The following is a 61,361-nucleotide window of genomic DNA, read 5'->3' on the forward strand; positions in this document are numbered from 1 at the left end:
GCTCACCTGTGAGGAAGAGCTGAGGGAGCTGGGCCTGTTTAGCCTGGAGGAAGCTCAGGGGTATCTCATCAATGTCCATAAACAGCTGAAGGAAGATGCAAAGAACATAGAGCCAAACTCATTTCAGTGGTGCCCAGTGCTGGGACAAGGGGCAAAGGGTACAAACTGGAACACAGGAGGTTCCATCTAAACACCAGGAAGCACTGACATGCAGTGTGTGTGACAGCACTGGCACAGGCTGCTTAGAGGCTGCAGAGTCTCCTCCATGGAGGGATCTCTTCAAATGCCTGCACGTGGGTCAGGGCACCCTGCTCTGTGTCCCTGCTGGAGCAGGGGTTGGACAGATGGATCCAGAGGGCCCGCAGCCTCAGCCCCTCTGTCATTCTGCAACCAGCAGCAGCCAGGACAAAGAAGCTGGGCTGGAAAATGCTGCTCCCACACAGCGCCTGCTGCTTCTCTGGTGTACAGCAAACATCCCTCATAAACAAAGTCCTCACAGTGTAGTATTTGTCCACACTGAAACAACAACATATCTAACCTTGCAGCTAGGCAGGCAGGTGACGGCAGTAACAGGGTCTGTATTCAAGATATCCGAGGTCTCTGCCATCATGCAGACCCCCAACTCCAGGGTCCCACAGCAGCCCAGCTGCCCTCCTGGCAGCCATTCTCAGACCACGTGAAATCAGGGGACTGCTGTGGAAAGGGAGAGTCCACCTGGGAGAAGCCAACACTACAACATATGTGCAAATATGTATTTTTCTCTATGTATTACTTTATCTTTGCAAAGGTCTGTTTAACTCCAGTCCCATCAGATTTGTCAGAACATCCCACACCAGCAGTCAAAACGATCTCTGCAAAGCTGCCTTTATTTACGAGTTGCTGGCTTTTCCTGCCACTGCCTAATTTGCTCTAAATCATCAGTTTCTTCTCAAGTACCAAGGAGGCCTGGTCTGCCGCCATAAGACCTTTTGTTTAAGCTAAGTCTCATTTTAAAGTAACCACAAGATAGGAACCAAGTGCAGATCCAAGAGCGAAGCCTTGGAAAGAGATTCTTGCCCATAAAGCAAGAGCGTTTTCTTTTCCTCATTTTCTCTTTGACTGTGTTCATAAAGGTTTATGTTACACAGACTCTGGAAAACACCAGAGGAACTGAGGGCTGTCAGATGAAACATCCGCAGGAGGAACACTCCTCTCTTTTCCTGCAGACCAAACATCTCCTCTGGAGGTTCTGGCCCAAGGCTTTACATAGCTATAATTAAAACCTAATGTTTTACATTATTCTGGCTTCCTCAGCAAATTCATATTAAAACAGAAACATTCTTTTCACTGCAAACGCTAATTTTATTTATTTATTTATTTATTTTTAGCCTAAGCATTGAAATTAAACTGAAACAAAATCCATGGAAGATCATTCAGTTTCTGTTTAAATTGTGTAACAAATTATGATGCGTAATTCACTGCTTTCTAAATGTTTCTTGCTGGGGCTAACAATAGATTACAAGATTCTTGATGACAGGTTACACGTGCAACATTAAGGCAGGAGACTTCTGATGAGAGTCATAGAGTGGCGTGGGTTGGAAGGGACCTCAAAGATCATCCAGTCCCAAGCCCTGCCATGGCATCCAACCTGGCCTTGAGTGCCTCCATGGATGGGGCACACACAGCTTCTCTGGGCAGCTGTGCCAGTGCCTGGCCACCCTCTCAGTGAAAAACTTCCCCACCATCTAATCTGATGAGATAACTTATAATTCAGGACATATCAGTACCCATTGTTTGGAGAGCAGTGTTGCTTGGCAGCTGCCACAGACTAGTAGTGAAGCCCTGGCCAAGAAGCCTTCGCACTGCTTCTGAGCAGGCACCCTCTGGGGCTGGAGGCCTGCCTACTTTGTTCCTGCAGGCCAAAGCATCACAAGCTGAGAAATGAAAGCTGCTGCTTTTGCTGTACAGTATATACAGGTACCAGGGAGCTTACCTGGCCTGTTTGCTCTCACAAGAGAGCGGGCAATGAGCACAAGGCAGCTAAGGCAGGGCCCACAGCAACCAAAGGCAACAGTCACACACCAGCAAGTCACACACAAAGGTCATGCAGCCACGATATCTGTCACTGGAATTACTAACTTGTTTCTGCCTCCTTTCCCTTCAGCCAAAGTCCACAGTCTTCCCAGGACCAGGACATCCCTGCCTGCCAGTTTTGCTTAGGAAGCCAAAGACGTGAAGATAAGTGATACCAAATGTGCCCAAACATGCTTTGACTGTGCTGAGCAATCTGTCAGGTTCCGAATAAGACGTGACTACACAAATAGTTGGGCTTAATTATGCTTCCTCCACTGATTTACAGCAGAAACAAAACCTCAAAGCATTTGGCTCTCGAGGAGCACCAATAAGACTTGTTAGGTGTGGGTGGCTGACACATAAAGATTTTATGGCATAGAAGTTGCTGTCGTACCTGAATACAAATGGAGGATTTTATGGCATCATTTCCATTTTCTCCCCTCTGAATGTTAATTAAGCAGCAAATGTATGAATAAGGTAACATTGATTCTGTTAGCAGGTTGGCAATCGGCTAATCGACTTTCCCTGTGCACTAGGTAATGAGTATATGCTAGTCCCATTATCTCTCATTCCTGGAGCAGTAACTCCTAATATTTAGCAAAACCATTGTGCCAATAATACATTACCTCCAAATGTTTCTGTTGAAACATCTTCCTCTTCATAGCTCCCATAACTGCCTTCTGAAATGTTAAAATATATCTGCTTTTACGCTGATACACTGAATCCTTCCCTTTTAATTGGAGAGTTCAAACACAAAAGCTCTACAAGTGAAACGGAGTCACCTGCCCTTTAAATCAGCCTGAATTGTTTATATCCCAATCACCTGGGTTAGACTAGGAGCTGTTGTCACTGCTTTGCCAAGCTGAGTTCTGTGGGGCAGGCAGGATGAACTCTCTGTGTTCAGTAGGATGGAGCAACAAATGTCTTGGTCTCAGTGCTCACAAGGACCATGGCTGCAGGATTTGGGACCATGGAGATGCAGATAAAGTCTGAAACAAGTTTTTAATGACCTTACATCGCTCTCTTTTCCCTCCCCCTCCAACAGAGGGCTGAAGTGTGGATAACTGGCACTGGAGAAGGGGTTTAACACATGGAAGCCTGAGGGAGTTTGGTGAACCCAAACTCATTATGGGTGATTCTGGGGCCAAGGGGCTGCTTTGGGGCTCCCAAAGAAGGGAGCAGGTACGTGTTTCACCTGCAGGTTGCTCCAGCAATGCTCCGATGTCGGATGTTTTTTATCAGTGGATAAAAAGTTTGAAGAGATTTTTTTCCCCCTTTTTTCTTATGGCCCAATGCTTTTCCATCACCTGGCCTGATCGTTAATCATCTTGGAATGAGGGGGAAAAAAATCTATAGCCACTTATTCTGATGCTTTAATTAAGCCAGAGAATAAATTCAGAACTTGCAGTCTGAATTACTTTGGGCTAAAATGTGCTGCTCAATATTCACACGTTACCTGATGGGAGTCCAACAGGTCTGCTCGGTCACCTGTGCTGTGTGCATGTGGTAAGAAAACACGATATTCCATTCCTACAAACAATACAAAATGAATGTTTCTAATCAGCTCACAGCAGCTCCTCCCTCTCTTCCCTGGAGACTATAATAATGTAAATGGGAGCTACGTGTAGAAACATCTCTGTTAACTTCAGAACTGCATTTGATCACAGTCAGTGTGCTGAAGTGGAACTGAAAGGTTCAGAAATGAGCAACCATCTATTTCCTCTGATTAATCCAACAGCTGACATTTCCCATATGACTTAGCTAGCCTGAACATGAACCAATCCTAACTACAGTCATTAAAAGACCAGTTTTGTTGGTTAATATTCCTACAGAATCCATTACTGATGTCATTAAAAGAGAGAAAATATTGCAATTTGTTCACTCCATCTAGCCTGGTTTTAATAAAAAGTATTTGTTACAGTCTCTGATGTTATCCAGGTAACAGGCTTCCTAAATGAGCTACAAGAGCAATTAATTAGGCATTACCTTAATTGCATATTGCATTAATTGTACATTCACCCAATGACAGCAATTAACATTCAAGCCTTGCCTGAAGGTAGATGTAAGAATCAGCAAGTACAGCTGAAAGCTGCATCACCTTCCATGCAATTTCAGAGTTAAATCCCAAACTATCTTAACTGCAGGTGACAGAAACAAGGACGGTATATTCCCACAGAACTTGAGAAATGGGATTCAAATTAATGCCAGGGATGGGCAGGCAGAAATTTTCCTTTTACAAAGGCTGCTACAAAGAAATGCTCTCCAGGTAGTGAGTAGCAGTGCTTCCTTGGCCACTGCAAGCCTAGTGCGGCTGTAAGCACCCAGCCCTGACTAGCAAGCCAGCTTTGCAGCTTTGAGAAAGATCTTAATGCTGCACAGAAAGAGCCTGTAATTATTTTCCAATATATCTGCCAAGTGTGCTTTGTGTTTCCTTCATGGATTTAGAGTGCTCCCAGTGGCACTGCAATGAAATCAGTGCAGTTACCATAATTGGATTTACCTTGCCAGGGGAAAGGGCTGGCTTTCAGAAAAAGGATTACTTTACTTTCTGTTATCAGCCAGATGCCTCTCAGATGCGGTCTGGAAAGCTTCAGCTTCCACCTCCTGTGCTGACCAACACATCCACTGCGTTCTGCCTGTAAACAGGTAAAAATAACCCTCAGCTAAACACGTTTTCATGCTGTGTTCAGAAATCCCTTCACCCACTTGTGAAGCGCAATCACCTCAAGTGAAGTGAAATGGCTTTTCTGATAGGAAGCAGAGACAGAATTACCAAGCGCAGTTACTGGAGCAGCAGAGACAAGCAGGCTGTAATTACATCCAGAGAATATGAGCTGGGACTGAAGGCCGACAGAGCAGCTCAGTTTAGTCACAGAATCATAGAATGACCTGCGTTGAAAAGGACCACAATGATCATCTGGTTTTAACCCCCCCCCTGCCATGGGCAGGGTCACCAACCACCAGACCAGGCTACTCAGAGCCACATCCAGTGCGGCCTCGAATGCCTCCAGGGATGGGGCATCCACAACCTCCTTGGGCAACCTGTTCCAGCAGGATGCTGTGACTGAAAGCAGCAGAGAGTTCCCATCACAAGGCAGGACTGAATGACAGAGAACAGACAGAAAAGAGCAGATGCAGAGGCTGTGGGGAGCAGCAGCACAGCTGGGGCTGGCTCTGTGCAGGCAGCACCTCTGGGTGGCACCAGGACACCTGCTTGCACCCAGCAGCTCAGCCTTGTGCTTACTCAGAGGTGCTGCATCCCTGTGCAATCTGTCATGTTTCTCTGCTCTAAAGTAGCAGAGTAAGTGTCCTTATGGGTACCCAGAGACCCCAGCAGCTCCCAGGGAAATGAAGCTTTTTCGAGGCAACTTTTTGTTGAAGATCAGTGTGAAGTTAAACTCCAATGCTTGGTTTGGTACAAATCAAATCGATAGAGATGTGCGATGGGATCACTTTCACAACCAGTATAAATGTCCCCAGATGACAAAACTGAGCAGAGGTGGCAGCCCATATACAGCATGTATCTGCAGCACCACTGGGGGCAGGGCTTTTCCTCATCAATCTGTGCCTCTAGCTGCAAGAAAGATGAAACTCCTTTTAATGGCACATTTGCAGATGAGCAAGGTCAGACACTGAAATGATGGGTATTTGATTGTGTCGTGCCTGAACACCAGTGTAAATGACCCATGAAATTAAAGGACGTTTGCTGGCACTTACAGCCCAAATTTCCCCAAGGTCTATCAGCCTGAAAGGTGCTAGCAGCAGGGCAAAGGCATTAGTCTCTAGGGAGAAGAAATACATGCAGTAAAAATGAACAGGCAGAAAGGGTCAAACAGGAAATGAAACAGGAAAGTGGTGGTTTTTCCTTCCTTCCTTCCTTCCTTCCTTCCTTCCTTCCTTCCTTCCTTCCTTCCTTCCTTCCTTCCTTCCTTCCTTCCTTCCTTCCTTCCTTCCTTCCTTCCTTCCTTCCTTCCTTCCTTCCTTCCTTCCTTCCTTCCTTCCTTCCTTCCTTCCTTCCTTCCTTCCTTCCTTCCTTCCTTCCTTCCTTCCTTCCTTCCTTCCTTCCTTCCTTCCTTCCTTCCTTCCTTCCTTCCTTCCTTCCTTCCTTCCTTCCTTCCTTCCCTCCTTCCCTCCTTCCTTCCCTCCTTCCCTCCTTCCCTCCTTCCCTTTTCTTTTCTTTTCTTTTTCAGATCAGAGAACAAAGTGCAAATTGGGAAAACCCATCGAATAGATGTGTGGTATTGTAATACCTTTAAGGAACTGCTTCAATATGGGCAGCCTACAGGGAGCAGGGCTGGGTCTGCAGAGACCCAGCAGGAGCAGTCACCCAGCTGTGGTCAGCCTGGCTTCCTCCTTGCTATTTCCCCTCATTACAGGGTACAAGGCTCTTTGGTAAGCAGCCTATGAGACACACAGGTATGCTGCCCTCTGAATCCAAAGCTGTTTTGCTTTGGCGATGCTCTGAGCTAGGATCTGCAAAAGACAGCTGGAGCCTGCCTTTATTCTGCAGAGGCTTTGGGGATGGCCTCCCACAGCTCCACAAGAATACTGCAAGGTATTCACCAGCCTGATCCACCCCTTGGATTCCTGTAGTTTCTATAACCTTAAAGCTATTTCTGTTCAATAACATTAATAAACACATTGTCTGAAAATCAGCACGCCAACATCAGGCTGTAACAGCCCATCCTAGCCCACTGGATAAATACCAGAAGTTTTGTGGTGCCTCAAAATTGCTCGGTCTGATCACCTCTACAAAGAGAACCAGACATTTGAAAGAGCTGACCAGTGCCCGCATCAAGCAAAATATTTACGTCAGCTCTAGAATATCCAGCAGAATTATATCACACTGATGTTTCTCTGTTGTGTGTAAAGGGGCCTCTGTGAAGATGTGCCTGTACACCATTTTAATCTGAATGACAGACTGCAGTGACCTCTCCAACCTACCACACCTGCCTGCTGTTTGCAGCCTTTATATTCATCGTATCATGACAGAATACAAGACGGTGGTTTGTAAAAGCAAACTATAGCCTAACTGTACTATAGTGTCATGCTCTTACTACCAGAAATGGCATTGCTATCCACTAATGACCTGCTCTGTCAAAGTGTAAACGTTTTCTTGCAGTCATCTTTACAGAACATGTCAGGTGCTCTGCCCAGAAATGGGAGTTAAGTGAATAACTAACTTTTTCCTGGTCTCCACATAAGGGGCTTTATGTTCCTTACTTATTTCAACAAGAGGTGGATTGTGAAGCTGGTAATTGCATGTTTTACATGGAGAAGTTTGCTTAAAATATAGAACAATAAAACAGGAAATCATTATATAAGGGCATGATGGAAAGGTTCGTGGGATTGAAGAGCTCAACTTAAGCTACACAATGTCACACAGTATTGATGTTTTCTCTACATGGAGCTTTCTTTATAATCATGTTTTCACCGAGATGGTCCACTAACCTATTGAATTACTTTATGTCTTCCAAACTTTGAATAATAAGTGAAAATATTTAAGTTCTCATAGAATCGTAGAATCACAAGGTTGGAAAGGACCTACAAGATCATCTAGTCCAACTGTCTCCTTATTTCCTACTTTAAAAATGACTGACTTGATTTCATGGGTTAGTTTTAGTCCTGCTGAGAACGTAACAGGGCACGGTCACAGCAAAGAAATGGGATTCGTGGTGCCTTTTACTTTGAGGCGGTTTCATTTTTTAGCACCCCAGATTTCCAAGACTCGTGTCAACCTTCCAGTTGTGTCTGCACAAGTCCTGCTTCCAGAAGTGCATCGTCTCAGCCAGCAGTATCATTCAGCAGTGTGCCTAGGGGCGCCTCCTGTGATCTGACACCTACGATCTCCCGCTTTCTAAAATGGGCCCACACAAATAAGAATGATCAACAATAGCCTCAAGGCATGCTGCTTGGTAAGTGATGATACGATGCCTCGTAGCATCATACTGCAACTTCCCAACCTTTCTACTGAAGCTTAATGTAAATAAAACGTAGCTGAAAGGTGCCAAAAAGAATTGCAGCATATTTTCAATACTGAGATTTCTCTTACCGGGTTTGGATTTATAACACATTTGTAACTGGCATTTATCCTGGCCTCTTCAAGGCGTGTAACACGTTCCAACACATTCCCACGACAGTAAATAAGAACGCTGGATTGAGCTTTAGCTATATGCTGGTCCAAAAGCAGCTGCGTGCTGAAGCAAGGCATCCAGAACACTTGACTGGTGTAGCCACATCTGTTACCATTCAGTGGCTATTGTTCAGCATTTGGTTATGTTTCTCCCAAAGTGTGATCCAGCCCTTCCATAAACCAGCGGTTGGACTCTGTACACAATGAGTACAGACTCATCCAGGCTGGTGACCACAGTGAGTAAACCCCAGAAGTGGCATGCAGAGATGCTTCAGTTAGCTCTGCGGGAGCCATTGCTGCAGCCAGAGCAGGGTTAGCAGTGCCAGTGTGTGCTCTGCCCCAGCTAGACAGGAAGCTTTGCGGCCCAGGCTGGCAGATTTACACAGCACTTCACTGAGCCATGGAGACTCACCAGCTGGGATGTCTGTCCTGGGTTCCTCTGGGCCTCTGCTCCTGGCTAAGCCATACTTCTTCAGTCCCTTCTAAATGGAAAACCTCCACAAGAGCGGGTGATGGAAGGACAACTGCACAATGGGAACTTATAGCCCTCATCCGGAGTGCCTCCTCTTGGCACTGCCCCATTCAGCCAGCTTGCCTCGAGAATAGGAACGGGAAGGTGATGAATGATGTAAAAAGTCTCTGGACATAAATATGAACAGAGTTGTCCTGAAATGGCTGGATAAGGTATTGAAACAGGCACTGCTTTTTGTCCCTGACTTAGTGGGACTGAAATTAAACATTCATCTTTCTTGTAAGTAATGATGGGTTGTCGGGATCTATCTGGTGGAGTGGTGCTGGGACTGCCCAGTCGTGTATCCTACAGACTGTGTCTGCTCATCTAAGGGTTGTTTTTTCTCATTAGTTTTGCCTCAGTCCTGAAGTGTCTCAGTTCCTATGAGCAACCACTGTGTGACCAGAGTGCAGGATCTGCCAATGTAGACAGTTGTGATATTCAGAGAACTCCATACTGGGTATCGTAGAATGGTGCCACAACACAGGTGAGGACAGCATCATGACCAACTGCCAAGTCTTCTTCTCTCCAGGCTGAACACAACCACCTCCCTCAGCCTCCCCTCATCTGCCAAGCTCTCCAGCTCCCACACCGTCTTGGTGGCCCTCATTCAGATAAGTTCCAGCTGGTCAACTCCTCATCTGAAGCCAGACCAGATACAGCACTCCAGGTGCAACCTCATGAATCCCAGAGACAATCAACCTCCTTTCCGAGCCTGCTGACTACACTTAAAGACAGACCAAGACATGGTTAGCCACCTTTGCTGCAAGGGCAAACTGCGGGCTCTTGTTTGATTCATCCTTCACAGCTGCCAGGTCCTCTTCTGCAAAACTAAAAATGGAACAAAATTCTAAAGCAATGGATTTCTAAAGAAATCCTAAGGAGGATGATTTATTTTCTTCTCATCTGTAGATGAATTGACATCCTCAGTCTGCATCCTCATTTCAGAGTAGCTTCTTATTTCTGAACATATGCTCACCCATGCCAGTTAACAGCCTTCACACCAGCTATGATCTCTCATGGCATCAGCATGACACAGCCATTGACCTGCTCCACATGGAGTTTTCTGTTTATATAGACTATAAAAATACAGCAGCTACTCCTACAAGCCCTGCATAAATGAACACGGATCTGGGGGGCTGTGGTGGGATGGACAGTGACGTCTGATTTCTCCTTGCAGATGAGGATGCATTCTTCACATAAGGTCTCAGTTCCACATTTGTTATGTGGAAAGACAAATGGAAACACTTCATTTTTCTGGTTGCTGCTTGTGTACAGTTCAGTAACAGAGCACTGCACTCACTGATTAAATTCAAGGAGAATCACTGAAGAGGAACACTGCTGTGACCAGCACCAGCAGTAATAGGGATTCTCCTGCTACTAAACTATATTGCAGCTGGCTACTTTCAGAGACACCAGCTCTATTGTCAGAGCACATTTATTGAAGGAGGTCTCAGAAAGCATGTAGGAGAACTGCCCCCACTTTTATCTATAGACTACCTCCAAGTTTAGGACAGTCAATCAGACTGACATCTGCTCTCATAGGTAGCTTGCTTGGAGTTGGCATCCCAGGCAATGCCATGCGTCACGACCAGAAAAGTTACCTGTCCTGAACACACTCATCTCCTTTCAAGTCTGGTACAGCTCTGACAGACTGTCGTTGCCACATGCTTAGATCCTTCTGACTTACCTGTAACACACCAATGAATGAAACCAATCTTTGCTAATGCCTTGGCTGTAAGGACTCCCAGTCTACACCCTGATCAGAACCAGGCACCTTAATGCAGCTAGACAAAAAATGCCACAAAAAAGACTCTGCTTTCCATAACAAGGCCTCTGCCTGAGCAAGAAGAGCCCAAAGAGAGCTGTGTAGGCACACATATTGATGGAATCATAGAATGGCCTGGGCTGAAAAGGACTATAATGATCACCTAGTTTCAACCCCCCTGCTATGTGCAGGGTTGCCAACCACCAGACCAGGCTGCCCAGAGCCACATCCAGCCTGGAAATATTCACAGCAATGCCAGATATCCACAGATACTCACAGCAATGCCATCTTCTCCATTCTGAGAACTCAATTCATACCCTGCTGATTGTCCTGGCCCTACTGCAGAAAGGCAGAACCCTCCCAGAAAGCCTGGAAGGCAGTAATTCTGTTTCTGCCAGCCCTGTCATGCCTAGTGGCTGACCCAAGGGTAAGTGATATACAGAGATGTGCACACACTACTTTATAGACTGCACAATCATACTTTTTATAATCATTTATATAAGTCACTATCAATAGTACTGTAAAACAAAAGAACCTAAAGATCCTGCATCTGAGGTTTGATTTTAAGCTCCCAGTGGCTTCCAGCTTTATGCCAATATGCTCTGGAAAAGAGTTCCAAGTTAAATTAAAGATATCCTATCTGAGATGTAAGGAGCCAAATACACTTTAAATCTTATTTGAAACAGAGTAGTACCGTCCTGAAATCGTGTCAACACTAGATAGTTAGAAATAATCAATATGATAAGAGCTAGGGTGAAGAACAAAGGAAATGCGGTGCCCCAAAATGTCACAGCTAAGGAGCTGACCAGCAGCATGCTGGCTGTACATGCAGATTGGTAATTAAAAACTGGGGAGGAAGCAGCACTGGGGGAATTACATCTATAGAGCTTAGATGAGCAAACTCAAAAGAAAAAGGTTTTAAGGCAAAAAGTGTTTTTTTTTATACGGTAGAAGGCTCTGTGGGCAAGATTAATTTGTGTTTTATACTATAAATTTGATTCAAACGAGATACTGGACAGTGTAAGCTTGATGTAAAATAGTTGTGTTTTCTTTTTAAGAGTGATATATACAGTAAGCACCGGAGAAATTTTATTGTATCAATTTGCAAGGAAAGAATGGTGTTCCAACACTGCTGCGATGCCTCGTCCAAAAGGAAAAGAACACGATGACGAGTGTCTTGAGCTAAAAACTGAGTCACAAATAAATGTGAATGTTACAGGGACACAAAGAACATCACACGGAATGGAAATAAAGGATGATGCCTGACACACTGGAAGCATAACATATACAATGTGTGATAGAGAGCTTCAAAACAGCACTCCCATCTCCATTTCCATTTATTAGGGAGAGCTGTAGTAAGCAGTTGATTTAGGAGTGGGCATACATTCTGATGACTTCTATCAGGTGATTTAAAATTAAGCTCTATGCTGTTTTCAAGCCATGAAGATGAATTTCTGGGAGTCTGGAATGTATCTGGAAGAAAGGCCTGAATTCTGCCTCCACATCCTTGGGAAAACATCTACTGACAAGTTTATTTGCTGATGAGTTCACTCTATATAGTGAAACTCAGTGATACACAAGTACACTGAGTAACCAACGTAGGGTAAAAGACCAGAACAGCCCTGCAATTTGCTAGAGTCATATTCTTGATCATTGTTACAAAACAGTCCTTGTTTCATAACAGGGGGCTAATCTTATCACTGCTAATCCTAAGTCTCAGTTTGTCCAAACAACAGCACTGTTGTTTCTACAACTGCAACACGGCTCGCCCCCATTATGGTATGGTTTTTAATTCAACTCACATCTAATGTAGTTGTAGTTGTGTTGAGGGACATGGTTAAGTGGTTTAGTGGGAGCTATTAGTAATAGGTGAATGGTTGGACTGGATGATCTTTTAGGTCTTTTCCAACCTTGGTGATTCTATGATTCTATGAAAAGATGGGACTGGGCTTGCTTAAAGTGTAAGTAACTATGCCCAGAGGAAGATGACAGCAGACGACTACATATTGCAGCAAGGGCTGAATGGTGCCATCTGCTTTAACATCTTCCAGTTCCAGCTGTTCTGACCATTCAGAACAAAAATGAGATGACTGAATCTAAAACATTTTTTAAATTAGAATTTGGCCACTGAGCACAAAGAAGTTGAGACAACTCTAACAGCTTCTGGGAATCTGCTCATCTGGGAGTTAATTAGAAAAGAATGGCATTTCTCCCATTCATCTACAAAAGTTAATGTTGTGATGGATTATTCTTGAACTAGCAATAAACAGCCAAGGAGACCTCACAGCCACCCTGCAGTGTTACAAGGATACGTAACCTTTCTGTGAGCACGTGCCAAGGTTTATCCTACTCCAGTGAGCACAGACCACGTGTAGAGCGGTCTCCATTTTCAACTATTCATCACATTAATGTGATGTCCTGAGACTCAGGCCTGGCCACCACACAAACACGCAGTGGTATGCTTAAAGCTGGCTCCAGTCACTCCTATTTGTTTCAAACTTCTTTTAAACAGCTTAAAACAATACATGCACTGAAGGGGAATGTCAACACAAGGTTTTAGATCAAGCAGGCTTCACCAGCATTCTTCATTCCGACCGACCGCTGCCTGTCATACAACACAATCTGGATCGATATCAGAAATAACTGAGCAACCTGTGGTGCTAAAAAAGACCCGAGCAATATTCTTGTAACTTTCCAGGCTTATTGATTCAGGAGAAGACAGTTCTCATAAATACAAGGCAACTCCACGTTCCTTCCCAACACTCCCCATAATCTCCGCTTTGCTGTTTATTTTTCTGAATAACAAAAATACTTCTGTCTTTACATCTCAATGTACGCTTTATTTTGCTTGCAGGGACATACACAAACACAGGTACTGAGTTGGATCCAGTGACTTGTACTGCTTGTAACACTACTTTATTTCTGAAGTACCATTCCTGGTACAAGTTACACTTTTTGCACACTGTTAAGACTGTACAAAATGACCACGATTTTCAGAAAACAGCAGAGTTCCATTAGTGCCCAGCTCCAAAAGACCATCCAAAACATGTTAGGACGGGGACACTCATAAACAACAACAGCAATTCAATTATTTAAAACAAGAAACGATGAAAAAAAAATAAACTAAACAGCACTAAAATGAAATGTTTGCCCTAAAAAGAGATTCCCAACACGTATCCAGAGTTCATCTATTCAGATGAATTGTCAAATGGCTGAGACACTTGTTTACTCATTACTCATTACATTTACTCACTCATTAGCTGGAGCCTGATTACTTAATGTAGCCACCTGACATCTGAGCAAATGGAAGGTACATAAAACCACCACTAACACTCAGGCACAACATAACTGTTAACCCACAATTGTCAGCTCCATCCATCCATGCTGACTAGAACTGCTCGCCCAAAGGGTGACCTACAGACCTCTGTGTTTTAGGAACAGCCCCAAAAAACCTTCCTGATGAGGGCATTTCTCTCCTCCTAACACTTCAAAACACATAAATCATCAGGATTCTTGACTTTCTCTTTTTATATTTCTGATCTTGTACGCTGTGATCAAGAGAACTGACTCCGAGGAAATTACTTAAACAAGCAAAGGTCATTCCTATAAATACAGCAGCAAAAGCAGCCTGCAGACCTCACTCCAGAGAGTGCTGGATATTCCCTGCTCCCTGCAGAATTCTGCTGGTGTGCAGGTCTCTCTGAAAGTAATGCCTCCTGTTTATTTCCATGGAAAACAAGACAAACAGCAAAATGACACTGTTTGACAGAGCGAATTCTCACCCGTACAGTACAACTGCACCTTCATGAGAGCAGTTCATGTGGTCAAGGGCTGCCATTAGTAGGCCAAATTAAGTACTGTCCCCAGGTCAGAAACAGTTACAGATCTACAGATTGGACAAATTCATCACAGAACGGACCAATCAGTCCCTCTCTCAAACAAAAGGAAATGCAGAGAACAAGGAAAGGGCTTCACTACCACAAAAGACAGAAATAGTGGCATTTCCAGGTATTTTTAAATTGCACGAACAATTACAAGCATCAAAAATACCTGAAATCAGAATCTTTGGGAGTGAAATACAGTTTTGCCCTGGCTTCACCCCAGGAACACTGTCATAAAATCCCAGAAGCCTACTTCTACAAAGTCCAGTTTTCCTCACTCTCTATTCCAGCACATTCTTTACTTGGGCCCTACTGCTAACTCCCTTTGCCCTGGGAAACTGCACTCTCCCCTCCCAGGCTGTTAACTCCTGTCACTGATGATTTCCTGTCCTGCTCCCATTTGCTGGCATTTACCTATTCTCTACAGCTTAAATTCCTAATTCCTATGGTGGAAATGTCTAGACCTGGACATCCTAGCAAGGAGCTCACTAGAGTGAAGCACAGTGGTGCAATGCATGTTGCAGGGCAGTTCCTCAAGCAGCCTTCAGAGGCTGTCCCCAGACCCACCCAGACCACACATGCCACTTGTGCACTCCAGTATTCCAGTGACACTGATCTTCCAGCAGCTCCTATACAATGCTGAGATGTCTGCCTTGCTCCCACAAGCCTTCTTCTCTTTCCTGCTCCCATTTCAGTACCTCTGTCTGTTCACATCACCCAGACATCTGCTGAGCTGTCACCCAGCTGTCCATCTGGCCCAACAGGGTGATGTCTGTCCATGCTGTCGCTCTCCACTCTGTGCCCAGAGGCTCCGGAGGGAAGTGGAAACCTGCTGTCATGCAGGGGACACAAGCAGGACAGGAGACAGCTCTGAGAGGCTGTGGAGATGCCTGTGCTGTTGGCATACGTGACACAGGCTCCAGCAGAGGAAACAGACTGGAGAGGAATGGTGAAATGGGGGACAATGAAGAGGTCTTCCAGATGGGGCACACCCAGATCTCCCAGATCCAAGGGGAACGAAGGGAGCAGGAGGTGACAAGGGCCAGATCCGGGGAGGTCTCAGTGCGGGGCGGTAACGCGAGCAGGGACACGGGCAGCCATCAGGCAAGCCAGCACGATGCCAACGACCTGCAGCACCGCCAGCCCCAGGGCAGCGGTGGCAACGCAGAACATGTTGCCGCTGACAAAGGCCGAGACCTTGCCGAAGCAGCCCTCCGGGTGCAGGCCGTGTGCGCCGGCCGAGCTGAGCGGGCAGCCCCGCCGGACCCGGCAGCAGCTGAGCGGCACCGAGGCGTTCTGCCGGAGCGCCCAGGGCGTGGAGAGCCAGTCCCGGTAGCTCTCCACACCGCAGCAGCCCAGAGTGCGCTGCAAAGCGTCCAGGGCGTCCGCCTTCCCCTCGTCCTCGCCATAGTCGCTCAGGGCCCGGCGCAGCCCCTCTCGAAAGCCCCGCGCGATGTCCTGGCGGTACAGGTGCGCCGAGAGCCCCGCGGTCAGCCCGGCCAACAGCACGGCCGCCAGGAAGGCGCCGTAGGTGCGCAGGAGGCCGCGGTGCTCGGTGGCGGCGCCGAAGCAGCCCAGGAAGGCCCAGACGATGACGGCGGTGCCGGTGGCCAGGAGGACGGCGGGAGCGCTGGGGGAGTCGTTGGCCGACAGCGCCAGGTAGCCCCCGAGCCGCACCTTAGCCCAGAGGCCGATGATGAGCATGGTCAGCCCCGCCGCCCAGAAGACGAAGCTGAAAGCCATGAGGGACAGCTTCAGCACGGTCATGACGTCGCTGAGGGGTCGCCAATTTCGGCCCAGGACGGCGGTCCGGAGCTCTTCCCGGCGGCGGGCGGGCTGCGAGTGGCCCGGCTCTCCGCCCCGACCCTTTTCAGCACCCGGCTCGGGGGCGCGGCCGCCGCCGGCGTTTGGCGGCGCTGCGGGGCTCGGCGGGCGGGCCCCGGTGCCGCGCAGGGCGCCCTTCCCCTCACGGCCCGAGCCGCGCTGAAGCGCTGAGGTGTTTGTGCGTTAACCTGCTCTGGGAGGACGCATGAAAGAAACAAGCCTTAAAATGTGTACCTGAACGTTAACTGACGATGCAGTCGTTCATCTGTCTCACTTTGCCCGGTTGGAAACTATTTTCCAGCCTGCCTGACCCTGTTAAATACTCAGCTGATTATCCCCACCATCAGGCTGAGCACCAGGAAAGGCGTAAAACGCCCGTGCAGAATGTCCTGGAGGGCTGTGTTACAGGTGGCCCATGGAAGGTCTGGCACGAGAGTGCCCTTTATGTACACCAGCTCTGCAGTGCAACCTCATGGCTGAAGGAAATCTCCTACGTGCCAGATAAGAAACATCAGATGAGAAACTGTAGAGGAAGCAGTATCGCCGGCAGTGATAGCAATGCCTCCCCGCCGCTATTTGCACTCGGTGAGTCTCTTTGGCACTTCTTGTCAGCACCACAAGAGGTACATAGTGCTCTTCGGTGTAAGATTTCATACCACCTTCTGCGAACAGAAACCACTCAAAGCCACCTCAGGACACAAAGCTGACCTTCCTGTGTCTTCAGCAGCTTAAGGAATTAGTTTTGTTATCTACTGACGTGCTATCAGACTGCCATAAATGTTTGCATTGCTTAAAAAATAATAACGATTTTAAAGATATTTTCTAACAGAGAGCTTGTTACGGTTCCACAAGCTGGTGAAGGATCTGTAACCTGTGCAGTCTGCTGGATCGCTGTGCATTTCAAGCTGTTGATCTCTTCTTTTTTCCTCTCAGGTCTCATACTGAGACAGTCCTTCCAAGTTTCCCTCATATAACTTGCAGTAAAATTGAGGTTTCTCATTTGTGTATACTGTAATCACATCAAGAATTTAGGTCCGAGAACCCTGTTGTTCATATCTTTATCAACTCCTACAGTACTGTCTTCTTAAGTTAATTGTGTTCTGTTTGTAATCTTTGTGTTGAAGTTAGAGATAAGCTTTTTGTTTCTTTCTTTCTGTTACAGAATGGGAAGAAAGGAGGTGCCTTTTATATCAGTTTACCACATTCCATCAGAAAGTTACAGTTGTCAAGGCATCGACGCAGCAAAATCATCACTACTCTATTCTTAATTAGTGGCCTCAATAATTTCTGCATTTACAGATTCTCCTCTTGCTTTTTCACAAGAATGAACACTGCATCAGTTACTTGGCAGATCTGCTCTGAGAAACGTTGATTCTCAGATCTATCCAAGATCTTTACATCAAGGTGATTCAGAAATGATGATTCTCTGCTCCGAAAGTACTCCGCAGTATATTGCCTTTCATTGCCTGCTTTAGCACTAAATCATGTGGCTAATATCCTCAGTGAGGAATACAAAGTAGAGGTTGTCTGGTCTGGCATTTGATAACCAGTACCTAAAAGTTCATGGTTTTTACAGTTTCAGACCTGAAGGAAACCTATCGAGTTGGAAAACATTTCTTGTCAGAAGGAATGGTAATGCATTGGAACAGGCTGCCCCAGGAGGTGGTGGAGTCACCGTCACTGGAGGTGTTCAAGAAAATGTAGATGTGGCACTGAGGGATGTGGTTAGTGGGCATGGTGGTGATGGGCCAATGTTTGGACTTAGTGGTCATAGTGGTCTTTTCCAACCTTAATGATTCCATGATTTTATGATCCTAAGTTGGGAGGCTCTGAAGGTGACACTGTGAAGAGGCTTTCTTCTGGAGCAGCAGGTCTCCAGGTGTCGGTCATGCAGGGAAATGTCTTTGCAGTCCTTGGAATGGGCTGGTTGTTGCAGAGTTGCGTCCTCTGGCCACTTGTTCTATTCTCTTAGGATTTTACACATTTTAATATCAGTGTTTTTCCTTTTGAGTCCTTGAAGTGCTAGCTGTCCACATTTCAGCATTGCCCACTGCAGTTTTCTTATCTCTCATGGCTCTGTGTACTTTCTCCCTGTTCTTTCTCACAACTTATCTTTTTCAGAACAAGGTCTTGCACTGCAGACAGCTGAAACCAGTAGAAGGGCTGCACTGGCTCTGTTGGACAGTCCTAGTGAGGGGCTACAGCCCCTTCTTTATGGGGCAAACTAGAGAGTTTGTCTCAGATTTGAAGATTAGAGATCCACATTAAAGAAGGCAGATAAAAATGCTTTTGTTATTAATTTTCCCTATAGTGAAAGCAGCTGGGCAGGGTGGGATATCTTAGGGTGCGTTGTGCCATGTAGGAACAAAGTACAGGTTTGAAAATCAGAATTGTTATAGAAAATGTGTTCCCTTGTTTTAGGCCTGTCTCGAGGATTGTAAATGGTGACAAAGTCTGAATATGCCCAGCTTGAACTGAGCTGTGATTTACATATTTCAAGGTAATTGTCATTTCTCCACAATACTCCTTATTTCTCTCCCAGTGCTTACTTCTTTTAATAGCATTCTCTGTGGTTTTCTGCTTGAGCTCCCTCCTCGGGAGAGAGAACTAATGTGAAGGGAATGCACAGATTTCCCTTGAAAAATGAAGACTGCTGGTGACAAATTAGATTTGAAATTACATGGGTAGCTGCTAATACCAGCTACATTCACAAAAGGGATGAAAGTATCGACTTCTGAATTTAGATTCTGAAAACTCCACACCCAGCTCCCAGTGGCAGTCTGGGTTTGGATACTGTTTCCTATTTCCAGCTGTGCAGGAAGGAATTCCTAGATAGGAACTCCTATGTAGGAGTTCCTTTACACTTGGGGTAACAGCCTGGAATCCTGCTCTCCCGTCTGTCTCAGGAGATACAGCTCTTCATTTTGCCATGCTGTCTGTATCTGTTTATGCAGGTCTTCTCAAGGACATACTGGTTTAGCAACTAATGCAAAGCAGAAAGGAGGAGAAGTCTTTTCCCCACCCTTTGTTTTTTTCCAGCACCTTTAGGTTGTGAGCACCTGCCTCAAATAGGGAGACCTGAATTCAACTTCTTTTGCTACTGGAAGGAAGTGAAATAACGCTCTGTGTGGGGAGGCTGAAAGAGCCGTGCAGTGTGATGTTCTGGTCAGTGTTTGCTTAGCATTTCCATTTGAATCTGTTATTTGGGCCTGAGAAACTGCAATTCAGACTTTTCCGGTTTTGTTTCATCCCATGCTAGTCAACTGGCTTTGTTAAAGGGGAAATGAGGTGCCAGAAAGGCCTTGCGACAGCTGTGATGGCGATATCTGCTGAGATAACCCAGCCTTTTTCCAGTACTTACAGACTCTCAGAAGAAAAGCAGAGTTCACAGTTTTGCTTTCCTTGGATACCCAAATGAGATTTCTGTGGCACAACTCACAGAGCTGCACTTTATCTGCCAAAGTACCTGAACAAGAACTCCTGTGATGCCCTCGTAGTGTCCTGCTGATGTTACAGCAGCATGCTGTTGATGCTTTAACAACTAATGGGCATTTTCATGTCCTGTGAAAGCTCAATAAATAGACCACAAGAACATCTACTTATGTTAAAGCCTGATTCTATGATGTTCTATCATGTTGGATGTCTTATACCATAAATCCCATTTAATTCAATAGGAAGAGTAGGTATTCAGTGCGAGGAAATTTATCAGAATCAAGTGAATGACATGATTTCTATGTAAAACTGAACGATACCTTAATTCTAAGTTGAATGAAATGGGATAACAGTCATAGCTTTTCACTCCTTCCCAGTGATTGCTGTGCAACATGGATCTGGTGCAAGCCCAGGCAGGATAAAGAGAGAAAATAGGCTAGGAGGAAGAGAGAATTTCTCCTTGATCTTCCCATTAGCTCTGGGAAGGAAATGCGTTAACTCGTTTCCAGTTGCAAGTCCCTTTGGGTAATTAGAAGATTATGGAACACCACATACAGCTGGCACCTTCACAGACCCCTGATATGAGAGGAAATATTGGATCACCTGCTGCTGTTGGGAGCACAGATGTAGCATGCACAGACCAGAGCCGCAGAATGGTGTAATTACAGCCAGCCAGCATATCTGAGCAGGAAATGTCTTAGCCTGAAGCAAGTGTGATCCCAGGGCAGAACCCAGCCTTGTGTTTCTCAGAATGTACTTCACAAAAATAGTCACAGCAGCAGTGGTACGTTTCTCAAACTGAACTAATTTTAGGAACTAAAGTATACAATCTTTATTGTATATCAGCTGCTTTACTATTAATAGCAAGGATCAGAGCTCCTTTGGGTTAATAATTAACATCTAATGCGTTTTTTAACCTTAAAATAAAAGACAAAATGTAATTTTAGCTGCAGCTTCAGAAGAGTTCCAAGGGGTAACATGACCCATGCCTTGGGCGAGCCTCAAGGAAAATTCAAGGCACTTTCCAGTTAGCCCACAGAAAAATATGCTGAACATCAGATATGTTTCGATGCTAATGTATCTAAATAGCGTGCAGGATGGATGGGTGGGAAAGCCTGACAATATACCATGTCAGAGGAACTGGAAAATAAGCTTTTCATTTCAGAGAGCAATAGGAAGAGAAGACAAGCTTAAACATTGTCCAGTTTTATGCCTGAATTGAAAAACATCTGAACGTATTATTATTAATTCTCCATTTCCTCTTGTTGAATTCGATTCTGAAAGTATGAAGTGTTTCACATGCTGGGATTTATATAATGTATTTTTGGCAGCAGTTTGGTGTACTTGGCAGATCATTATTCATATAATACTTACCTACACTACTTATCTACACTTATCAATAAGAATTTCCACGGATAAGGGGGATTTCCAAGTTCTGCAGCAGCAAAAATCTATCCCACCTTTCACTTGCTTGGTGTAATTTTTCATCAGCTTTGCTGGCTTTGATGATTACCTTACTTCCTTAAACCTCATTTTCTTTTTCCATCTTATCTTAAACAAACGCCATAATACTAATTATGACAACGTTCTTTCTGCCACATTTCCAGGCTCTGACAGATAGTGCCATCACAGGCAGAGGACAGTGTGACCATGCACTCTGTTCTGAGTAGCTGAAGAATGCCACGGGGCACAAGCTGTTATCTCAGGGTCACTGTAACCTTTGTCCTCGCTGAGGTGAACAGTTATGGAGTTCCCATAAAGCAGCAACATTAGAGCACCAGAAGACTTTCCAAGCCTTGGGGTCCAGATCCGTGGACTTTTACAGCTTCCCTGTATCGTCACGTGGTGTGCTGTCCTCGAGCCAGCATCACTCTCGCCTCTTGTAAAGGTCACAGAAAGCCTTATTTAAAGGAAACAGTCCACATGCAAACAGTGCATCACATGAGGATCATTGCCTTTATCAAGGCAACAACTTGTCAGCCTGCCTGTCACCTCTGATAATCCCAGATATGAAGAATGTTTTTTAGCTCTCCTAGGATGGTAAAATCTTGAACATTCTTACTGTAATTTCCTTTGAATTGCTGCACTATTCATAAAATGATCTTGTTTGCCCATATGCATAAAGCGCTTATCAGCATGATAGCAAATATGAGGATTACAAGCAGTTTACTTGGATTTTCTTATAGGAAAGCCTGCTGACTACTTTCCATTTTTTGAGACAATTTTTGTGTGCTTTTAAAGTCTTTAACTACCCTGAGCTGAAATTTTCCATGGCAGATATTTATCTGAGTATGAAATATATATGCATATATACGTATATAGAGATTTCACTTCCAGAAAGAATGATCCCACACTACTTTCCTTCTTCAGTACTTCAGCCATCTCCTTACAGCACTTACAGGTTTTGGACTGGAGACTTGAAAGCTGGCACGGTTTAGGAAAACACTGTGTTAACAGCACTGATATTCTACAACCTTAACTTACCTGCAGGGCCTTAGAGCTGATAGCTGGGCAAGTTGATTGCAGCACTGTGACTATGCACATGGAGAAGCCACTTCACTCTTTCATTCCCCAGCTCAATCTGTTGCAGGACAAGCTGTCAGTCTTTGTGCACACTGCAAAGCTAACAGTGCACCCATGAGGAGGAAGTCATTTAACAGAAAAGTCCCATCGCTGCCTCTTTTCAATACAACTTTAAATTAAAGTTCTGGACCCATCCTTTTAATCCTTGTACACGTATCTCACATTAGCATGAGCAGTGATTGTCAGTGATTCATAACTCTGTGTTTATCTTTAGTTCATTTATCGTGTGACTACACCAAAAGGTCCTCATACAGTCATACGGCTTTCAAATCTGAGGCAGAATAGTGTGTGCTAAGGATTGCAAGTTGGCTTTAGCCCAGACTTTTCTGCTCTGTGGCTCTAATCCAGACTGTTATTATTTGAAAACAGCGCTGAGTGGATTAATTGTTTGCGTGTAGGAACAAGACCATCTATAATAGCTCCATTGTCTCTCTTTGTCTTCCAAAGCCTACTGGCATTATGTTCTAATGTGGGACTGCTTGTTATGTCTGGTGAACGGAAACATTCACTGGTGCCACCCTAGGCTCCCTCACTGGTGCACGTCCCTGGTTCGTTGCTTTCCCAGCCTTCCCTGTGAAGCAGCAGAAACTCTGGTTTACCTCCTGGGCTGCAGCATCAGTCCCTGGAGAAGGGAAGCCCAGTGCTGCTCTCACATCTTCCTGGCTGTCACATCAGCCCAGTGCTGCTCGCTCTGCGTGCCTCCCACACAAATGATGCTGACACAGCTAACAGCTTCTCTTACCCAAGCTTACCCTACACTGCACAGCGCTGTGTTAATCTGCTGTTAATTCAGTGGGAAAGGGGAGAGGAAGGGAAAGAAGCAGAGGAAGAACATGGGGGCTGTAAGCCTTGGTCCCATCAGCACCATCCAGTTCCTTATGGGCACAGCGGGCTGCATGCCTGCCTGTGTTGCCTTGGGCTTAGAGCACCAACACATTACCTACAGCCATCGGCTTCCCCCAGTGTCACTCCACAGGGCTACGAGTGATGGACTGGCCCCAAGCACAGGAAATAGGTGAGGGTTAAATTGTGGAGTTTCGAAGAGGCCGAGCTAATCCATTGTGCAGGCTGGCTCATGCAACTTCCCAGCTCAGCTGTATCAGAGCAGTACTAGCCACGTGCAGCATTTCATGCCCTCCGATGCAGTGCTGAAGGAGCAAATCTGAGAGCATCACAGTGCTGCTGGGGGTCATGGCCCCTCAGAAACAGGTGCACTGATACCATGTTGTCCTCTGAGCCTGGCTAGCAATCTCCTAATATGGTTATCAGCAATATCTGCCTGCCCTGGCCTCTGTGTGGAATAACAGGCTGCATCACTCCCAGCAGCAAAGTACACTTTAATCTCCCTGTCAGCAGACTGCCTGCAGTGCAGATGATGCCCCCGTATTTGAAGAAACATAAATACACTCCACACCGCTGAGCTGATCAGAGCTGGCCTTAGGATGCTCGTTCTGAGTGATAACAGAAGTGAGGGAGTGGAAGGAGCGAGGAGAACCAGAACCGCAGCGCAGGCGGAGGAGCGCTGACGCCAGGGGACCGCCAGAGGGCGCCACAGCCCTGCGAGCCCGGCGGCACCTGATACCCGCCCGGGGACAACGGAACCACCGCCGGTGACGGGAGAGACATGGAGCAGCACAGCCACAGCTGACCAGAGGCCGTGACTCGGGAGGTAAGTATTAATTTGGCTTCTGCGAGTCCTAAAGGCACTCCTCTGGCATTGCTTCATATTAGCAGAAACGTGCATCTTAGCTTGGTCCTTGCAAAGGCATGTTCAGCTACCTCTGCTCTTGCTGAGCCAGCAGAGCCTGAAGCAGTTGTAAGTGAAAGTGCTGATGCTGTTGACACAATCAGGGTGCAGCATCATGAACTGGAGAAGAAGCAGGGTTCCAGGGTTCACGCTGTGCCCCCGAGCAGATGAACTGCCAAATCAGATCAGATCAGGAGAGGTGTTTTCTGCAGGCTAAGGCAGCGATCCTCAGCTCTGAACCAAACATTACCAGCCGATAATGCAGTGCACCTGGAAATGGCAGTGCTTGGGGCAGGGAGTCAGTGAGTGCCAAGAAACCTTCTGGCAGTCCCCAGAAGCAGTGACCAACCTGCTGTTGTACTGCACAGCACTCCCATCTTTTTAGTGGCCTTCATCCACAGCTCTGGAAAATGTTTGAAATCTGTGAATAGATTCAGAAGCCCAAAGCAAAGTTCTCTTCCCGATACGACAGAGGCTGGACAGCATATTTCAGAAGTCCCAGGCTGCATATCTTACACCTTTACCCGGCTAGCTGCATTTTAAAACCCCGGGCCATTCTTCATGCAACTGCCTGATCTGTGCCTGCACTGCAAGTCCAGCTGTCACCGCGCCTAACGGGAAGTGAGAGCCCCATCTGCCCCAACACGTCAGCACTTCATTTCCACGTGCCACGTACTTCCAGCCCTCACCTCTGTCCCAAAGCAGCTCTGGCCAGGAGATGTGCATGGAGTGGAATATTTCAGCAAGGACCAGAAAACGCACCTCAAATCTGTTCTAGTCAAACCATACTTAGATAATAAGCTTGTGCTCAGACTCAGTGTTTTGTTGTGACCTATCAGAAACAGAGCCAAGGGCAGAGCCGGCTTCAGAAGAGATCACCATCTGGAAGCTCCTGACATGTCCCTCTCGAGCAAGTTTTATGACTGATAAACACGTGTAGGCGTCCACGCAGGGATGTGAAGCATCCTCAAGCACAGGCTGCATGTAAACAGGCCGTACAGCGCGGCTCGTTCAGGTTTGGCGAGTGAAGCATTAGCAGCCAACAGCTGAGGGAAGGCCGCCAGAAAGACAAAGCGCGGGGACACTGAGGGCAGCGCCGCAGGAAGGCGCGGGTTCTTCCGACTGACGCAGACGGGAGCCGGGCTTCACCAGCGCTTCCACCCGCGCTACGGCCGCGTCTCGCCGCGCTTCACCCCGCAGGGCAGCAGCCGGCGGCCGAGGCAGGAGGCGGGAGCAGCCCGCTGCGCGGCTCCAGGGCAGCTGCCGCGGGAGCGCCGCCCGCCACCGCAGCGGGCCCCGCTCTGCAGGGTGCCGGACGGACCCGCGCGGCGGACGCAGGAGCCGCGGACGGAGCTCCCCGCGGGGCCGAGCTGGGGCGGCGCCGAGCGAGCGGTCCGGAACCGCGGCCGCGCGGCGCTCATCCCGGCCGATCCCGAGCGGAGCCGCGCGCTCTGGGAGCCGTAGTCCGCCCAGCGCCGCCGCCGCCTCCCTTCGCGGGGCCGGAAGTGCCGGCGGACTGCAGCCCCCAGAGTGCCGCGCGCCGCCGGCCCGCCCCGCTGACTGATGCCGCACGTTGCCCGACAGACGCGCCCGGTGCCGGAGCTCCGCGCTGCCGCCTCCTTCTCCGCAGCGCCTCGGACACGGCGGTCCCGCCGCCTTTGGGCGGCCCGCGGCGAGCGAGCGAGCAGGTGAGTGTCGGAGCCGTGCGGGGGCGGCCGGCAGCGTCTGCTCCCGTCGCGCCACGCCGGGGCCATGTTGGGGCCGACCCTCGTGCGGGGCAGCGCCCGGAGGCGGAGGGGGCGGCGGCGGAGCGGCTTTCCTCCAGGTGCGCGGGAACAGGGGAGGCCGCGCCGGACCCGTTCGGCTGCCCCAGTGCCGGGAAACCGCCTCGCGGCCGCGGGCCCCTACAACGCGGAGCGGAGCGGGGCGCCGGGCCGGGGAAGGCGGCCCCGGGGCGGCCGGGATGAGGCGTCGCCCTGAGATGGCCGCTTCCCGGCCCAGGTGCCCGCGGCCGGGCGCTGTGTGCCGCCTCTTCCTCTCTCGGAGCTCGTGACTTCTTCGGGTGGTCAGCGCTGTGCGCGCAGCGGCTGTGAAACAGGGAGGGTTACCGTGTGGGTAGTTACGGTGAATCTGGAGTGGAAAATAGCAGGAGCGCCAAGCGCGGTCTGTGCCTGCCGGTGTATGCAGGGAGTGAACGTGGTGTGGGTCCGGCTCTTGGGAAGAGAGCAGTGGTTCTTTTGGTAGCACCGCGTGGCCGTAGGTGGGGCAAGGAGTGCCTGCTGGCCTGGATAGCGGGCTGCTGCCGTGCCCTCGCTTCCCCGGGTGCCCGATGCTGCAGGCGCTGCTCTCCAGCCCGTGTGCCCTCCTGGAAACCAACAGCGAATCAACAAGGAAAGCAATCAGGTGTCAGGGTTCTCACTGCTGTGTTGCACAAAGGCAGTAAGCCTTACGTAGCTGAGGAAGAATGCACAAATATAATTAGCTTAAGCTACGTGAGTTTATCAACTGAAAACTCTGGGTTAGGTCGTGGCCTTTGTTCCCCGCTGTCTGGAGCATACAGCAGACTTTCCAGGGTTTGGTGACTTGAGTTGCTGGCTGTGAATTTGTCGGCCAGCCTTGGCGGTGCCCGGCACGCTGTAGCTGTAGGCTCAGACGTTACTCAGTGCAGTGATGGGGGAGTCAGAGCTATTAGTACAGTCTCTTTTCCATGTGGTAAATATAATGAACCATTGCTGCTGCCACCGCCACAGCTGGGAATAGCACACAGTGGTATTGGCATCTTATTTCTAGGAGACTCATCCGAATGTTGTATTTTCTTTCTGTAGTACTTTTGAGGAAGAATATTCTTTCTCCTTATTTGCTACGTAGCAAAGGTGACAAAAGAGATCTGGGGCAGCTCTAGAAAACGGGGGAATAAAAGAGGAGGGCAGAGATTGGAGTGGAGCAGATGTAATGGAGCAGTACGTGACTGCAGCTGTCTGATGTGATATTGCAGCCTGTGCTTTACCACTTGTAACGGAGGGGTCCTGCAGCCCTCCCTGACCTGACACGGTTGCTGCTCCGAGCACCCCTTGTCTCTCAGGGAGATCTCACTGGGATGGTCTGGTAGTGGTGACTGTTACAGTGGCTGCAGATAGGTTTCTGATACAAATCACTTCTGAGGTCAGGCCTTCAGTTACTGAATGTTCTAGTGAAGGGCTGCTCCTATTTGAGATGCTGTGAACAAGGTGTTCATGTAGTTACATAGTAGGGCTTATAAACTCCAAGGGTGTTGGGCTTTTTGTTTTGTTTTCTTTTCTTCTCTGTCTGCAAAATGACCTTAAGATGGGTAACTTTCCAGGTTAACCAGAATCTAGATTTGTATGAAGATGTGCCCACATTCAGCAACACTCTTCACTTCCTTAACAATATTAATAATATATTTTATTGAAGTCACAGGATGTGTCTTTTTTCCTCTCACCTCCTTCCTTTTTCTTTCTTCCCCCTTCAGTTGATGTGCTGGGCGTTGTGATTGGATTCACTGGGGGATGCAGGGATTAAGCATCTCTGCACACACAAACTGGAACATAGTGATGACACCACATATTGTGCTGCAGGAGACACAGCCCTGGAGCTCCCGGAGTTCTGTCTCCTACTTCAGCCCTGCAGGCTGTCTGCAGAACCACTTTGTGTGGGTAGCACAACATTGCACATCTGCCCCCAGAGGTGTGTGTGTGCAGGAGGGGAAGTGGGAGGCAGTGAGCCCACACTGCACTGGGCAGCAGCAAATGGCTACATGAATGGTAGAAAATGGTCACACTGTGCAGGGAGACTGGGTTGTACTTCACCGGGATTTGTAGTCCTTGTGTTGCACAACCAGGAGCCGTCCTTCAGCAGGATGGTGAAATAGCTCTTGCTGGAAGGCCTGTGTGTGAAGAAACAGGGACAGGAATTGCTGAGGGTAGGGGTTTTGCTTCTTGAGCGTGGCAGATAGGAATAGAAATAGCGATAATCTTTGGAGGGAGTATCTGTTTTTCAGTTACTGGCTGGCTTCAGGCTGCTTTACGCAGTCAGTGAGCAGTACAGCAGCAGGATGGTTATCCCGGTTGCTGTGTGTTCCTGGTGTTGGTGTGGGGCTGCTGACTGGGATTAACGTGCCTTCCTGATGCTTTGTCTGGGTGTCCTGAAACCTGACGCTGGTTCTTCAGTTCCCTGCTACAATGTGAGCTGTCTTTCCTGCCTTGTTGCTACCATGTGAGCGGGTGTCATATAGCAATGTTTTCAGCTTTTGTGATCGCCTCAGCGTTTTGAAAGAGTCCATCAGCTTGTTCCTGGCTGCTGTTTGGAGACTGGGATGGAAGGGTCAGGCGGAAGAGCACTGATAAATAATGTATTTGGCAGCTGGGAAAACTGTCATTCTACAAAACCTCAATTTTACCATCGTAAGGAGGGCATTTAAGTGTTCATAATAAAATCAATGAATGATAATGTCTGCCAGTATTCTTAGGACCCAGCTCCTGAGTGCATCAGTACACAGCCACTGGCACGTGCCTACTGGAGCAGACACAAACACAGGCTTTAAGAAGCCTCCTGCAGCTGTTTTGCAGTTGGCCGTAGCAGAACTTCTCTTCCCATCTCCTTTGCTGGCTGCATGTAAGTAATGAATGAAGTGGGTGAAAGCACTGCTGCTTGTGGGGCTCATCAGAGATGTGCATGCAGCAGCTGTGTGGCTTCTCTTGCTCTTTGCTGAGAGTTTCCCAGGACCAAAAGTATTATTTGGTTGGTTGGTTGTTTTGAATGGCCTGGAGGGAGGAGATGCACTGAATGGATATCTTAGCTCAATCTGCTGATCACAGGTGAGTCTAGTAAAATAGTTTTGGTTCCAAATCTTCCCCGAATCCAGATGATTCATACCTGAATAAGGGGAAAAATTAACATGGGTTAATATGTGGGCTCTAAGGATGGTACGAGTTTTGGGGCAGCTGCCCAGACTTGGGCTATGTCGCTTTGGTCTCTCTGCTCCATGTTTCTAAATTAGCAATCTCTTTATAGCCTCTGCAAACTGTATAGATTCGTCCTGTTGTCCATGGCTCAGACCACCCCACATAAGCATTCTGAACTACCTTGTCTCATATTCACTCGGTTCAGTGAGTAACCCTACTCAGTCTAATAGCTATCATTTCTGACAACACAAAGATGACAGTGCCTTCCCTTTCAGGGACAAAGAACGATAGAGTGTGTTCTCAGCACATCAGATAAAAGTTTGTCCAGTGCATCGATGTCCCAGTCCAGATATTCTCATGTTCCAGTACCTCCTTTCAAATAAGTCATAGACAGCTGCATTCATTTATTATAGCTGCCCACATCTAGGTGGATGATTTTGCAGGAACTTCTCATTCATGCTCAAAGGGTAGAATCTGTATTCTGAAATTTATAAACTTGTGAATCATGAGAAACCAGAGCCGCGATCTCCGACCATCTGTGATCACAGACCCAGTTGCTCAGTTGAGTTTCAAAGGCGTGGGTTGTGTCAAAGAAATATATGCAGTACGTCAAGCAGGTCACTTTGGTGATGGTTTTGAAGTAAGTTCCCATTCCCGAATTTGAGGCTGTTGCATTATTTGGCAGTCAGATTTCTGCTGACGCGTCCTTCTGAGTACGAGAGATCTATCAATAGAGAAAAGAGACACCATTTGGAGGCAGCATTAGTTTGTTTGTAAACACTACTGAGATTCCTGTGCATAAGCATGGGAGGTGTCTCATCAATCTGAAACACTTCATCTGCTGCAATGGAAGCAGATGCTACTGAAACAAGTGTGTATCCATTGATTGATTCAGCCTTTGTAGAGGAATAAATGGGAGATGTGGAAGGTGCTTTGTAGGCATTCCAGATAGTAACGAGTGCAGTGGTGGGTCAGTGGGAGAGAGGTTGCATCTGTACCTTCTGAAATGTTGAATAGCCTTTGCTGTGTACATGTAGTTATCTTGTTAATGGGTTTTGGCATTCAGATGGGATATACCCACGTGATAGCATGCTGTGAATCAAGCATGCTGGCTATACCAGCCAGGCCAGATCCCATTGCTAGAGGAACAGCAGCTTTTAGGCTGTGAGAGGAAAGCAGCACACTTTGAGTGTTTAGACGACACTATGTGCTGCTGTGTCTGAGGAGCAGAAAGGCTTTCTGGTGAGGGATATTGTGTTGCAGGTCTGGTCAGGAGCCTGTGCCTGTGGTCCCACGCAGGCTGGCTCTGCTTCGTTGCAGCAGGTACGAGGGGTACTGATTCGCTGTCACTTGGCAGCTGGCTCTTGCAGCAGTTTCAGCCCTTAGCCCAAGCCGTGCATCCCACAGTGCCTCTGAGCAGGGGTGAGTTGTGCTGGTAGGGTGTTGTGAAGAGATGCTGCCCCAGCGCTGCAGAGGGCAGACAGCTTTCTTTAGAAGCACCAGTAATGTAGAAACAGTGGAAAATTCACGTTGCAAATCTGAACTGCTTGGAAAGCTTCCATAAGCTCTACTGTATCTACCACAGGTATGATCTATAGGTGTGCTTAGGTATTGATATGTCTCAGTTCTGGGTATGTAAAATAAAGAAGCACGTGTAATAATACCATGTCATAGGTTGTAGGATTAACATTCCCTACACTGAGAGGTGTGGATGCTCATCCTCCTGAATGCTGCTGGAGCATTCAGAGCAGTGATATAAGGGGAAGGAAAACCAAACACGGGAGTTGCCTTTCTCTTTCAATAAAATGTGAAATAAATTGTAGAAGTTCTGTGGTTCTGGTTCTGACAACCTCCGTGCAACACAGACAATACGGAACGACTGCATAAGGCTGTGAAATGCTTTTTCCCTTTTGCAGTGTCAACAAGTTGAGGAAAACAAATGCTGCTTCTGATTCTGTCTACCTCAGAAGGAACAAAATATTCAATAAAGGTCTTTTTAAAGAGTAGCTGACTAGCTTGTTGTATGGAGGTACGTGAGAGCTTTTAAAAAAGCTTTTTGATTGATTCACTTGAATCATTGCCTGAAGGAAGCAGATATAGGTGAGACGTTCAGCAAGAGGACACCTTAAGGACCAGCTTTCTGCCCTCTATTTTGTCTGAATTTTCTCACCGGGGCAAGAAGTTGAAATAAAATGAGACAGAGCACTTGTTCTTCAATGGTGGATGATGTGCTGGAGCCTGTAAATGTTCATGATAGCACCCCTGGTTCGTGAGTGTACCTCTTGGAAACCGAGAGCTAAGAGTTTCACGTGCCTAAATATGCAGCTAGAACTAAGTGCTTTGGTCAGCTGAGGTTGCTCAGTGTGAGCAGTGAGCCAGTTGTTCATCAGCAGGTTTCCCAAAGCTTTGCTGGAGCTGCTTTACCCATTGAGAGCTGAAGGGTTGATGTGAAATGGCGTGGCAGGGAGCACTTCCTCACTCTGCCTTTGTCAGCACTGTGCAGGAGGAGCAGTGGCGCTGCTGGAGGATGTTGTGCAACTTTCCTGAGATGGGGTGGGAAGGAGTTAAATAAATAACACCCCAAGGTGTAGGGGAGTGGTGGCAGCCCTGAGTGTGAATGGCTGCCTCGTGTGTGTTGTGACAAGGAGAAGGCCTCAGTGGGAAGTGGTGCCTGCCAAGGGGGTGATTTCAAGCTTGCAGTTCAGGAGGTGTTCTCAAAAATAACTGCGTTGTTGCCTAGACATCTTCAGGCTTGAGTGAAGGGCTTTGTTTGCTCATAGGTATAAACATGAAGAACAATTCTGTTAATTACCTGGTGAATGGAGGGCCCCTAAGGTTTAATTCAATAATATTAAATAAAAAAGATCGAATCAGATATTCAGTTGTCAAGTAGACCTCTCAGGAAAACAGTAGAGGCAAAACCCAGGCTTGCTGTTTGAAAAGCAACGGGATCAGGCTCTGTCTTGTTTCTTCTGGCTCCAGGAGCTCACGGTGGTGCTGCCAGCAGGAGGGCTGTGTCCCAGCATGAGGGAGTCTCTGGTAGTTAAGAGGACGGAACTACTTGATATCTCATCTAGAAGCTCCATCTCTCTTTTTGTTTGAAAGAAATGCACTGTCTTAGTTCATGTTTTCAGTATGTAACTTTAACCGTGAGGACCTCTTAATGGCCTATGAAGTAGCTGGAAGAGACGAATTTGGTCAATTTTGCATGTTTCTGCCAAAACCCGGGGTAAGCAGAGGAACTTGAGGTAATGAGGTGTTGTAGAGTATGTATTACAGACCATGGTAAAGAATAGACCAAACACCTTATTTTGCTTATGGCTTTACATCCTGTGGTTCAATTTCCTTCTGTTTCCTGGCAGGTTCTCCCCACATCCTCTTCTACAGCCCTTCCACCCCCTGCCCCCTCATCTTCAGTGATCCCTTTCTCACAGAGAGGCAGTTCTGTGCAGATGTCCCTCCTAGTGAGCAAAACTCCAACAACCCTGCCAGGTTTGTTTAACATTCACCTACAGGTCAGCAAGTACAGAGCTTGATTGGACAGCTTTGTTACCCACATTTGCTAGGCTTTTATCTGAATGGCCTTTGTCTTGCCATTGGACACACTGTGAGGAAGTGCTTGCAGATTCACATGCTTCAGTTCCTTATCTCTGTAACAGAAAAGAACACGTAGTCCTTTCTCAGAGGTTTCAAGATGAACGTTTCAAGTATTCTGGGATACACATATCTTTGAAGATGTACATAGATATGCAGAGGTGATGAATTTTCCACATGGATGAGCGAGGTCAGCCTGGATTGCAAGATACCTGAGCAGTTCCTAGGATACATCTTCTCTCCTGTGTTGTGGAGGACACTGGCCAGCTGTTCCCCTGGTATTGAAGTATTTTGTCCTTGTTCTTGCTTGCACTACGCAAGAGCTTGACTGCATTCAAATTCTTATGGCAGTTGTTTAGTTTGTTTGCTCTTGTCAGCCACTTGTAAGGGTTTCCTTAATAAGATTGAATAATCTGATCTAAGCACTTCCTAAGTGTGTGGGGGAGATTCAGAAATGGGTCCTCGTGGGAAGTTGTACTTCCAGTGAAAGAGTAGACCTAAGCATTGGAGGACCATCTAGAAGAAAGCAGCAGCAGATTGTCTTGTTGTCTTGTGCTCCTGTTGCTGTGCCATAGGTTCCATGCAGAGATTGGAGCCCTGCTTTGCTGGAGCTGGGAGCTGTGCTGACCACCTTTGATTTTGCTGAAGATTGCATGTCTCAGATTAAAAATACAGAGTGCTTATTATCGCAGGCAAACTTCAGAGATGTGTTCCCTCTGGTATTGTGTACATCACTTACCCAGTGGTGAGAAGGGGGTAAAGCTTTCTAAAATGTCACTTACTGGATGGAAAATCACTGGGTTCTTCTGTCTAGAACTTCGCTCTTCAACTGAAACTTTCAGATTACTATTTTTAACAGCACTCCTGTTGATAAGAGACATGTTTTCAAACCCAGGCAGACCTTCAGCTGAGCCTGGAACTGCAGTTTGTGTTTAAGGTCTGCTGGCAGAAAAACATACTTTTTCTATTTAAACTTCAGAGCTGAGTTTCAAAGTGCACCCTGAAGTGATGTAGCTGGGCATGTTTTGTGGTGTGTTTAATTGTGCTTTCTTTAAGAGAACACTGTTGACTTCACATACCCCGCTCTATACAGTCCCTTCAGCTTTGCTGCCTCAGCTGTTCATGCAGGTATTTGTTCACCTGAGCTTGGAAGGCCACGTGAGTGTCTCCAGCCTGGCCTGGTCCAGCTGAGGCAGGACAGTGTGAGAACAGCCTGCTATGCCACCAGGGGCTCTGGCTGGACTGTTGCTGGGTTGTGTGTCAGCCTAGGGCCACTTGGCTTGCAGAGAGGTCTTGAAAACTCTGTATCACAGAAGAGCTACATGGCTTCACCTACCCTTCCAGCTTGCTCTGAAACTTGGCTTTCCTGCGCTTGGCCCCTTAGAAAAGAGAAGGCAGGGTCACAGTTTTACCTTCCGCGGGGCTTTCGCTCCAAAGAGCAGCAGAATCCAGGCTCTTGGTTGCTTAGAGTTTGTCTTACCTGCCCTACAGCTGTACGTGCCTTCCTGTTTGCTGGGCCACAAGCACAGGCAGTGCCAAGGCGTGAATTGCTGGAGCCGCTCCATAGCACGCAGAGGGAGAGGTGCCAGCTGCCCGAATTACACGTGCGTGCTGCTTGCTGCCCAGCCAAGTACTCTTTTTATAGAAATGTCTTTTAAGCAAAGCTAGAAAGTGGTACAGCTCTCTTCAAAAACTCACTGGAAACCAGGGCAGAGCGCTGATCAGACTCAGGAAGCTGTTGCATTTGGCAGAGGGGAGTCTTTTCCACTGTGGCTGCATGCTGGAAAGCAGCCACGAAGCCTCAGCAGCTTTCCTCCTTGTGTGGGGCAGGAACCAAAAGTGTACCCAGACAACAAGGTTTGAAATGTGTTGGGCAGATAAGGGGTCACAACTGTTCTCTGCCTGACAGTCTCTGAGATGCATGTGTAGAGGGAAGAACAAGATGTGTTGGGAGGCATTGCTCGTTGCCTTTTCAGGCAGAGAGACGAGGGAAGGGGGAAATCTGATAAAACATAGCAAGGTGTCACCACTGCGTGCAAAGCTGCCCAGCATGAGCAGTTTCTCTGTGGTGTAACAGAACACTGTTGGCATGTATGGAATGGGTCAGAGGGAGGTAACGCAAAATACCTTAGTGGTTTTTGTTTTGTTTTTTTTCTTCTGCAAGTGTTTTGCTGTTTAGTGGGATCATAGTGAGAATAAGCAGAATGAATCAAAACTGCAGCATCTTGTGCAGTCCCCTTAGGGTGCCATCAGCCGAGTCCTAGAGCTTTGCTGGCTTCAGGGATAACTTCTGAACTTGGAGGATACGTGCAGGAGAATGGGTCTTAAAACAAAGAAAGCAGAACAGAAACTATTCACTAAAGATCTGCAAAGCCACTTCCCAGGTCTTTCACATAAATGAGCCTCTTCTGATGTCCTGGCCCTGACGTAGTTCAGAGTTCCGTGAAATTTGTTGTTGTTCCACATATTCTCAGTTTATGTGGAAAACTGAGGCTGTGTTCCAGTTTTAGAGCCAACTCAAAAATTGGATTAACGAGACAAGGCAGCTTTGCCCTGCTGATGTTGTGGTGGCTTTTTTTTTTTCTAGCAGAGTTGAAAAGGTGATGTTTGTACATATTAAGTTTCTTGCTCTTATTTCTACGGCTTCTGTCAAAGAGTTTGTAGAACTGCCTCTGCTTCCAGCCCTTCTCCTGGTTCGTCAATAAATATTATGGGCTTTGTGATCAATTTTTGATTCTTATCCATTCCTTTTCTTGCAGTTCTTGTGAGACTGGTGAAAATAAGCCTGCGTTCCAGGGATGCAAGAGGAGCAACAGCCTGAGGTAGGAATTGGAGTTGAAGGTTTTCTTCTCAGTATAGTTGAAGGAAAGGTTGACATTCTACATTAGCCCTGTTAATCCTTAGGGAAGGTCTGCAAAGTCAGGGATCAGGGCTACCAGTGTGACACCCCTTTAAAAACAGAGGAGTGAAGGGTTTGTTGCTATTGCTTTGCCACATCTACATTCTTTTCAGGGTCTTTTTCCTACAGCTGCAAGAGCTTAAACAAGACTTCTGTAGTAACTGACCTGTAAGTGAAGAATTGCACAAAGTAGACTAATCTGTTAAAGTTTTTGGAGAAAAAATGTCTTTTTGTGTTAAATTACACGGCTTGATTGTATGCTGGACACTCTGAAAGTAATGCCTCCTATCTATTTCCATAGAAACTACAACAGATACAAAGAGCACAGTAATGCTATTTGATAGAGCAAATTCTCAGCTACAAAGCACTACTTTTCAACACAGTCACCACCATTTGCTGCGCCTTTTAACCAGTGATGAATAGGAGCCTGCATGCCACGCTTGTAAGAACCTGTACCAGTGGAGGTGACCCACTGACCACTGAGATGCACCACTCACCACCTCACTGAGCTCTCATCTGCTGTTTGGCCTATAGCTCAGCAAGCATCAATGAATGTCAGTGCTATTTTTTCTGAATGGAGGAATTCATTGTCATGCCTTTTCTTCACATGCACTTCCAAGTCAGATGCCGTTTGTCTGACTGCTGCTGTCTGTGGCAACAAAGTTATTCTGCCAATGGAATATTGGCAGGAAGGTTCAACTTCTACTGCTGTAGCACTGATATCTGCCTCTGATGTCGTGGGCCAACATCATAAAATAGGAGGCATTACTTTTGGAGCAGCCTTCATATATGAATGATTTCCAGTGTACATAGTTTATGTACCTTGCCAAATTAAGCTTAGGTGCTTTTTTGTTCTTCATTCCATTCCTTTTCTTCCTTTGTGTATTTTTTCCAGCGTGATAAGGGAAGTTTAGTTGAATTTTTGTCTAAGAAATACAAGTGTTGGTTCATGTGTTCCTGTGTCCTGTTAACATATTAAAAAACTAAAAAAAAGAAATAAAAGGGGTGGGGGAGGAGAGGGCAGAAAACAGCCTCTCATTACGATAACAACACCAGCATAAGTGACAGAACTAATTCCCTGTTATATTGAAGTATCTTTCAGAATGTTTTTGTGACTAGATATAGGCATGCAAACAGTAGAGTCAGGCCATATGTTGTGATCAAAAGCTGAGCTGATGTTTAATTAAATCTGAGAGTGTAATTGCAATTTGCAGTGTAATTCCAGTTTGCTGTTGTCCATGAACAGGCATTGCTTTGTAGTGAAAGGATGGCACATTGCTGCTAATACTTTCAGCTTAGTACTGTAGACCCATTGTATTTCTTGGTCTTACTCCAGGAAATGCAGTAATAAATTTTGCCTTACCTTCAGTGGGGCCACAGTAATACACGTAGGATTTATTATCTAAAAATTCCTGTCTGAAACAATGGAGTGTGAGAAGAAAGTACTCTTGTTGAAAGCTCTTAGCAATGGTATGTACTTTGTACGGTCCTGTTTAAAGCTTTCCAGGTTAAGTAGGAATTTTAATGACACTAGTCTCTAATTGAAAAGCTGCTGGCCTTCATGAGAGTTTGGCCACTTGCTTGCTGACTCTTTAATGCTACTTTTTGTTTGGAGAGTACTGGAGTGATTATGGATTCACATCCTTTCTAACTTTTTGACTTAGTGTTGTTAAATAACTTCAACTTCTCCCAATAATCATCCTGGTTGAGCTTAGAATTCACGTAGTTGCCTAAAGGTAGCTTATGGTTGAGCGTTCTTGAGTCCTTCAGCCTTTGTTTTTACCAGCTGTTTTTCCAGCTTGGATGGCACAGACTGAGTTGTTTGAATGTTATGGAAGGATTTTTAAAACTGCATGCTATTTACAAATAAGAATGCTTTTGTCTAAACATGATATGTACTTGGAGTGATAATATTTTAAAGTCAGTCTCTGTAAATCTTCTCCACCCCTTCTCATCCTGTAGCGGGCAAAAACATGGAGGCACTTAATTTCACATCCTTCCACCTCTCATTTCTGCTGCGTATGAAAGTCAGTGTGTGCCTGGATTTTTGTAAGGCTGAGTCTGCCTGTTGTGTATTTACTTACTCTAACAGTATGAAATACCTGGGCAGACTCTTCACGAATGGACCTGTGTATACTTGAGAGCTATTAGTCTATCAAGGATGACAAAATGAATGCTGACTGCTTGCTAGTTAAATTAAATATCCTATCTGAAAAGTGGGATGGCGTTATAAACATGGTTTGGTTTCCAACACAGATCTCTACATCATCGTTAGAGATACTGTAAATCTGTTCGGTTTGTTCCAGAGTCAGACATTTTTAAACTCCATGTCAGGTGTAAGCACCGTCTCTCAGAAACAGCTTGGAGAAAAACAGTTGCAAAACCACAGATGTTTTGCACTGTTGACACTGCTTAAATTATTTAGTTGCTTGAATATTGTATGTAGGCTCAAATCAAGCAAACTCACAAGAGGAAAGATGCATTAAAGCATTTCATTATAATTTCCAGCTTCCTTTTGAATTTGTTTCATACAGGCTGCTGCAGATCCAATGTCCTCCTCTGATGTACCAGAAGATGGCCCAAAGGAAACGTCAAGTGTATCGCAGAGTATCTGTATGTTTCTGGCTTGGATGGGGAGGGTGTGTCATGTTGGAAGCGTGTTAACCCAAATGTCTGTGCCTTTTCCTTGACTAATAAGGATGGGGCTCTGTGCAAAAGGGTGATGCGAATGAGATCATGTTGGCTTAATCTGTTCATGATTTTTCGAGAGGCCCAACTGCATAAGGCACGTTTGAAAAGAGCAATGATGGTTATCTTGCTGCTTTCATGCTTTCAGAAGAGAGTAATTGTTTTGTTTAACAGATGCACTCACCTACTGTTTCAAGTTTGGTATGTCAAAGATAGAGGAGATTAAGAAATGCTTTTGTTTTGACATCCAGATGGAACACCTTGCCCACTCCATCATAATGTAATTTTTTGGTCGGAAGGCCATGCCTGCAGGATATGGGAATAGAAATGTTTCAGCCAAAACTGTCTTTTGAAGACAGGGAGAACTATCAGCCTTTACCTTGCAGTGAGAAGGATCAGATGGTGAACAGTCATTCCTCTCTAAGGAAGAGAACGACAAATGCTGCTTAGGATTTGCTTTTTGTTTATTGATACATTGTTGTGACGTTAGTATATGCAATCCTCCTTTTTGAACAGTGGGGACATCCAGGTTGTATTTCCTGGCAAATAATAGGCTAAGAACCACCTTAGGACACATTGAGTGCAACCTAACTCTAATGCTAAAGTTGCTGAATAACCACAGCTTTGAGAAGAAACAATCATGGGAGCAAAGTGAGCGTGAAGTAAAGCTATGGGAAAAGCCCAAAGAATAATTGAGATCTAAAGAAGGAGATTTGTTTATGATTCTTTTTCTGCAGATTTAGAAGTTGGTTTCATTAAAACAAAAAACATTCCTCAGAATGTTTTTCTTGATTATATCCGTAATCGATAACATCTGTTACTTTGCTGTTATAAGAGCTTTTTTCACATGAAGCATCATTCTGTCCAGTTCTGAATGTATGCTTGAGGTGGAGGCTGGAAAAATTAACAGAATGGAAATTCTTTAAGGGTTACAGAATATGCAAAAACCACTTTCAGCTCAAGTAATCTGAGCCATAAATGATTGGAGACAAGGAGATCTTTTGGAGGAAGCAGTGTGCGTGCTTTCCTGATTCTTATACTCTTCCTTAGATACCCACTATTGACTGCTCTAGTAGACCGTATATATGATTAGGTAGATTTTGATCTATCTAAGCAGCTGCTTTGATGATGCTGAGAACACCACAAATGCCGTGGCCTTACCCATTCTCCTTTTTACAGTTGTGTCTTCCTCACTGCCTCCTTAGCATCACCATCTACTATGGCAGCAGATCAGACTATACTGATTACAGCGTGCCATGTTCTTGAGTATTAACAGTGTAGTAGTGGGCTGCTAAATTGCTAACTAAAAAGGATGTTGGAGGGTGGCTTTGGATCTGTTTTGGTTTTGATGTGCATTCCTTTGAGAGAAACATTTATAGAACAGAACTGGGACAGCATGAGTAAAACAGAGTCATGAAAAGATAGAGAATGTATGGTAGGAGACTGTATTGTGTGTGTGTGTGTGTGTGTGTGTGTGTGTGTGTGTGAGAGAGAGAGATATCCCTCTTGTAAAGTGCATGCTGACCTTTTTCTTTTGGGATTCCTGGTTTTGGATCACTTTAAGTCTCTGCTGACTTGTGCAACAGCTTGCCATGGAAACAAAAATCTATTTTCCTCCTTGATGGCTTGTTTGTTTGTCTTTTATAAGATCCACTACAGCTTAAAGAAAACTCCTGCAAAGTTACTGTATTTCCTGTTGGTGTAAAATTGAAGCTTCTCTATCTCGGTTGATGAGGCTTTCTGGTATTCCACAAGCAAAAGCGGTGGAACTAACTCTTTCAGTTCTCTATGGCAAGCTTGATACACATGGGCTGAATTCATTTTATTCCAATATGGTCCTAGTTTGTTGTTGAAATCGTGGGGGAATTGTTGATTTCCTAACCCAAATGCCTATTAGGTTTTAATTTTCAATTGTACACAGATTTCTGGTGTGTTAGTCACACGGAAGGCTAAAATTTATATTGGTAGGTATCCTACATGCTCCAGCATGTACCGGTTACTTTACCATCATACTCGTAGCGCTTTACATATGTTTCTATCATTTATACAGATAAGATTCCAAAAAGGAACGTTTTTGCTCTAGAAATGAAAAAATGCTTTTTTTTATTATTATTATTTTTTTTTTCCTGATTTAGTATATACCTTTTCTAAGTATTCTTTGCTTCTCTGTCCGCCTCACCTGCCACACAGCTTCTCTTTCCCTTACTGAACTGCGTGGACAACCTGTCCCAGTGTCCACAGGGTAGGAAACCTGGACTGAGACCCATGCTTGGAGGCAGCCTCTCCAGTGGTGGCACTCTCAATGATGTAGCCTCAGAATTGAATGTAAGATTACAGTGGTAAATCAATGGCCTTTTAGCTCTACTCTGCTGTTCAGTGGCGACATTTTTGTTTTCTGTCTTTCTTACCTGCATTTCATAATCATCTGTGCTTTTCTTTTTTTCTTTACAATTGCAGCTGATGCAGATGCATTTAAAATTCTTCTGGAGATGAAGATGAAGAAGAGGCAGAAAAAACCTGCCTTACCAAGCACTGTGACTGAGCTCGACACTGAGGATGGTTCTAAAGTGTACGTGGTTGGAACAGCCCACTTCAGTGACAGCAGCAAAAAGGATGTAGTGAAGGTAGTTTTGAACTGGAAACCTTTCAGCACTGTGTTGCTAATGTTAACTTATTAAAAATATCACATAGGAGAATGAAGTCTGACTCTGTTCTTTGCTGCAGCCTCTAGATCCTGTTTTTCAAATGAGCCATTTGGAAGACCTGACAGCACAGCGGGATGAGCAAAGAGGCAGCCATATTATCTTGGGTTATTGTGAAATACAATGCTCTTCAATCTCAAATATTTATTTGTCCTCTGAAGGACAAATGCAGACAGTCTTAGTGTTACTGTATGCTTACTGTGATGAGGATCTGATGAGAAGATGCAAAGCCTTAGAGCAGGAACTGCAGTTCTCGGCTTCTTTGTGCACGGGATGTGTAATACTGAGCTGTAAAATCCCACTGCCCAAAACTTGAGAATGTGGTCCAAAATACAAATGGGTTGGAAACACTAGTGGAACTAGGAGCTATTTCATACTGGAATTTATGCAAAGCCTGCAATTCAGAGTGGCTTTAATCTCTGGGTCACAGGAAGGAAGGAATCTTGTACCAGAATCATCAACTATAGCTCTTAATAAAGCTTTTTTTTAAAGTCAGATTGCAAGTGGTCACAGGGTGTGGGTAGAGGGACTTTGCTAATGTGAAAGAAAGAAGCTGAACATCATGATTTTCTTTTGTTGTCCTTCTTCCTGTCCCATAGCATCTAGTAGCTGGGGCATTTCACTGTCATTCATTTTTTTCAATACTTTGGGAAGTCTTGCTTTCTCATTGTTATTTTACTTGAAAATGATTGCTGGAATGTGCTTTTTAAGACCCTTTTCTCATGGAAGTATCAACATGGGCTGTTTTTGTTCAATCATTCTTAAACTGATGTAAAAATACATACATATATATATATATATATATATATCAATCATTCTTCTCTTTCAGACAATACAAGAAGTGCAGCCAGATGTGGTTGTGGTGGAACTATGCCAGTACAGAGTTTCTATGTTAAAGATGGATGAAAAGACTTTACTAAAAGAAGCCAAAGAAATAAATCTGGAAAAACTTCAGCAAGCTATAAAGCAGGTATGATTCCCACAGGGAGAGTTAAAGATGACAAAATACTCTTGATACAAGTTACAACTGGAAAAGGTATTTCCACTAGCTGGGAACTTTATGGTGTTTATCTAGGTGGTGGTAAGCTGTGGTATTTTGTTTTTAGCTGCAGTGCCGTGGGCATCGGTTGCACTTCTGAATTGTATGGGCAGATGTTGACCTCAGCAGGATTCTTCCTGTGTTTAACAGTTGTTCCACTTCCAGGACACAAGTACTTAATTGTAGTGTTCCACTAATCCGTTTAGATACGGTTACTATCCCTACAGTCTGCATCTGCATTACAGCTACTGATGGAGTGCTTACTTTTGCTATTGTCTGTAGCAGTCTACTCAGTTGCATTCCTCTTTTTTGGTCAGGTGGTAATTTTTTTGTTTTGTTTTTGGTTATTTCCTTTCCACTTGTCCTTCAGAGTAGCTGCTTATTGACTGTTGGCCTTGAAGAAGGCTGTTGAAAAAGCTGGGCAGATAAGAGTAGATTACTGCTTGAATTACTGCTAGTCTGGCAGTTTGCCACTGTTTTGGATGTGTAGGTGCATAACAAGCGTTGGCCTTTAGTTTTCAGTTTCTCCTTATTAGCTTGTATTTAAATAATTTTAAGCCAAGCCCAGTGAAACAGCACAAAATCAGCTTTGAAGTGATGATGGGATGTTTGGGTAGAATAGTAGCTTTCCATCTGGGTGAACAAATTCACAGACTTTGGTTGTGTGGTGCACACATGTTGTTATGTATTGGAATGATTTTATTGATGTAACTGGGGAATTTCCAGGTTTGCATCCTTCACAGGAATGTAAAGTGCATCCACGTAGAATGTGTGAGTAGCTGAGGGCAAATCTGTGGTGTCTTTGTGTGTGTACACACACACAGTGTTTCACTGCAGTCTTTCTGACTCATACAGTTAGGCAATAATGTACCTTTCCTGTTTGCTTTATTTATGTCCTATCAGAGGATAGAAGATTGCAAAACATCTGCATATTGCGAGTTATTGCATCCATCCATCTATTTTAGGCAAGGTGGATTGTTGGATGCATGTAGCCAAAATAATGCATCTTTACAACAGAGCAGCATAGTTGACCTGGTAAATAAGCACGGAACTGCCTTTGTTTTATGAAAATAAATTTAAAGAAAAGTTTTATAACAAAACTAAATGCAGCCATTTTTACTGTGTTAAGTTTTTTTTTCTCTTTTAAGAGAACATTGGAAGAGGACAATGAAAATAAAATGCCTTGCATTGCAAAATAAAAAGCATACAGAGAAAAAAAACCCTTTGATGTCAATTCATCTTGGCAGCTTTGTTATCAGCAGTTCCTACCAGAACTGAAAGTGATGCTCTGTTCAGGCTGTACTGGTTCCCAAATCAGAGAATAACACAAGGATCATTTCTGTGACAGCTCAGCCTCTTTTCTCGTGAGAAGTGATGCAAATAATAGTATTTGGATGTTGTGCCTTTAAAAAAAAGTATTTCTCCATGTATGAACTCAACCACAAAAAAGAAAAAATGCCTCCCTTGTTTGATTATGCTGCAGTGTGAGTTATATAAGGAGCACTAGGAAACAGTCCAACTGTCTTGTGCTAAGTTACTGTCTTTGGTGTTGTAGTAGGGGAAAAGCAATGAACCAGTAAGTTGCTCCGCCTGCTTCAGTTGTCACCCCCCATTTCACAGTGATGGAACTGATAACCGGGCCAAAAAGTTACAGCAAAAGTTAAGACTGCTTGTAACTTTCATCCTAGAGTATCAAATTAGAAAAATAATGCCACATCTTTCTGTAATGGCTCTAAAGCAGTGAAAATGGATTTCATGGTTAATCACTGAAGTTGGAAGCTGAGCAGAGTGTTAATGTGAAACTGTTGCACACTTGCAATGGATCCCTGGTATTCACGGCTTGTCAAACATCTGTTGGGGTTTTAAAACGCTTCCTCCAGCTCCATCTTGAATTTCAAAACTCTTACAGTGGTTTACAGAGAACTGACTGTTTGCTTTCCATTAAGTGCAGACTGAAATTTGGCTCAATTCTGTATCACCTGTACAGTTGTCTTAAACCAAACTGGTAAGACTGGTTCCTGCTGGTGACAGGACAAAGGAAAATGGCCTTAATTTGTTCCAGGGCAAGTTTAGATTGGTTATTAGGAAGCACTTCTTTACAGAAAGGGTTGTTAAACACTGGAATAGGCTCACCAGGGAGGTGGCTGAGTCATCATCTCTGGATGTGTTTAAAAACCATCTGGATGTGGTGCTCAGGCACATGATTTAGTGGAGGGTTGTTAGAGTTAGGGTACTATGGTTAGGTTGTGGTTGGACTCGATGATCTTTAAGGTCTTTTCCAGCCTGAGCAATTCTATGATTCTATGACTGGTTTGGTCATCGCAGCTTCATGTTTCCGCTATCCTTTCTGTGTACCTACCAGTGTTCACATGGCCATGTGGCAACCTGAATAGGGCATACTTTTCAGCTGTGTTATGTCCCTGTGTTGCTCTCTTGTTGTCTGTCTGTTGCTCTCTTGTTGTTGTCTCTAGTCCTGTCACAAAGAAGGAGGAGGGAACCTTTAGGAAAGGAAGAAGTGGACTGGTGGCAGTAAAGGCTGAAAGGGGCTTGTTCTAACCTACTCTTCTGGGATGAATGTACCTGTGCAGGAATATACTGTAATGATTTTTATCATGCTTGTGGCCAGTGAAAAAGCTGTTATTAAGCTGTGCAAAACAGCCCTTCATGCTTAGCCTACAGGATTTTCTGTTAAATAGTAGATGCACTGTGAATTGGTAGGTGAAGGTACCATATGTGTATGGATCTGCATAGGCTGCATGCTCTGGTGCCTTGAAGACTAACCTCCAGTGAACCTGCAGCAGTAGTAAAACCAGTTCTGATCTCTACTCACCTGACTGTGTTTGTACAGGGTTACATCCATGGCATTTAGTGTTGGTTTGCATTGTGTTTTTTTTTATTGAAGAAACCCAGGGCTAAAATACATGCTGCTTGTTTCTGTCTGCAGTTCTGCAGTTAGGGTGGTGGATCTGTAACTTCTAACACAGTCAGAGCAGCTGCAAACTGCACTCCTTAGGCTACATTCCCATACGTAACATAAGCACGGCTGTGCTGTCTGAAGGAAGGGTTGTCTGCTCCAGAAGGTCATTGGCAGATGCCTGGAGAAGAGCATGGGAAGTTATAGTTAGACTTTGCCTGGGCATTCATCTCTTCTGCCATCCTGTTTGCTGTCTCTGTGCTAGCCATGGTATTACCTGTAGTCTTCCCTTCATCTCAGAAAGCTGAATAGGAGCCAGCAGTGTGCACGTGCAACCCAGAAAGCCCACAGGATCTTGGGTTGCATCAACAGATGTGACAGGCACCTCTGTGATGCTGAGCAGATGTGGCAGGCACTGAGTTCCATGCATGTTAGGAGCAAAAATGACTCAGACGCTTCGGAGTTGCATCTTTGTTGTTGCATCCCTTTGTTATCCGGCAGGGCAGATCTTTCCATCACTGTGTAAAAATGTAGACTTCAAAGGGTGGATGATCCCACAGATGACCCAAGTTTGAATTATCTTAGTTTATTTGTGGTTTATCTTCTTTGAACTTCTGGAGACCCATGTCTCCGTGGCTGCTGAACTCAGTCTCAGATGCTGACTCCTTTTCACTGCCCTTTTTCTTCCTTGTCTCTCCTCAGCAGCCCAGTGTCCTGTCTGTCTGCTTGGCGTATGCATGTGATGACAGTTGTATGTCAGTTGGTTGTTCCTGTGACATGCCTTGCTTGCTGGTTTGTAGCTTGATGAAGCAGATATGCAGCTAGTTTTGATGGTAGCCGCTCTCTCTTCTCTTCTGCTAGTCTTTAGTGATTCTAATCCTTTTACCTGCAGAAACTGCCTATGGCCTTGGGAGAGATTGCACAGGCATCGAGGCTGGCACTGGATGAGTCACTTGAGTGTGTGCATGGGAGCAAGGAGGGGAGACCAGGATTTCCCCAGTAACTCTGAGCAGTTTTATCAACTCTGTCCCATGTCCTTCAGCCACATGGAGCTGCTGATGTAGTGGGAAAGCTAACCTTTGGTGAGGTAGAGGGGAATGCCCCTTTTGGTAGTGGTATGGGATGATGCCAGATGGAAGGAGATACATAACTAGGTGACGGACTACTCTTGGACACAGGTAGCACTCAGTCACTGGGTCTTTGTCATATGAACAAGTGGTACAGAACAGCCAGAGCTGGATGGAAGAGCTCAGAATGGCTTTACAGTGATGTTTTCATCTCTGTTTGAAGAGCTGGGAAGGGAAATTTTGCTTAAATGTTTGTAAAGAAGTCTTCATTGTTAAGTATCTGTTTTAAAAAGTAATAAGTTTCTTTTTGCAAGGAGGGGCCTTTGGTATGCTGGTAAGTGGGTGGGAGTCAGACCCAAGGCTTTCCTTCTCAGGTCTCATGTGCTGAAGTCATGTGCATCAAACTCTTGCACAACCTTGAGTTCTCTGTTTCTGCAGCTGTTAGCCTAACTGGTGCCAGCCCAGTGCTTCACTGGGATCGTAGGAGTATTTATCTATTTAGACCACTAGCTATTTCTTTTAAGTGTCTCTATAACATGATTGTAAATTCAATTGAATGTATTTTTATGTTCCCTTGGTTTTGTGTTTCGGGGTTTTTTTTGTAAGCAAATCAAGAAATAAAAGTACAGTATGTACGGTAGAACAGCTCATACATCATCAGCCTGGTGAAGTAGAGACAGAAATAAATCTGGCTACTCTCTGTCTTTTCCTGTCATCTTTGTTGTTGTTGAAAGGGAGGACAGAGTCTGCACACCACTGAAAAAGCCTCTTTACAAACAATAGAAGCTGAGACAAAAGAGCTTCATTCATCAGGGAATTAGCTCCAAAAAGTTTCTTCTGTATCCCTTCTTCACTAAGATATTTAATGTTATTTCATGACCGTGAACGGTGCGTTCTTCTGAGAAATCCACACAGTATGTTGGTATTTCTTTCTAACATTTTGCTTCTTTTCCACCAGAATGGAGTCATGTCCGGGCTGATGCAAATGCTGCTTCTGAAAGTGTCTGCTCACATCACAGAACAGCTGGGGATGGCCCCAGGAGGGGAATTCAGAGAGGCTTTCAAAGAGGTGCGATCATGAAATAATTTTTCTGAGGTCAAATTACTGGCCTTTTGCTTCCAGTGTCAGCAAATAAAGGCATTTGTTAGAAAGGGGCACTCTGGCCATATTTTTGTTGAAGCCTATGAAGTGGTAAAAACCATCTCTGGCTTCAAAGTACAAACATTCATAGCCCTAAATGACACAAAAGCAACTCCAAAAAGGCTTTAAATGAGTGGTATTTTTGATGGTATTTGTTTCAGTTTATTTTGTTCCTGCTTGAATAACTGTTTCTGAACTTGGGGTATGGATCCTGGTCATATTGTTGGCAGTGTCAGGATTTCAGCCTATGGAAACAAATCTGTCAGGATGAATTAAAGTTGGTTAGCTCTGTCTCCTCTTCTGAAATGGTTGTTTGGGATTGTATAACAGGTACGCTTAGAATTTCTAGATAATTTTGTTTTACTGTTCTGTACTAAAATGTGTCAGCCTCACTTACAGCAAAGTCTCACCTGGCATTGCCTTCTGGTATCTTGCATCAGTTTTTTGTTTCACAAGCTCCTTCTGGAATGCGTTTTATCGTGACAGACCAGTAGGTTTGTGATCCTGACACAATCCTGGTTAAAAGCAAAACAACCCAAGTCATTTTCCTTTGGGTTTTATTCAGACCTGGGAGGATACTGAGTCACATCTGTTCATCTTAAGCAGATCTAAGCAGGAGCTTTCTATCTATTAAAGGTGGCATTATGTCACAGTGTTTTGTACTCCTGCATACTGAAAATTCTGATTACTGTGTGGTCAGAATATTTCCTGCTGTCTGACTGTGACAATACTTGCTCTATTTTTTTTGTTAAAATAACTTAAATCACATAATGAACAAATGTTATCCTAATCGTGCTGTACCGTGTTACAGTATGTGTTGACCAGTAATTTGTATCTTCTCTTCCAGGCTAGTAAAGTACCTTTCTGTAAATTTCATCTTGGAGACAGACCCATCCCAGTCACGTTTAAGAGGGCGATTGCTGCACTTTCTTTCTGGCAAAAAGTGAAGCTTGCCTGGGGCCTTTGCTTCTTATCTGACCCAATCAGGTATGAATAAACATCTCATATGTTTAGCAGTGAATTGTTCATCTCTTCCGTGTGATAGGAGCCTGAAGTTCTCGGACCAAGCCTGATGTGGTGAAACCTCACATTAGTGAGAGAAATATACAAACTATCCTTGAATAATTCATGTTTTTATAAGGAGAGCTGGCTATCCTGCTGCATTTTTTTGAATAATAATATTTTGATTAATTCTAGGTCGTTGATCACTTAGAAGTAAATGATTTTATGCTGAAAATAAAATCTTTCTCAGTACTGCTGTGTGAACATTATAAATGAGAGTAGAGCCTCATGATGATGATTCCATTCAAGTTTCCAGAGGACTTGGGCCTGCTGTACTAAGTCATGTGTACATCAGCGCAGCCTGAGAACTGAATCTACGTCATCTGCTGTTTGAGCAGATGTTGGGAACAAGAGAAAACATTTGAAATTTCAACACCATGCCAAACTCTTAATGACCACAGCCTTTATGAGGGGATGCTGTTAGGTTACTGTCTTACAGTAATACTTGTCAGACTATTCCCTTGCTCAGTTTGGTTTCCTGTGCCCTTTAAAGAAACCACTGTGCCAAGTTCGCTTCCTCTTTGCTTCTGGACAGCAATAGGTCTGAGAACTTGCTTGAACTGGATGGCAGCATGCCCAGCTGTCATCCTGAGTTCCATCTGCTCCTACCAGACTTGCCATGGTGGAAGACTTGCCAGAAGCAGGTTTGCAGTGTGTGTGGACCCAGAATCTCTGTGTCTCTCTCATACTCTGTAACCGAAACTCTGCACACCTCATTGAAGTGATTGATGTCAGTTCTTTCAGGCGCTTGAAATTGGGCCAGGGCTGGAGGAGCTGGTAGGGACAGCCAGGTCTTGAATCTCAGTTTTAGCATTTCCTAAGTTGTTGTTACCTGTAAACACTTACTACTTCATCTGTAAAATGCTGGTCCTGCTTTCAATCCATTAATTACATTCATGTACATTAGTTCATGTGCGAAGTTTTCTCAGCAAATGCTCGCATTCACACTGATGTGATTTTCTTGTTTTCAACTGAAATATTTAGAAAGCTGTACTTAAAATAAATTATCTTCATTAACGCAGTAATGTTCTAAGTGTTGTAGCACATCAATCAATTGTAAGATGTTGATGTTTTAAAAATAATATGGGTAGGAACTGAAAAGGAAAGGTGGGTGTAATTAAGAAGCTGTTGGGGCAGGTGCTGCGTAGATGAGCTCGCTTACTCATCAATGTCAGATGATAAAAACTACTACTGAAAATGGAGTAATAACTCCAAATGAGGTTTGTCAGTGTGTTTCCATGATCTGTTGAAAGCTACCAATGCCTTTTCTTGGTTGTCTGCCTTTTGAAGCATCCTTTTGATGTCATACTTCAAGAAGTAAACAAATAAAGCTTTTGGCAACATTCTCCAGCAGGCAGTGATATAAAGGTAGATGATTTTGTTGCCAGGCTGTGACTGCACCACTGCTGTGGCTGCAAACAGAAGGTTGACGGCACCTATTTAAAAGAACAATAACAATCCTACAGAAACTCATTAAATTTGCTCCTGCAGTTCTTATTTATTCTTTGCCCATCTCTGCTCTTCCATTCAGGCAACTGATTAATAACTTGCTGCCCTGCTGAAGACCTGTGATTGACACCAGTGCTGCAGAATCCTTTCCACCCTTGCAGACCGTGCCTGGCAGTGTGCTGTTTTGTTCCTTAAATAGAGTTTTCGTGCGTTCAGTGATCAGATCCGCTCCTCAGGAGCTCTCTGTTGCCTTTTTTAGGCTGAATATACAGTAAAAGTAGGGCACTGTGATAACTCTTTCCTTTGAAGCCCTGGTGCTTTACTGCAATTGTCAGCTTTTAAACTGGGAAAGGTGAATCTTTGGTTGAGCTGCCTAAAGGCGAGTGACCTCTGCTTTGCCTTTCTCTCACTGTAGAGGCATTGTTAAGAATGCAGTTTTTCAGGCTTGTGCAGATTGTTCCTGTTTTTCAGAAGAGAGCTGTCTGTGGTTTATGTCAATAACGTGTGTAGTGCGTGATTGTTTTTATTCATTGGTTTGTCTGCGCTGGGCTTTAGAAGTTTAACACAGATACTGAGAAAATGTAACCTTTCTTTCAGTAAAGATGATGTGGAGAAATGCAAACAGAAGGATTTACTGGAGCAGATGATGGCAGAGATGATCGGAGAATTTCCTGATCTTCACCGAACAATCGTCTCCGAACGAGATATTTACTTGACCTACATGCTGAAGCAAGCTGCAAAGCAGATAGAACTACCTCGGGCTTCAGAAAGTAATTGTTTTAAAGCAGATACCTTAACCAATGTGTTCTTTGTGTGCTATTACAAATCTCACTTCTTTGTGGGAAAGCTGTGGCGTTCTGTGTGTTTATCCAATCCATATCACAGAAGATTACAGTGCTTGAAAAGTTATGGGGTGTGTGACTCTCCTACTGCAGCCTCCTATAGAAGAAACCTCACAGAGCTATAGACCACTAATTACGATTCTTTTCTCACTGTGCTATTTAAACCTGCAAAATACTGATTAGTCTGTCAGCTTCTTCCAAAGGCAGGCATCTGGCATTACAGCACAGCATGGGACAGTCTAGACGTGTGTCGCCTGTCTCACCATATTAATTGTCACCCATAGCTGCTCAGGCACAGATTTCCTGCTGAACTAATTACTTCTAATTTTCAGTATTCATCTCGCTTTGCTTATTATAGATCTGGCTCCTGGGAGTGCTGGTGATATGCAACAAGTATGAACTCTGTGTATTTCTGCAAGGCATAAGCATACAGAATATTTCTCCAGCCTTCAGAAGGATTTTACTCTTGTGTGCAATCTGCATCCCCTTTGTCCATGTAAAGAAAGGTGTGCATATATATGCACGCAAGCATACTGAATTAGGAGTTACCTTTTTTTGCTGTCTTGTTCATAACTGCTTCAGTGCAGACCTCTGACACTGCCTTCTGACTGTAAAAACAGTGAAGGAGTTGCACTTCTTGCACTTCCCTTGCCTACTATTACTTCAGCGTAGACTTGATGAAGCTTCACCAAAAACATATTGTTAGTGCAGGTAACATGATTAAAAGAGGCATAGAATCATTAAGGTTAGAAAAGACCTCTAAGATCATCTAGTCCAACCATCCGTGCATGCATTCAGTCATTCAATCAGAGGAGCAGGCTAAAAAGTAAGTTTCATTGTTATTCTTTGCAGGATCTTAAACCACCAAGAAGAATTATGCAGTGAATCCTCTGTTTGTTGTTGTTGTTCTTGTTTCCTTTCTTTAAATCTGCCTCGAGAGCAGAGTTTGTGAATCACAGGTTCATTGAATGCCTGGGAACCTGGAAGGGTTTCACAGGTACTACAGAGGATTTAAAATAAAAGATGGGACTGCAAAAGAGTGTGAACGCATCAGCTGACTGACAGTCCTCTGCTGCAGTACTGTAGTAAATGAGGCAGTGCCAGAGGTAGTTTTGTTAAGCTGCGTGTCACTATTATTATTACTTGGACGTTTTTCTCATATTATTCTCATGACACACTACCAGTTTTTCCAGTGGGGTGAGGTAATGCAAAAACTTTTGGGATGAATGCATCGGTTTTTGCTGGGTGTTGAGAAAGATGGCTGGTAGATGGGAGGTGAGGGTGAGAGCTGCCCTGTGTGGTAGCAGAGTAACCAGCTACCTGGCTGCTGCATGCTAACAGCACAGGTTTTGCTGTTACTTGCTGAGACCAGGTCTGTAACAGTGAGCTTAACAGCGTCAGGTCTGATCTCAGGCCCTGTTCTCTGGCTGTCTGTGTCCGCCAGCCTGTGCTTCCCATTACTGGGATTTGTGCCAGCTGCCCGAAGCTGTGAGCAAAGGTCTGCTTGTGAGAGAGCAAAGAGCAGGGCTGTTCCCCATAAACAGCACAGAAACAAGACCTGCTCAGGGTAGGGAAGAGATGGATTTAGAGGCTCAGCAGTGCTTGCATCTGGAGGCTGGAGTGTGAGACCTGGCCTGTTCATTTACTGGAACAAACGTTACCTGATAGTAAGAAGTTATGCTAAAGTCTGAGGAAAAAGAAAGAGGAAGAAAAACTACGAACTAAAAACAAGATGAAGCAGTGGGTGGATGTGGAATGTGTGTAATTTTTTTAATGTGCAGTAATGAGTCTCTGCTTCTTAGAAAATGCTGCCTTGTAATCTCGCACTCTACCTGTTCATTTATAGCTTGAAACTGGCTCTACAAATGTGCTCCTTTGTTTCCATCTCTTCCCTAGCTGAACCTAGGAAATACATCCCTGCTGTTGTAGTTGGTGTGGTTGGGATGGGTCACGTACCTGGAATTGAAAAGAACTGGAACTCTGACTTGAACATTCAGGAAATAATGAGGTAAGCCGTCCTTCCCCATGTCTTGCCATAGCAGCTTCACTTGCTCAAAGCCAGCAATGATTGGTTTGTTTGGGAGTTTCTTGGTCTTTTGTCACAGCTTAAAGAAACGCCAGTGCTGTAACTGCTGCCTTGTCAGCTCAATGACTTGCTGTGCTGACTGCCTACAGCAAAGGAATGGGAACTGCCAAAGGAAGAAAGTAAAAACAATACATGGTGGTATATTGAGGGAAGGTGAGGTGAAAGCATGCCATTGTCTGGAGAAAAAAGTGTCAATGCATACCAAAGGCTTCTCAAGTGAAAATTCAAATGTGGTCTGTAGGAGGTGACAAAAATGGGCTTCCGGCCTAGCATACTTCACTTTGGGCTGATTTAAGCCACAGGTTTTCACTCCACTGCAACTGCTAGAATAGGTGTACATGCTTTATAAAAGAAGAAGCAGAGCTGTATCCTGTAAAGCCACAGGCTGGGATTTTAGAAACATATGGGATTACAGCGTGGCCTGGTGGAGTGGGTAAGGCCTATAGTGCTTTAGGACAACTAAGTGGAAGAGCTACCAGTATCTTTCCTAAGAGCTAAGCGTTGTGTTAACTTCACCTTTTGAAACGATATAAAGCAAATTACATTTGAAAGATTACTGTGCTTTTTCTCATTGAAATCTTCTTCCATTTGTGCTGTTGTGCTGCAGTTGCGGAGCAGCTGCATCTTTGTGTTGGTGACTGCCATCTACTGAAAGGGAAGAGTTCTTAACATTTCTACATGTTAGATTTTATGTGTTGCACAGTGACCTTGGAAGTCATCTGAATCAAAACATGCATATTTCTCAGATGCCCAGTTTTTAGGTTCTTTGACTGAACCTAACTATATATTCTCTTAACTTGCAAGATCTTACCAGTAGTAGCTTTGCCGTGATTTAAGCAAAGGGCTGTGAACTCGGTTCAGCTGTATCCTCATGTTAGCACATCTGACAGGCTTAGTGTGCCCATCATGATTCTGTACTGCTGATTGTGTTCATATAGAAACATTTACTTGATATAAACAAACACAAGCTTGGGGTTGGTTTGAAACAGCAGAGCCCTGTCACTGGGAGCATGGTTTGAGTAGCAGTATATGCTGGCTATAGGGCCGGCTGAGGAATCACAGAGCCTGTTTGCTCAACGCATCGAGTTCATAAGGGGGACCGCAGGCAGGGCTGATGCTGGTGTGCCTGTTGTCTTCCAGCCTTCTGGTTGGGTGCCCAGCTAGTTTACTCCATGTGTCCCAATGACAGTGAGCTGTGTGTATGGGCGTTGGGCTTGTACCAGTGTCCCGTGCATCTTCTCATCTTTGGCTCTGCGGGGAAATGCACAGTAACCTTACAAACAGTTCTCCAGTATTGGCTTCTGGTGTTCTCAAGAATTCTTGGCTGTTTTCATAGTGATGGGTAAATGAAGGTCCACAGCTACTAGAAGGAGCATCTTATGTAGGTGGGAATGGCTTTTAATAATGTTATTACTCATAAGGACAGTAAATAATCTGGATGTAGTGCTTAAACAGGACAGTGTTCCTTGCTCATTTGTGACACATCTGTTCCCTGAAAGTCTCCTGCCCTAAAAGGCCGAGAGGAGGAGCAGTCCTTGCTTTGGCAAGAAGCTGCTCTGCAGATATTCACCGCTGTTTTATGTCTCTCTTGCCACAGTGTGCCTCCTCCGTCAGCTTCAAGTAAGATTTTCAAATTTGTCATAAAAGCAACAGTTTTTGGACTGATGGGCTATGGCTGCTACCGGATAGGGCAAAGGACGGTTCAGTTTATTCTCTCGATGCCAGCAGCACAGAGCTATCTTCAGAAGCTGACAGAAATAAGGTCTCAGCATTGAATGTAAGTGGAGGCACGACGTGAAGAAAGTGGCTGAGAAGGGCAATGGAGGCAACCAACGTGAACCGGACTGAAAGAAGGAAATGAGGATTCTACTGAGAGGCGATGGGTGCGGAGCAAACTGAATTGCTGTATAATAAAAGATTTGATACTGAGCTTACACCAGCTATGATCCGATGAGTAAGTTTGATTCCTGGTGCGTTGCATGAAACCACGTGATTCCAGATTGAGGCAAATGTAATACGTACACAAATATATATTATATATATCTGTACGGCGTGTGTATATATAATATATATTAACGATGATGTAGTACAGACAGCTTAAAGAGTGGATGCTTGTGACTTTCTTTCCAGAAGAACAGCACACCAAGTAACCAAATTGGCTGCGTCTGCTGTGAAATTCAGGGACACTTGCTGGAGTGATTCCTTTTCTTTCCCCGGGTATAATAATACCTAGCGGTCACCTCTGGTGCCAGACACTTTTACACATAATTCAGAAGGGCGTCTTCTCAATGCGTGTTTTCTACTTAAAAACATTTAAGCTTTTTAAAGACTTGAAAGCTTTCCAAGCATGTCAAAACTGTGCAGGCTGCCGTACGTTCACCGCTCGGATTTTTTACAAGCCTTACCGAAGAAAGGAAGCGCTGCCTTTAGATTGCATCCCTCCTCCACTGGTTGAATTGTCTTCTGCATAGAGAAGGTAGAGGCACGCCATCAGAATGCATTTTGTGTCAGATGTTTACAGGACACTCTGTTCCTTTAGATTAGGTTATTTAAACTGTGTTGTTTAGCCAAATCCTGCTGGATTCAGTATTGTAAATTTGAGACTAGAACTGCTGTACAGGTTTTGTTTCTCGGACCTTTTGTTACTGGGACAAGAAGTCTGGAATTGATCGTACCTGCTCCTCAGTTTTGATACATGACAATATGTTATTTATCAATGTAATTTCTCAGTGGATGAATATTTTAATCTATTTAATAGAAAAGCAATGTTCAACTTAGTTTTTCAAACTAGCGACAGCATTTTATTTGGGCTATCTGCTATTTATACGTAGAATAACGGAGACTTCAGGCTGCTGTGATTTTTAAGGTTCTCCAGAACAGCCATCTGTCACCCACCTCTTCTATTCTTTAGGCTGATGTGTAATAGGAGGTTTTGGTTCCCTTTGTACGGGGTTTTCAGTGATTGTGAAGTGTCCTCTGCAATCAGCTGCTCCCAGTTGCGCAGTGCAGACAGCTTTGACTGGCATATCAGAGTTTTAACCTGATGTATTCGAATGGAAGAGTCCCATTTGCTCCTCAGGCTCATATACAGTTGTTCATTGATTAAAGTGGGGGTTTTGTTTTCACTGATTTCTTTTGGGACTGAAAGATGAGAACCGACGTGTGAGGCGAGAGGAGGAAAACATCACTTTGTGTTTTGCGTTTCCTTGCTGCTTTCACTTGGTTCAATAAAATCAATGGACTGCTCTCAGCAGGGTGAATGGCCTGAGCCTTGTGCAGGAGGTCGTCCCACACAGCCCACTGGTGGCTGGAAGCATGGACACGTACCTCCCAGGCCCTGCTTTGCGGTGGCAGTGACTTTGCTGGGAGCGGTCTGTCCGTGCAGCCTGGTGCTCTTCCGTCTCGCGCTCTGCTGATGTAGCGGTGCTTCCCTCTGCAGCAGATCACTGAAGTGCGCGTTCATCTTTAACCCTACGAAATCAAACCCAGTCCTGCAGAGCACCAAAGGCAATGCACGGTGCGTTTGTGGATCTGGGCCTTAGAGCTGTGCAGGGAATATACCCGAGCAAGTGAGAATGGCAGCGATCCACGCTTTGTAAGATGTGATGGTGATACAGAATAGGATGGAGTCAGGTCCTTCTCGTTTTCCATGGTCAGTGCTTGAGGAACCCCCAGCCATCTCTAGCGAGACTGAAAGCTGCATTGATGAACTGGAGTGACTCGTTTTGCTCCCTGACTTTTGGTGAAGGTGTGATGAATTGTTTACAATGAAGCGGTCCTATTTGATTAATTCTAATCCATGTTACATGCATTATTAAGAGATGAGAGCAGAAGCTTGAGCTCCTTCTGGCTCTCCTGACATACCAAAAGGTTGCTGTTGTTTTGTTGTGAGCTTGGTTTTGTTTGGGTTATTTTTGCTTTGAGGTCTTTTTAGCTGTTAGAGTTCCAAGTATAGCGATACCAGATGTCTTGCTTTAAGATACCTGCAGAGTTTTACAGTATCTGCAGGCGTTGTGACAGCTCTGTAGCTCTTTGATATCTGTGCTCAGGTAATTTTACACAAAGGAAAACGAAGCTAAGGTAAATTTCAGACATGGGCCTTAAACTCAGGTGGGACTGATGCTAGGCAGTTGTCATGGAGCGTCCTTGCAGACTTGACACGGTGTGCTTCTTAGCCAGCAGCGTAAGCTGTCTGTTTGTTACTCAGTCACTATCAGCAGTTACTATCTCGAGTCTTTGTTTCACTTGTTCTCCTTCCTTTTTAAACGGTATCATAGCAGATATGAAGGAGGCTGTCTGGGGACAGAACTCGCAGTTTCTTCCCACTGTTGCAAACGGGCAGAGGTTGTACGAATGCAGTTTGCTCGGTGGCACTTGAAAGCCTGATGAGTTTGCAGAACTATCAGTCCTGTGAATCCAGACACGACCGCTCAGTGTTGTGCGTCCCACGTGTTGTACCGCCTGCGTAACAATCAGTGTTTCAGGTCCATTCCTTTCTGTTCCAGTCAGTCCTCTCAGTGTTAGAGCATCCCGTCAAACTGAGCTCTGTTGAACTGTCCCAGCCCTGCCTCAGCCTTACGAAGCCATACTGTATTTTTTTGGTGACATGTACACCTGGTTCATGCGTCTGTACATGTGATGTAATTGGAAGTATTTTTAACAATGTGTGCCTTTACTCTGATTTAAAGCGAACAGCAGTATGTTCTATGATAGAAAAAATAAAATATTTTAGCCACCGTTGCCGTTGAAGGTGTTTCTTTTCCACGTCATTTAGTTATGGTGAGTGGGTTTTTTCCTTCTCGTCTCATTGCTTTTCTTCTAACTTCTGCAGTGCCTGATTGTATGATGGCCTTAATCCCAGCCCAGCAAAGTGCTCGAGCACCTGACATTGGGCACAGACAGTCCCTCCTGCTTACAGGGCTGTTCTCTGCATGGGAACCAAAGACTATGTGGAAAAGGTGTTGAGTTGGTAGCAAAAAGTTTAATCTTGTGCAATTGGGCCAGGTATCACCATTTCTTTAAAGGGGGGAGGGGGAACTTGCTGTTTGTGCTGTAAACAAGTAGGTAGCCAAGTGGATAGTCACCGCTTGTCAGTCAGCACTCTGTGCCACTTGGTTAAGTGTGCAAAGCAAAGGTGTCTTTGTGCACTTATGTAGTCCTTGGTTCAGCAGAAGCCTCCGAAGCTTTGAGCTGTGGTTTGTGTTAAACTGTGAAGTAATGCCCAGAGTGGCAGCTGCTGTGTCCCAGACAGCACCGCTCCACCAGCCAGCTGGCCAAGGCTGTGTTTATAATGATATATAACTCTTATATGTAATGATATATAACTCTTTTCTACACTCAACCAACTTAAAAAGCTGGTTTAGCGGTGAGCTCATAGTGCCTGGGTGTCCCCCTGGAAGCTGCTCCCATTTGTGTGCTTTGAGAAGCATCTAAGAAGCTTTGGGAAACACCTGCAGTGATCCCTGGGTGCCAGGCAGAAGTGGGAGCCATGGCTAGAAAGAACCACTGCTGTGTGTGAGACTCCAAGTTCTCGCGTACACATTTTCCTGTTTGCAAGACTTTAATAAACTCATTTTTAGACTCGAGTGTTCTGAGAGTGACTTTATTGCGAGACGAAAGCTTTATTGTTTAGCCTTGGTAGGAGCAGGGTCACTCTTCCAGCTGTGAGCGATGGACCGAACTCAGTGCGATGCTGAACGCTTTGCAGCATGTGTTGAAATGTGCACTGAAAAGGTCAACCACATACCACAGTGAGCTCAGAACGGCTGACGTCAGTCTGGTGCCTGCTCAGGTGGAAAAAGACAACCACGTTTTCATTTATACTCCCCCAGCAGCAGCAGGCATCCACCAGCAGCTCTTCTGTGTCGGGCTGTGGGATGGGGGCAGGGGGTGGTGGTGAAGCAGCTGTTCTGCACAGCACTCCTTGGAGACGCAGATGGGTTCTTCTAATTATCCCTTTGGCTGCTGCTTGTTTTCTGCGTGCTGCAGTCTTACCTGGGGGGAGCTCTGGGGAGAGGATGGTGGCAAAGAGGGGACTGCCCTTATCCCTGCTCCCCAGTAGGGAAAGGACTGGCAGCTGGGGGGATGGAAGGGGTTTCTCTTTTCCATAGTAAGACCTTTCCCTCGGGCTTTGCTCTGGTTGCTGTGCAGCTGCCCCAGGGGACGCTCGAGGTTTTGTGCTGGTTATTAACACACTGTGTCTCTGCACCCAGTGAGGGTCCCACCTGCCAGCTCCAGCAGGGGGTCTGAACCTGTCATTTGCTGTGGAACAAGTGCTGAGGGTTTCTATGTGCTGCCAGTCTGTGTGCTCTGATTTAACTGCAAAGTACAAGTAATAGTTCAGTGCCATCTACCGACTGCATGTGGTGTGCCTTGGAATATTAGTGAGGGTAGACCCGAGGATATTCTTCAGAGATTAAGTGCACCGTCCTTGGGAGAGAGCTGGGTTTTGCCCATCACCAGCAGCATGCCCAGCAATAGCTACAGCAGCACAACAGAAGGGCACCCTGAACAGCGACTGATGTGCAAAAACTGATTATTTTGCCTCTAGGGTACGTCAGGGAAAATATAGGATTACATTGCTAGAGAACTGCTCTTCTGTTCTCTCCTTGACGGTGCTGTTCTCTATGAAGCTGCTATCGCTGTTGCTGAGGGACTGCTGTTCTCTGAGGGCAGCTGGAGACGTACTCACCAAAATCCACATGTGCTGTGCCCACCCTGCCAGGCTCCTCTAACATGGCACAGAATGGGAGCGCTTTGAGGACCCACAAGAGCCTGGATGGTTTCCCTGTGTGGGGAATTTCAGCCTCCCTGCTCTACACAGGGATTTCTGCACACAGGTGCACTGCTCACAGCACTGCTGGACACGTGGCATCCAGGCTCTGCTGCCCTACATGTGCTCCCTGAGATGCCCAGATACCCTGGAGGAAGGCTTGTAGCACACAGCACTTCTGCAGCACGGACCACACTCACAGCTTGCGACTGTGCCAAGCTTTGGCTCTCCCTTGTCAGAGCAATTACTCAAAAGATACTTGAGACAAACTGTTTATTGGCTGATGAACACGCTACAGGGAAAGGGAGAAACCAGAAAAGTAAACAATAATGGTAAGTAACACAGCAGTGAATCAGTGACATCATTACACAGAGCGCGACGCACAGCAGGAAGTTACGAGCAGATCTCGGATCCATGCAGTCACACACAGCTCCAGCACCGACTGCTGGGAACAGGTTTATACAGAACTCTGACTTAGTAGCAATTTATGAACTAATAGTACCTTTAAGAGAAATCCCACCGTTATTTGATCCTTAGTAGCACTTGATCAGCAGTTCATTATTAGCCAACTTAAAGATTCAGTAGAACATACTACAATCAAATACAGATTTAACTAAAGATTTGAGAGCAGTGCGGTTGACTTGAAGCTCACATGCAGGGTATCCAAGAGGAGAATTCTGAAGTCAGTAGTGCACACAAGGACCTTTCTGCTGGTGAATATCCCGCTTCCCATTCATCAGCTCTCAGCAGACAATCTGCCGCAAGAGGGCTCCTCTTCTTTGATGTCAGTCAGCAGTGAGTGGTAAGAAGCGCACTGTAAGAGGTGTCCCAGCTCAGAGGGAGATCGCGGACCACAGCCCGCTGCTGTGCAGTTCTGGTGCCTCTCAGATCTGGCCATGATCAGGCGCCCAACTCTGCACTTGAACAAAGGTGGAAGCACAGTGGTGGCTTTTGTTGAGATCTCAGTGGTCTGCGGCTGCACCACTGCATCGAGCTGCAGTTCTGTTCATGCTGAGGCACAGGCCTGCTCCCCCACACCAACCCAATGGGGAGCCCAGTCAGTGACCTCAGATGTCTTCCTGTGCTTGTGCGTGGGTCAGCACTACCACCAGCTGTATGTGTTGGCGCTCCTGCTGCTGGTAGACCCGTCCTCTGCTCATCTTTGGTGGGTCTTAAATCTCGTCCTTCACTCTTCAGCATTCAGGTCCTCCTTTTCGCCACTCTCTCATTGCCGCTCCCGCACTCAAACAAACAACCTGCCCCCAACCTCCTCCCCATCAGTCCCAGCTTTGCTACAGCCATACCTGTGTATTTTCTGACACCACAACTGATGTAATGAGAGCTTTACACAGTGCTACAGGCAGGGACACTGCTGCTGGCAGCCTGGATCCCCACACCCCACCTCACCTTGCTGTTTTCTCACAACTAATCCATCCCAGCCTTGATCTGTCTGTGAGCTCAGACGAAGCACAAACAGGACTTTATGCAGCTCTCACAGCCCAGAAAATGCCCTGTACCCTCAGCCACATCAAAAGAAGTGTGGCTAGCAGGGAGAGAGAGGTGATCCTGCTGCCCTGTGCTGGTGAGGCCTCACCTGGAGCTCTGCATCCAGATGTGGAGTCCTCAGTACAGGAGAGACACGGACCTGTTGGAGTGTGTCCAGAGGAGGGACACAGAAATGACCCACGGGATGGAACACCTCTCCTATGAGGACAGGCTGAGAGAGCTGGGGCTGTTCAGCATGGAGAAGGCTCCAGGGAGACCTGAGAGTAGCCTTTCAGTAGCTAAAGGAAGGCCTAAGAAGCAGATGGACTCTTTAGCAGGGTCCGTTGTGACAGGACAAGGGGAAATGGTTTCAAACTAAAGGAGAGAAGACTTAGATTGGATATAAGGAAGGAGCTTTTTAGCATAGGAGTGTTGTGGCACTGGAACAGGCTGTCCAGAGAGGTGGCTCAATTCTTGTCCCTTGAGACATTAAAGGCCAGGCTGAGCAGGCCTCTGAGCAACCTGATCTAGCTGTAGGTGTCCCCGTTCATTGCAGGAGAGTTGGACTAGATGACCTTTAAGGGTCCCTTTAACTCAATTCTATGATTCCTTCTTGGTAGCTTTCATACCAGAGAGCCTCAGCACAGATGCCTCTTTTCCCACAGCCCTGCTACGCACCGCTGCAGGCTGCCATGGGGCCTTGGCTGCACAGGGCCGCGTGCTCCAGCGGGACATCTTGCTCATAGCCACCCCCTGGTCTGACCGACG

The 61,361-nt window shown here is 45.5% G+C and overlaps 1 protein-coding gene and 1 pseudogene across 3 annotated transcripts; one reads left to right on the forward strand and one right to left on the reverse strand.

Moving 5' to 3' along the window:
• Positions 1-14,824: 14,824 nt before the first annotated feature.
• LOC140263140 (tetraspanin-7 pseudogene) lies at positions 14,825-16,124 on the reverse strand (annotated as a pseudogene).
• Positions 16,125-25,462: 9,338 nt separating this feature from the next.
• TRABD (TraB domain containing) lies at positions 25,463-57,070 on the forward strand. Of its 3 annotated transcripts, none has more exons than XM_072361236.1 (10): positions 25,463-25,619; positions 35,207-35,269; positions 37,881-37,959; positions 40,492-40,658; positions 41,566-41,706; positions 46,715-46,825; positions 47,745-47,884; positions 50,006-50,178; positions 52,147-52,258; positions 53,934-57,070. In XM_072361236.1, exons 2-10 carry the CDS (start codon positions 35,246-35,248, stop codon positions 54,109-54,111), a joined length of 1,125 nt encoding a protein of 374 aa, XP_072217337.1. In that variant the 5' UTR covers positions 25,463-25,619; positions 35,207-35,245; the 3' UTR covers positions 54,112-57,070. The 3 variants fall into 3 exon arrangements, with proteins under 3 accessions (XP_072217337.1, XP_072217340.1, XP_072217347.1); XM_072361239.1 differs by lacking the exon at positions 25,463-25,619 and adding an exon at positions 25,687-25,756; XM_072361246.1 differs by lacking the exon at positions 25,463-25,619 and adding an exon at positions 40,225-40,359 and having other exon boundaries at positions 35,233-35,269.
• The last annotated feature ends 4,291 nt before the right edge of the window (positions 57,071-61,361 follow it).

Source organism: Excalfactoria chinensis, chromosome 1 (genome assembly GCF_039878825.1).
Source record: "Excalfactoria chinensis isolate bCotChi1 chromosome 1, bCotChi1.hap2, whole genome shotgun sequence".
NCBI lineage: Eukaryota > Metazoa > Chordata > Aves > Galliformes > Phasianidae > Excalfactoria > Excalfactoria chinensis.

What these genes read in the sequence shown, in the direction of transcription:
- TRABD (XM_072361236.1), top strand. Translation starts at nt 35,246, where the DNA reads ATGCAAGAGGAGCAACAGCCTGAG. An exon ending in GCAAAAAGGATGTAGTGAAG is followed by an intron (nt 40,659 to 41,565) that starts GTAGTTTTGAAC and finishes CTTCTCTTTCAG; the next exon opens with ACAATACAAGAAGTGCAGCC. An exon ending in ACTACCTCGGGCTTCAGAAA is followed by an intron (nt 50,179 to 52,146) that starts GTAATTGTTTTA and finishes TCTCTTCCCTAG; the next exon opens with CTGAACCTAGGAAATACATC.